General features: G+C 42.1%; 2 protein-coding genes and 1 long non-coding RNA gene across 4 annotated transcripts; 2 read left to right on the top strand and 1 right to left on the bottom strand.

Moving 5' to 3' along the window:
• Window positions 1–397: 397 nt before the first annotated feature.
• LOC117454647 (visinin-like protein 1) lies at window positions 398–27122 on the bottom strand. The gene is made up of 4 exons (XM_034093761.2): window positions 26971–27122; window positions 9232–9407; window positions 7537–7752; window positions 398–6611 (listed from the first exon to the last, which is right to left on the bottom strand). The coding sequence occupies exons 2-4, from the start codon at window positions 9391–9393 to the stop codon at window positions 6414–6416; spliced, it is 576 nt and encodes a 191-aa protein (XP_033949652.1). The 5' UTR covers window positions 9394–9407; window positions 26971–27122; the 3' UTR covers window positions 398–6413.
• Window positions 27123–60602: 33480 nt separating this feature from the next.
• On the top strand, window positions 60603–61292 carry LOC139434803 (uncharacterized). The gene is made up of 2 exons (XR_011644108.1): window positions 60603–60774; window positions 60858–61292. It is a non-coding gene; the product is annotated as an uncharacterized lncRNA (long non-coding RNA).
• A 4903-nt stretch (window positions 61293–66195) lies between these two features.
• Window positions 66196–68708, top strand: LOC117455585 (muscle M-line assembly protein unc-89-like). 2 transcript variants are annotated; one of them, XM_071204747.1, is made up of 4 exons: window positions 66196–66267; window positions 66345–66403; window positions 67038–68575; window positions 68653–68708. In XM_071204747.1, the coding sequence occupies exons 1-3, from the start codon at window positions 66245–66247 to the stop codon at window positions 68570–68572; spliced, it is 1617 nt and encodes a 538-aa protein (XP_071060848.1). In that variant the 5' UTR covers window positions 66196–66244; the 3' UTR covers window positions 68573–68575; window positions 68653–68708. The 2 variants fall into 2 exon arrangements, with proteins under 2 accessions (XP_071060848.1, XP_071060849.1); XM_071204748.1 differs by having other exon boundaries at window positions 67041–68575.
• The last annotated feature ends 3198 nt before the right edge of the window (window positions 68709–71906 follow it).

Here is a 71906-nt window from a genome sequence, read left to right on the forward strand (position 1 = left end):
TTCCTCCATTCCCACCCAGCTGCGAGAGTCCGCAGAGGAAACACTAATGTCCACAGCCATTGTAAATAATGACAGTGTGTGGGTGTGTGTGTGGTAATGCAGGTGTGAGTGTGTGAGTCTCCCTGCATTGTGGCATTGAATTGTTCCCATGACAACCGCTTTAAAGGTGATATAACTGCAGCAGTGTGACATCGTTGTTAGATGGTGACTCATACTCTGTGTGTGTGTGTGTGTGTGTGTGTGTGTGTGTGTGTGTGTGTGTGTGTGTGTGTGTGTGTGTGTGTGTGTGTGTGTGTGTGTGTGTGTGTGTGTGTGTGTGTGTGTGTGTGTGTGTGTGTGTGTGTGTGTGTGTGAGATCGGAGGAAACACACATGCCACGGCAAGACAGCAACGACTCTGGACATTCATGTGTTTTTATTCTATGTGACAAAAATAATTACATGGTCTTTGTTCTAGGAGCTTAACAATATTGAAAACAAAAGCAAAATCATCAGACAGGACGAAATAGACATGTATACATGAACATCATAGAGAAATGTTGAAGAATAGAATGTATATTGTACAACCGAGCACAAATGAACCAAAATAATAATGTTCATATTCTTCTCACACGGCTCAGTGTAATTCAGTTCCCTTTCAATCTCTTTTTTGGCACATTAAAAACAACCAGATTTTCGTCAAAGTATTATTGAATTTGACGCTGCGGGATAAACGACAGATGAGAAAGCAACACAATAGTTACCAAAGAAGAAATTCCTTTGTGCGTTCTCGGGGAGGAAATAGTTTTCTCGCTTTGAACTGAAGCTAATTAGGATGGACTGGATCTAATCAGTGGAGGAGAGCAAGGGATACGCTGTGAAGCCACTTTGCGAGCCGATCTGTTCTAATTGAAGTGTTTTACTGCACACCGCTCAACCGTCAATGGGATGCTTATCGAATCATGGGGGGAAATATTGTATTCGAAACAAGAGGCGACAAAACAGATGGGGTTGTTTTGGACGTATTTGCTGTTGAACTTGTGTGTTTAAACGTTCTCTCTTGAAACAGGTGCAAAATATCTGCCATCACATTTCATCAAAGACTCTGAGAGAAATGTTTATATAGCATCTTTCAAATTGTTGTTAGGCTATAGCTTTTCTGTCTTTTCTGTTGTCCAATAATACACTTTCAGATTCCGTAAGACACTTGTTTGGGAATTTTGCAACACAGGTTCGTGGGAAAAAGTCAAAAGATTGTAATCAATTTTAATTGTTTCGCTCTGCAATAATATAATTGTTTATGTCCTACTGGAGAATTGATGCCACCTATTGCTTATCTTCCTCTCTAACTCGGCCGTTTCTCAATCTCGAGGATACTGGCTTGGTAGTCGCGTACTTCCAAGTCACTTCCTTCAGAAACAAGTATGCTTCCAAGCCACGGCTTCGGAAAACGAAGAAGAATGGAACAGGCTAACAAGTGTGCCACTCTCTCTAACGGTTTCAACATAAACTGCACCGAAAATAAATACCTAATATATAAATATCTATTTACGAACTTGCTTTACTTTCACGGAACACATTTTTGGTGATGACATTCTCCGCAAGGGTTTTTGAACATTGTGGGGATTCTAAGGACGCGAAGTCTACCCATATGCAGCCTCGAAAATTTCCCCCAAACCAAGGACGCGGCCTCGGTGGAATTCCAAGTATGCTGGAGATTGGAACGCACTCGATGACGTAGCATCCTTGAAATATTGGCTTGGAAGCCAGTATCCTCGAGATTGAGAAACGGCCTTTGTCTTTTGCTGATTTTTCACGATATTCAGTTAAATTGTGAGCTATACTTGGTTCAAAACTGTCTACTGGTTACTCTTTGTTTATTTCACTGTCAAATGAAAGGTCTTTATTTCATCAAAGAAATTCAAATCTGATCGAGACGAATTCTGATTCGGAAAATAGTGAAATTATCTCACTCCACTTTCAGATGAATGTGCACTTTGGAGAAACACGAGACTTAACAAGAGCTACTAAAGCAGTTTGCATCAATTGAAATTGTTCATTTTTATCTCGAGGCGTGACATTATGGAGGAACTATAACGTTTTGGGTTGTTTCGAGACATAAAGCCTCCTTCCACTTCGTCATGTATGTGTGAATTACCTGTAGAACTGCAGACTACAGCAAACACAAGGAGATTTCCTCTAGTGAAGACAGAACAAACGGTACACCAGCGGACCACAAAAGCAAGTTTAAGTGCGGGTTATAATACTTTAGTGCTTCGGGGTAAAGGTTTACTTTACAAAGTGGAACGAGACTGAGGCCTCTCTTGTAACACAAATGATACAAATACAAAACACATGTGAGCACTTGCAAAAATGTCCCAGCACACTTAGCTTTTCACAATCACTCGCAGTTATGAATCAGACACACACACACACACACACACACACACACACACACACACACACACACACACACACACGCACATGCACACACACACAGTAGCTGTGTCATCATATATGAAAGTAGTTCTAAGCTAGAAGTACATTTACATTTACATATCATACTTGTTTATATTCATAAATACGATTACAGTCGTATTATAATGTACATGTAGTTTTATCATTACATTATCGCACAAAGGAGGCTCGTTCTGTAGATCTACGGAGGGAGCGTGTTCATTGGCTGGCTGAGAAGGAGGAGATTCATCTGATTGGCTCACAGGAAGGAAGTCAAATGTTTTGCTGCAATGCAGAGATTTAGGACACTTTGACTGATTCACAAAGAGAAATGAACGGTCTGATGACTGAACACAGGGACCAGGTGTATTCTTTACAAAGGGAAGGTCATGTTGCCTCCGTACGATCCCATACTCTTAAACATATGTAACTGTTGGAACTTCACCAACGACAGTGCATGCAATCTGTTTGACTGTTACATCAGTCCAGTTATTTTCCTAATTTATCCTACAAATCTTTCGATGACCTTACCGTCATTATTCCTGGGAAAGTCACAAGAACAAATTTCAGCTATTTCCTACTAGTTAGTCAAAATACGAGAGCAATCAGAAACATGTTCAGCCATCACTGGGTGTATTGGGTCTTTTTTCTGTACATATACAGTAAACCTTCCGGATTGACATTACATCTACAATAACTGAAATGTAATTGAACGCTAAACACATGTTTGCCTCTGGCGCTCACACAGATGACTTGACTGGAGTGTTTTTTCCAGTGCACAGTCTGAATAGTCAACCTCAACAGCTCAAGGGATTCAAATGCTTTATTTGTATTTATGCAAACTAGCTACAGCTTAGTCAGACTGCTCACGTGTTTCTTAATATGTGTATTATAAGCAGCATATAGTTTGAGTTTGTTGGTGGCGAAGTCGATAGGGACTTGGCTTGGCAACTGGAAAGTCACCAGTTCAAGTCCCAGCAAGACCGAGTGCTACCGAGGTGTCCCTGAGCAAGGCACCGTTCCCCACACTGCTCCCCGGGCGCCGTTCAAAATGGCAGCCCACTGCTCCTAACACTAGGATGGGTCGCATGCAGAGAAACAATTTCCCCACGAGGATTAATAAAAGCCCATCTCTTTATCCCTTTGGCGTCTCGGCTCGGGCCTCATCACTCCACAGATTTACAAAGAACATTGAGTGATGATTAGATAACTATCCCCCCGAGCCTACAGGTGGAGCTGGGGTGGTGGGGGGTCAGGTGAGCAGCAGCAACACATCAGCGAATCCGCCATTTTACTATCCTCGCATTAGCATTATTAGCATTAGCCCAGCGCAGAAACGCAGAGAGTCTAACTTATGGCAACACAAAATAAAACATGGGAGCGGTGGAGACGAGGAGGTGTCGGCGTTCTGGCGATTTAATCGGAAGGCTTCAGTAGATTCCCTTCGAGCCTTCCGAGTAAATCGCCAGAACGCCCCCAACTCCTGGGACTTCCGGCCGGGGACTTCAGGTGGCAGTATACGCCGTGAAGTGGTTTGCGGCCTGCCAGTAAACCCAAAGCAGAAGAAGAAGAAGTGACGTCAGCGGCTTCATTTGACTAATCCTCCCCCAGGGACTTATTCCGGTGTGAACGCGATCTCATTCATGAGAACTAAAGAGTTCTCATGAACTAAGTTCTCATGAACCTTTGTGGGAAAAGTACTGCGGTGTGAATGCGCCTATTGGTGCTCGACTTGACTGCCTGAACTAGCTCGCAGGCTTCGCCCCATTTTTGGCAAGGGAAATCTTGAGTCTCAGGCTCCTCCAACAAGCTAATGGAGGTAGCCAGCAACTTATACAAAGCAAGAAAGGCCATCGTTAGCCGGACATGTATAGCAACGTAAAAATGTTTGCCATCAACAATGGCTGCTGCCTCGTGCCTGTAGCTATGCTAATCTCACTGTTACGAGACATTTTCCCTCAAGTCGTAACATTTCAACTAGCTTAGACGCTTGTCTGTTCACACAAATGTGCTAAATTTAAGAGTAAGATGAGGAGGTGAATACCACTTAAGGGTTTATATTCGAATTGTAACAGGACAGTTAGCTTAGCTTGCACAAAGACTTAAAGCAGCGGAACAAAGTTAGCTAGGTTTTATCAGCAATGCTAAATCAGTCATTAAAAGCTGTATCCGTCTTTGTGCTAAGCTAACCACCTGCTAGCCTTTGAACTAACTCTCTCCCGTGTTGATCCGATGGAATAGATACGTTTTGAAGTTGGCCGTTACTAACAGCTTCAAACTGTTCAGCTATCTGCCATCATTCACGTTCACAAACAGGTGAGCACTTGTAAACAAACATTAACCACCAAGGCTTCCTCTTCAACCTTTTGCAAATTGATTTTAGAGTGCAGCAAGTTCCTCGCCCTCCACCGACTATCAAAGCGTTTCCTCTCTGACATTTAGGGAGGAAGAAGAAAAAGAGGGGAGAGCAGGACATTGGGAGAGAAAAGAGGACAGAAGGCTAGTGTAGCTTTTCATGTGAAACAAGAATGAATAACGGAGGCAGGTTTGCCCTTTCAGAGAAATACCGTTGCTGTCCTTTGGCCATAATTACTGTCCTGATTATCCACACTCAACGCGGTACTAGAATTTCTTGATTATATATTTCTGTTTTTCTGCATTTATGTGTGTCCGACATTTCCAGTTTTATGCAGAGACACAGTTGAACGTATCCAATGTACGTATACCAACTGTCATAATGTGGAAATGTAATAATTCAAGTCAAACTTAATACAAAATTAATTAAAACTAAGATAAAACCTCAATTTAGCCCGTTAATGAAATCCTAAAAATAGATTTTTTCTGAATAATTTAGCTTTGATTTATTACACACAGCTGGTTTAATTATGACATGCTTAATTTATGTCATTTTCCACAAGAAATAGTCATTACAAAGTGAAGTTGAATGTCAAACGATTATTTCCTGTTGCCCAATGAAACTGTAGCAAGCTAAGCTAATCACGAAGAGAGCCATGTGGACGTCATGTTCAATGCCAGATAAGGCTTTATTCTAACCTAATTACGTGTCCTTTTAAGAAAAATAATAATCATTCTGATAAGATATGGATTTAGTTAGCACGTGCTGGAATGCTTCAGGCACTGGGCAGCACATCAGTATTCTCGTCTAAGACGTTCATCGCCTGCCTGACTCACGCTTATGAGAGAGAATAAAGCGAGTGGACAGTGTGCTGTAATTTTTCTTTAAAAGCGACACAACTGGATCTGGATTTGGCTTTTGAGGAACTCCTGCACACACTAACGCATGCAGAGGGTCAGTTTGATCTGGGTTTGTAAAGTGTATTTTGCTTTTGCTAGAAATCCACATTCTAGCGCAATAACACCTGCGCATATTGTTTATTAATTTAATTCTCTCTGTGTCAGCATAACATTTGCTTCTGTCTCTCTAGCTGGACCACGTGGACCCAACAACAAACCCTTTGTTGGTTTGATGCCATTGCTGCTTTTTCAAATGGTCCCAGTGTCGTTTAAGTGGTTTCACTCTTTAAATCTAACTCTCAAGAGGAAAGCGAATGATAATATTTCCCCCCAAAAGAAGTCTAATATCTGTGAAATCCATGTTTATTTGAGTAAATCGGAAGCAAATTGCTTTGGAAATATATAATTAAGAATGATGGTCTGACAAACTGATTAGTCATTTGGGATAATTAGGACAAATGTGCAATGTCTGGGGAAATTTGGAAGTAAAAGTGACCGTAAAGTGAGTCAGTGTCACCTGGACAACGTGAAATAAAAGAATGGCATCAATCCGATGTCCAATGGTATTCAAACACAGCTTTTTGCCATCACTGCCTCAAATAAGGAATACGCGTGACCTCCTCTTCCTCCTCCCTCCTCTCACCCTCCTTCCTTCCCTTGTTTCAGTTCAACACCCCCCCATCCTTCCCCTCCATCCCTTCCTTTCTCCCCCCATGACTCTCTCTACTTCTGCATGTCACACTGCAGCAGTAGGACGATGGACGGGTCGGACTTGGCGGCTTCTTTGAACTCGTCCAGGCTGATCTCATCGTTGTGGTCCTTGTCCATCTTGGAGAAGATCTTGTCCACACGCTGCTGAGGGGTCAGCCCGTCCTCGTTCATCCGCATCATGATCACAGTACCGACCATCTTGTAGATGGCCTGAGGAGAGAAACAATACATGTGAGATTTTGTTGTTAAATGTATGACTAAAAGAAAGTCCACATTTACACACGGCATCTATTGCACGTCTGTCCGTCCTGGGAGAGGGATCCCTCCTCTGTTGCTCTCCCTGAGGTTTCTCCCATGTTCCCTTTAAACTGTGGGTTTTCTCTGGAACTGTTTCCTTGTGCGATGTGAGGGTCTAAGGACAGAGGGTCTGAGGACAGAGGGTCTAAGGACAGAGGGTCTAAGGACAGAGGGTGTCGTATTGTCATACTGATATTCTGTACACACTGAAGACCACTGAGACAAATGTAACATTTGTGATATTGGGCTATATAAATAAACATTGATTGATTGATTGATTGATTGAAAGGATTTCACCTAAAGGAGCAGTCATGGATGGATTACTGAACCGTCAGGTGCCCTCCTGGCCTTTACTTATAAAATGTACCGAGCACGAATAGACTCAAAAAGAGACAAACAAAAACACACAAACTCTACTAAAACACCACAACAGCTACAAAAAAACGATAAAAGCAGCTGTAATCAAACACAAAGATACCCATAGCAACATTTTGGATACACCAAATGGCCACAAGAAGACACACAATTATCACAACAATTCACAAAATGACTACAAAGGCATGCGAAACGACTACAAGAAGAGACGAAATGACGACAAAATTAGCACAACGAGACACAAAATGACCACAAGTAGGTTATGACTACAAAGAGACGCGGAATAACCATAAGATGACCAAACATAACCACAACGAGGCACAAAACCACCCCAAAAAGTCTGTCATTTTGTCCATGTTGCATATCCTCATATTCGGCCTATAGAACCAGTAAAACCTCACAAACGAGTTCCTACATTGAATATTCCGCGGCACACACCGATTCCCTCCAGGCATACACACACCTCGATGATCTCCAGCATCTCCTGTCGAGTGATCTTCCCGTCTCCGTCCAGATCGTACATGTTGAAGGCCCAGTTGAGTTTCTGCTCGAAGCTTCCCCTGGAGGTGATGGACAGCGCGCAGATGAACTCTCTGAAGTCGATGGTCCCATCGCCGTTCTTGTCAAACGTCCGAAATGCATGCTGGGCGAACTTTGAAGCGTCGCCATACGGGAAAAACTGAGTGAGAAGAGAGAAAGAAGAGGTGGCGGATAAAGCATGGGTTGTATTGGGCTTGATTGCTCTGAAGGACCCTTTTGAGCTGGACCCTCCGCTGTGAACATGATTACACGGGTCAGGTTTCGGGCCGGTCTGAATACGAGTTGCTTGTGTGGGAAATCAATGCTTGCATGCCGGTGTATTCTTCCCACGCTCACTGCCAATCATCCTCAAGTACCACAACGCCTACAGCAATCTTGTGGTCGAATGGTTCACAAAACCCAACAAGAATTCATCTTTACCTTAAGCGTTAATATGCTGTGTCCAACTGCTCAGGAAATGTTGTTAGTCGAAGGACACATGTTAAAGATGAAGTGCTGCGATGTGGGGACTTTCAAATGAAACTTTACTGTAATTCACAAAAACACTTTGCTGGCAGAAAACTCTTCTTATGAAATACCTGTAGTGTTTTTGACCATCCAGAGTATTTTATATTGTGTTGTTGATATCGCTTATTCATTTTTTCATTTTATTTGTAATTGTTAATTCTCTTTTCCACTTTTTTAAGTATTGTATTATAAAGTCTGAACACACTTCTGCGACGAAATAATTTCCCATATTGGGATCAATAAAGTCTCTCTCTCTCTCTCTCTCTCTCTCTCTCTCTCTCTCTCTCTCTCTCTCTATCTATCTATCTATCTATCTATCTATCTATCTATCCATCTCTCTCTCCATCTATCTATCCATCTGTCCATCTATCCATCTCTATCTCTCTATCCCTCTATCTATATATCTCTATCCATCTATCTATATATCTCTCTCTCTCTCTCCATCTCTCTCTCTATCTATCTATCCATCTCTCTCTCTATCCATCTATATATCTCTCTCTCCATCTCTCTCTATTTATCTATCTAGCCATCTCTCTCTATCCATCCCTCTCTCTATCTCTCTCTCCATCTCTCTATCTATCTAGCCATCTCTCTCTATCTATCTCTCTCTATCTATCTCTCTCCATCTATCCATCTCTCTCTATCTATCTATCCCTCTCTCTCTCTCTCTCTCTCTCTCTCTCTCTATCTATCTAATTACTGTTGAAATTCAATCCATACACACACTATTAATATCACGCCAATTACATGTAGATTTGCAGCCTGATGTAAAGAAGCACCATTTTTAAAATTGCATGATCAAAGCGGACATATACTGCAAATGTTTCGGTTTGTATTTGTATGATATACTATATATATATATATATATATTGTCCGAAGCAGTTACAGGCATAAATAGAGGTTTATCCCCAACCCCAAAACCCACCAATGCTGTGAGTCATCTACGAGGTAACTTGTGATATACCTATGTGGAAAAGACCACTTCCATTGCTATGAAAACCCTGTTACCCCACGACGTGCACGTTCCCTAGCCCTGCTTATTACTGCATATTAACCCCCCGTGACTTCTCTTCCTCAGCTTCGTGCCACGTTCGTCCCTCCCCCCACCTACCTTAACATAGAGCTGCTGAAACTCCTCCAGGTTGAGGATGCCGGTGGGACAGTCTTTGAGGAAACCTTTGTACCACTGCTTCAGCTCAGCCTCGTTGAATTCCGTGTTCTTGGTCAGGTCGTCCAGAACCTCCGGGGCCAGCTTACTGTTGTGTTTCCCCATGATGCTTCACCTCTCTGGGGGGAGGAGGGCAGAGAGGGAGAGGGTGAGGAGGTGCTAGACTAACCACAGCAACAGCAGTAAAGCCGTGTGTTGTTGGAACAGCACAGGGCTCAGGTGGGACGCATGCAAACAACACATGACCTGCGCAGATGCACTCGGAGAAGAGAGGCGTTGTGTTTATGTGGCTTTGTCTGACACAATATACGTCTGATTTGGTTGGACATGTCATCCTACCGTCTAACACGTCTTCTTCTCATACATGCCTTGTTCTTTCTGCTGCTGCAATGCAAACACTTACTTATCTATCTATCTATATATGCTTTGTTGGATGAAAACCTTGAAAAGTGAAGCTATTTGATTATTAAAGGCTCAATAACTAGTTTCCCCAAAAAACACCACTGACAGATCCAAATTAATTACATTCATTTTGCTTTTTTTCCGCAAGTTAAACCACAAATGTATGCAGATGATAACGTGTTGTAACGTTATGAAACTAGGAAAGCAGACGTAACTGAGAAATGAATGGCATTGCTAGACAATATATATATCGATGTCTTTCGAAGACACACTGTGCTCAGTATGGAGGGTTTCAAGCCGTTTCTAGACCGGGGTCTTATATCTAGGAATCTTTAAGATATGGCACTCATGCAAAGAACATCCAGGAACTCTACGAAGCCATTCAGGTGCTGTACAATTGGACAATTAGCATGTTGTTGTGAAAGCAGCACCGCTTTCAGTTTCCTATTTCCACATAAAGACATACAAACAATCCAGCCCAGATATTTGAACTAAATCAACAACTCTACAGCTTCCCTTTGTCGATATCAGTTGCCTGCTTTCAGTTGTTTCCGGTGTCCAATTAGCTGTAACGCTAATCCTGGTAAATGTACATAGAAATGTGCACTATAATATATAAAAAAGAAAATCTGCATTTGACAAATGTAATCATCCGTTTGAATGACGTGTTCACATGTTGAGTTAAAGCAGTTCACGTACAAAATGTTATGCTGCAAAAGCTCTATCAATTTTTATAATGACTCGTATAATTCCTGTGTGAGCTAAGATCGTAATAGCATCAGTGTTTTATTGGCTAGTAAAATGGCCCATTAGCCTGCCTGGCTCCACACCACACACACACACACACACACACACACACACACCAACACACACACACACACACACACACACACACACACACACACACACACAGCTGAGCACCACTGCAGTGCCTTCATGACGACACCAGGTCAAGTCGAGCCTAGCCACCACAAATCCTCCTAAATAGCAGAGAGAGGGTAGGGGCAGTCTCGAGGCGGAAATCTCACCTATGAGTCATCCACAGGGAAGGAACTCAAATCCAAGTCACCGCAAAGTGCACACGTTTTATCCCCATGAGAGGACAGGAGCTGCTGTACAAGAGCTGAGCCTAGAGGGGAAGCAATAAAGCAGAGACAATACGTTCCAGCTGTATCTTGCTTTGGAAAGGTCACCTGTGATCTTTCCAAGTTAAAATACAAAATGTAATGTTTTCCTTTGTCAGAGATGGATCCTGCTGTTGGGCCTGGATGACGAATATGAAAGCAGGTGCGTCCAGCTGGGCGTCATCACTGCAGTCCTGAACATCTTCCAACATCGTCATGGCTGGAAATAGCTTCAGCTTTTATCGTGTTTATAACGGAAGTCAGCGTGAGTCAGCCATCGGAAAGCAATTGAAAGTGTTTAATTTCCACAAAGGACCGGTTCCCTTCAGAGGAACGACTCACTGCTTCTCCGAGGTGAAGTTATTCTAACAAGCCATTTGTCTAACAGGCAAGCACTCTTGATTGTTTGATTTTCAGACACATAATCTAAAATATCCAAAGGACAACGTGTTCAAGTGAAAACACGTATTTCCAATATGGTGCCAAGCAAGAAAATGAAGACAATTAATATAAAAAATAAAATGAACAAAAAGTGCTGACTTTATATTCATGTCACCAAAATATGTCATGTACATTTCACAAGTTACCCCGTGGCAGAGAAAGGTCTTGTTCTGACTTTAATGAGCTACTCTCGAACTTAACGAGGACAAATCATGCCCGCACCTCTTTTCACCCTCTGTCTGAAACCAGAGCCCAGTCTGCTCTGATTGGTCAGCTGGCCGGCTCTGTTGTGAACCGCCAGAAGATCAAGTACGTTGGAGCGCTAGCTAGGGGTGGGCGATATTGAAAAATATATTATCACGATATTTTTCAAGCAGTATCACGATAGACGATATATATCACGATATTTTTTCATGTCGGTTATTATGGTTATGTTTCAAGTTACTTAACAGTACAAGCACCTACAAGGTGACAGCAACTAAAACTAAAAGGAGTGACAGACCAGAATAGCATTTCAAGCTGGTTTTATTTCTGAAATGAATCCCTGAATGAACAATTCAACATTTTGATATGGCTTCAAGGCAGTTTCTCAGTATAAGAATAAACTTTCTGAGGTAGCACTAGCAGTGAACATCAATACACATGAAAAGGAGGGTAAAACATAACTAAGTAAAACATAAAACATCAATGAGGAAAAGTCAGTGCCAAACAATTAAAATGTAAACTTTAGACTTGAAGTGCAATAAAAGACTTCAGCATGAAGGGAAAAGCTTATTTTTATATAGTTTTTTTTTCCACGTTTTTTTTTTTTTTTATCACGATAGATACGATATCTCTGAAAAAGCATATCGTGGAGACCTAATATCGTCACGACGATATATATCGTCATATCGCCCACCCCTAGCGCTAGCCAATAGAAGTGCAAGTGTTGTGGAGGTAAACAAAGGAGTCCAGTGGATGGGAATGTAGCCTTTACAGACCATTTACATGCACACAATCCTGTGTAACTACCGGAGAGGGAGAACCCCAGAAAGCATATTAGGGCCTCTTTAAAGACGTGATGTGTAGGGAAATGCTGTTCAACGACATGGCCGATGTAAAAAGACAAGACAAAAGCTTCCAAAACATACACACAAATATGTGCTTAGAAAAATGTACACACACATGTTCCCCTGAGAGGAAGGAGGTCACTGAGGTGGGATCAATGCACTGAAGGTGTTTAACTCCCCTCGCTGTCACGTGGGTAAGTCTTTGCCTCGAGCCGCAGACATTGAAAATGAAAGTTTAACTATCTCAGAATCATTGATGGTGTCCATTGAGGCGGCTCTGTGAATCACTGGCTGCATCAACAAAGACAAACACAAGCGTCCCAACTCATGCCACAAGCGCTGGGTTTGTTTAGTACACACACACACACACACACACACACAACTCCACAGAGTTCATGTCACACCTCTTTCTGCAGCAGATTAGATTGTATCCCTCTGTCGGAGAAGCGAATGTAGCAGATAATAGAGTTTCCAGGCGAGAAAGCACACTGGAAAATAAATCTAAATCAACACTGCTCGCGTCAGAAAACAGGCAACCCGTTGGTTTATTTCAAATTGTTCCCAGATCTAACGCCAGTCAGGTGCTAAAGTCTGCATCAGCTCCTCTCACTGAGGCAGACACCTGTTGGTGTAGACTGTTCAGGAATTGGAAGCTCCCATTCTCTTTCTTGGATTAGCAAATAAATACAATCTCTGTGGCTCAAATGGTGCCTGCTTTGAAGATGCTTATCTACACTGAACAAAAATATAAATGCAACACTTTTGTTTTTGCTCCCATTTTTCATGAGATGAACTCAAAGATCTAAAACATTTTCTATAAGCACAAAATAACCATTTCTCTCTCTAATATTGTTCACAAATCTGAAAAAGTCTGTGAGAGTGAGCACTTCTCCTTTGCCGAGATAATCCATCCCACCTCACAGGTGTGGCAGATCAAGATGCTGATTAGACAGCATGATTATTGCACAGGTGTGCCTTAGGCTGGCCACAATAAAAGGCCACTCTGAAACGTGCAGTTTTGCTTTATTGGGGGGTCTGGGGGGGTCCGAAAACCAGGCAGTATCTGGTGTGAGGGGTAGGATTAGGGTTAGGGTAATGTTGTGAATCGAGTGGCCTGTGTTCGTCGTCCATAACATATGCCTGCCCATACCATAACCCCACCACCGCCATGGGCCACTCGATTCACAACATTACCCTAACCCTACCCCTCACACCAGATACTGCCTGGTTTTCGGACCCCCCCAATAAAGCAAAACTGCACGTTTCAGAGTGGCCTTTTATGGTGGCCAGCCTAAGGCACACCTGTGCTATAATCATGCTCTCTAATCAGCATCTTGATATGCCACACCTGTGAGGTGGGATGGATTATCTCGGCAAAGGAGAAGTGCTCACTATCACAGACTTTTTCAGATTTGTGAACAATATTTGAGAGAAATGGTTATTTTGTGTAAATAGAAAATGTTTTAGATCTTTGAGTTCTCATATCGTAGACAATGTGAATGCATTAAAAATGGGCTCTTTTAGTACCTGTTAATGTAGAATGGATCCAGGCATCTGAGTTCCTGTTAACGACTACAATTGCTTTAATGATTTAAAGGTCACCTATCATGCTATTTGTAGGCAATAGCATAGCTCTCAGATATATACAAATATATAAAAAACATGTCTATCAAGTGTTTTGCTCAAAATACCAAACAGATCACCCGTTCTAGCCATGCCTCATATCCCTCTATTCCACTTCCTGTTTCAAAAGTGCTGATTTTGGGTATAAAGCTTTAAAAAAGGAGGGGTCTGAGCTCATGCGGGACCCGGCAGCTACCGTCTAAACTGAATGCTGCCGTGATGAAACGCCATATCATGGATTATCAAGGATCTGAAACAGTCTGGAGCTCAAAGGCTTTCTCTCTTGCCGGTTAGACCACAAGGTGAGTTCCTTTTTACTTCCTGCTTCTTCACACACATGCTCTCCAGTACAGGTTAGCTCTGAGTGTTAGCGATGCTAATGTAAACACCGACCATATTACGTCCAAAACAGTCGGGCATTGTTTCTGATAGCAACGTTTCTGATTGGGCCGTGGGTCCACATTTCCGATATGACGTCAAATCGCCGCAAATCTGGATCAGCTCCGTTGTTCCCCCGTTTTTAGAGATTTGGGTACGGAGGAAAAGAGAGAGGGTTTTATTTTCTGACGCTGCGTGAGTCTTTAGGAATGAAAAGACATCAAAAAGTGCATTTTGCATGATAGGTCCCCTTTAAGGTCTGTTGTTGTGCTAATGGGGTTGTTACATTTGTTAACCTGCCATAAAAAGAGTCACATCCACGGAAAAAGGCTACAGGAAACATGTCAGAGAATTGGCACCAATTGTGGATAATATCTACGCAGCGTTACAGGTTTATTATAAGTTGACTTAAAAATGACAGCTACAGTAATCTATATTTTCATAAGAACAATGACTAGATCTAAAATGTGAAAGAACCCACCGCAGAGATCTATTACCCATCTCTGCAGTTCTCCTCAGGTTTATTGAGCGTTTTCAGCACGTGGTTTTGGTTTTCCCAATTGTAATAATTGTTGGAATAAACAGAAGAATTTTGATGTTTAGCAGCTTTAGGACAACAACACCCAACCGAGTTTGAAATGTAAACCCATAGCAACCTTTCAAAGCATTTCATCCCAGAGGAAACCATATGGCTCCTACATGTGCATTCATAGCCACTGCCTCAAGTGCTGAAATTAAATAGCTTTATTCTCAAAACACTTCATTTTCTGCACCCCACCCAAATGGATCAATCGGCCTGGTAACGTGCTTTTGTTGTCTTTCGCAGTCTGTCCACATCACTACATGGACAACAGGACATCACACACTCTAAAACTCTACACACACATACACTCTATTAAATGATATAAGAGTAGATAGTGGGAAAACATCAAGAGGATGTGTGTGAAAAGGGTAAGATACGGTAGGGAGGATAACTCCCTCTGGATTCACACCTCCGAGCGAGGAGACAGATGGACGGACAGGGAGAGGGAGGGGAGGGGAACGGGGATGAAGATGGGAGGCAGCAGGCAGATAAGCAGAGCTTGTAGAAAATGGTTTCAACAGGCGTTCAATAGAGAAGCACGTCTCTTATGGAGGGCCTTCTGCGCATGTTCATTACAGCCATCAGACTGAGAGTAAACAGAGTGAAATCTGAGTTGTAAATGCGTGGGAGGCTGTGTGTCACTGTGTTTCCGAGCACAGCACGAAGGCAATCTGTAGGCGAATGGATGAGAGTCAAACATGGTTGTGTGTCAGAAGAAACGAAGCTTACATTCAAAGCACTTGGCCACGAGTGACATACATTAAAGAGTGGTTTCTCTCACATCGGACATCTGAGGATTCACAATTCCCATTACAGGAAGCGACATGGTTTCAATATGCCTGTTTTGCATCACTCAAAAAAAGCAAGATATGAATTCTGGAAAATGACATTGCAGTATTTCTTGAGGGATTTCAGGTCTTGCTGAAATCAAAAATCTCTCATGTTCCGATTAACCCAGCTTCCCCAAATGTCTTTCTTTTTGGTGTCTATATACGCCGGGATCCGGAGTCATGGATGATCCTGCGGTCCTGTGTCCTGGTTCGCGAGCGCTGGATCGCGAGCCGTGGCTGTGGTCCTGGATCATCGGTCCTGGATGGATATCCTCGTGGATTCATCTTCCTATTATACACATGCATTTCCAAACATCTGGACTACCTATGTTGCAAATGTATTATCTTTTCAATTTACACACGGCATCTATTGCACGTCTGTCCGTCCTGGGAGAGGGATCCCTCCTCTGTTGCTCTCCCTGAGGTTTCTCCCATGTTCCCTTTAAACTGTGGGTTTTCTCTGGAAGTGTTTCCTTGTACGATGTGAGGGTCTGAGGACAGAGGGTCTGAGGACAGAGGGTCTAAGGACAGAGGGTGTCGTATTGTCATACTGATATTCTGTACACACTGTGAGGACCACTGAGACAAATATAACATGTGTGATATTGGGCTATAAAAATAAACATTGATTGATTGATTGATTGATTGATTGATTGATTGATTGATTGATTGATTGATTGAAAAATCGTATTGCATCACAACAACAATTCAGTCCTGGGCATAAGTCATCCATCACAAAGCAAAACAACTAACAATCGGTAAGATTATAAATATTGCAAATAACTAAACCCCTTGCGAATGGTTTGTGGTTTACTTTTTCATCACCGTCACGTGGGGCTGTACAAAATGTCATTTCTTTAGATTAAAGGTGGGGAAGGTAAGTTTGAGAAACCGGCTCGAGATACACTTGTTGTTATATTCCATGGAATGCTCTGAACATCCCGATAGCAATGAATATCTGAAGTGCTTTGACAAAACATCCATAAAAAAATGTCGTCTGTGGAAGCCGTGGCGCTGTAAAAAGCACGACCAATCATCTGAGCCGGCTAAAGTAACTGGATGGCCTACCTGCCTGTCAGCCTTCCACCTGGGCACAAACTTATCTCGTGCCCTCATTGGTCATGTGCGCGTTCGTGTGTGTTGGAGGAGGGGCTCTGTGAGGAAGTGGCAGATTTTTTCCGGCTGTGTATTTTCAAATTCTACCTACCCCACCTTTAACTAATCAGGTTAGCTATTTAGGTTTGTGGATGAACGTTCATATATCTGTCGTCATATTAAATTATGAAGGGTTATATTAATAATATCATAAATGTTTTGTGACGACACAAACAATTCCTAGTTCCTGCTCGTGAAGATTCGGTTAATTTCTCTATAAATGTAATATAATTAACTTCATTTTGGCCTGTTGGACAAAACAAGACATAAAACAATACCAGGAGGTTCTGATGGTCCTTATTTACGATTTGGTGATACTTGACCAGCGCCTGTTCGAGGCAACAGATAGACGGAGATTCGTTGTTTTTATGTTTAATAAAAGAAAAAGAAAACTGTCTTTATTTGAAGCCCAGAAATTAAAAGACAATAAATAAAGTCGCCTTACAGTATGTGAAAAACAAATGGTCTGACGGTAAGGGGTTTTATCTTAAAACCTTATATTAGGAAACATTATATGTTTCCTTTCCGCACCCTCGCAGCAAGAGGCACCACGAGAAAGCAGAACCAGGTTGGAAAGCGGCGGGCGTACCCTGTCATTAACACGAGGCTCAGATACTCTTAACTGAACGAGCCCCGAGGCGGAGTGTGTTGGTGTGAAAATGATTAGCTGGCAAAAGCTGTAATTGAGTTGGAAAGAGAGCAATTTTTTTTGAAGATGGGCCTCCCATACAATAGTGTGTGTGTGTGTGTGTGTGTGTGTGTGTGTGTGTGTGTGTGTGTGTGTGTGTGTGTGTGTGTGTGTGTGTGTGTGTGTGTGTGTGTGTGTGTGTGTGTGTGTGTGTGTGTGTGTGTGTGTGTGTGTGCAAGGGCAATAACCTTTGTGTGAGTGGAAAAAGTACAATGGACTGCAGCGGCAATAGGAGGACAGTCAATAGGCTATAATTGAAGTGTGTGTGTGTGTAAGTCAGAGGAATGATTTAAAAGGATGAGGAGAGGTGCCAGCGTATTGATGAGAAACCCCACCCTGAACAGTCTTCGTTCACCAAAACATCAAAAGTGAAAAGGCTCGGCTCACAGCGGATGAGGCTTTCGGCCAATCAAAACAATCCAGCTGCCAACTGTAACGGTGCAACTGGTTGGCTGATTTATTGGCTTAAAGAAGGGGTTTAATTTAAAATCTGAATATTGGCAAGAGTCTCACACATCTCCCATGATGCTCTCTGGTTACTCAGATGTTGACGAACCTTATTTGTTTCTAGTCACGGCTACATGTCAATCAAAATGTGTCGCAGTAGTGCAAACGAGGAGGGGCCATTTTGTTTCTGCATGGATGGCCTAGTAATTGTATTCCATAGACTCTATAAAATATCTTACACTACAAATATATGTTTCCATACGGGAATTTCTATGTTTGTTATGACCTGCTATATACTGAAGATCAGATTCTCCTTTGTAATGTGCGATGCCCCTGTGGGTTCATCTGGAGAGGGTGTGGCTGTGCTGTGTCCAGCCTTATTGCAGTGACTCAGGGCACGTGGGTCCGGTGCCCTGAGTTACTTCTCTGCTTTGTCCTACAGGCACCCGGTTCTGTTGAGTATGCTGTATTTACTTCAGTTGCTTTACTTTGTGCACCTCAACACCCTCACACATACACGTCCACGCAACCCTCACCCTGCATTTACACTACTGATACCACCGACGTCCACATCTCATGCTTTACTCATGTTGCACTTCTTTAATTTGAATTACTTACTTAAATACACATATGTTGTTAACCATTGATACGGTGTGTCTCCCCTTTGTTGTGGCCTTTGGAGCTAGGGCATAACAAATGGGGGCTCGTCCTACGGGTCATTTTGTAGAACGTTTGGTTAAAGGTTTGTGTCGTGCCTCAGAGCACATGGGGTGTTTCTCAATGTCGAGTAAAGCTGCTCCAGAGCCACTATTTCAAGCATACTACGTCAGTGCCGCCGAAGGACTGTTCCAATGTCCAGCATACTTGGAATTCTACCGAGCCCGGCGTACTTCTTAGCGATAAATGTCGAGGCTGCACATGTGTAGACTCCGCGGTCTTAAAATCCCCACAATGCTTTGCGCACGGACCAATTTCCCCAAATCTGTGGTGGAAAATGTAAGGCGGGGCCTCTCGTATGATGCACACTTGCACACTTGGTCGCCTGTTCCACTCTTCGTTTTCCGAATGCCAGGAAGAAGTATTCTTGCCTCGCTTCTGAAGCAAGTGACTCGGAAGACATGTGCTACCAAGCAAGCGTACTCGACATTGAGAAACGCCCATGGTGTCGTTGAGCAGCTGATTGGCTGATGTGGTCCAGCTGTGTGCTGGCTTGGCGCTGCTATTGGGGGACACATCATGTCTTTCGTGTTTCAGGCAGCCTTAGTGTTTGACATGGTGTCAGGTTGTGTGTGCCAGTCAGAAGGCAAGTGTTGCTGTTTGATACGCTTACACGTTATTTCTTAAATCTTTGGTTACAGAGCTGCAGACTTGAGATTTTAATTTGAGTCAGACCTAAGTCACAGAAATGCTTGCTATCGCAGATCATTTGTAACCCTAACAAGATATGTTTGACCTAATAAACAAAAGAGTTTTGAGCAGCCATGGATCGGGTCTAAACTCGATATCAACTCTTTGCACACTGCCTTGAGAGGGCCACTTGCAAATGGTTCGCCACTGAACCTAAAAGACCTGCAATATACTTCCAGTTTGCCCAAAGACTTGTAACTTGACTAAGGCTTGCCTTCATATAAATTACTTAAACTACTTTAGCTGAAGCCAGCGGGCTACGTTTTTTTTTTTTTTGGATAGTTGCATCAACAAGTATTTGATTCACTGAATTGATCAAAAACTGTCAACAACATCGGGATTACATATAAAACAGTTCTTTAATTACATTTTCAGGATGTATAATCACAACATATTTTAATATGAATCTCACATCTAAAAGTACATAAAAGCTACTGTCATCGGAGGTTTTATCCATATCTCCCACTCCCATCTTTCTTTTGTTAAGACAATTGGAAAATATTCTTAATATCGTGACGTTGATTTAAACTACGGTGCAATGCCCTAATCCTAAACTGTTCTAATAAAGCCAAGTAGAAGTATTAGCAAGTAGTTATAATATCAAATAAACAGTTTTTCTAACATCCAAAAATCGCTTTCATTAATAGAGAAAGCCTTTTAATATATCGTACAAGTTCTGATTATTTAAGTATTTAGAGAGTTTTGAAAGACCATGAGGTGTTGCTTTGAATCCCATTGTTTGCGTTTCTACATATACTGCATTTCTCTGGTGACTGGAGTTGGGAGGATGCATCGCTATAGAAACGCAGCTCACCTCGGTGCAGCTCTAATTTAAGACCCTGAAGAGCCTGGGGAGACAAAACGACGCTGCACACTTATGAATCAGTCTCTGGTCTACCCTTTATCTCCCAAAGCATAATTCATTCACTTCAGTTTGTATTCATTGCAATTCAGTTCAATTTGACACATTCTCTGAAGTCTGGGTGACTCACGTCTGAGAGCTGCTCCTCTCGTCGCCTGTTGCTTCTGTTCTGCTCTATCGACCCCGCGCAGTCTCCTAAAATGTGGCTAATTATATTCCAGCGACACCTTTAGACTCAGGCAGAAGTGGAGAGATGCCAGCACACGGACACAAACCCACACATGCTAATAGGCACACAAAAGCACTTTCCTATATTAAACAAGCACTGGAGAAGGATCATCAGTTACAGCGCAAAGTGCAAATTAAATCTAAAATAATGCTGCACAATTATTCCAAATTGCGGCAATATCTAAATGAAGCCTACAAATGCTATTCTTCAGAAATAAAGAGTACATAGTATGCATTTTTTGGTTCATATTTGGATTTTGTGTTCGCATCACAACAAAGCCGGCCAGCTAATCAATCAGAGCACAGACACGAAATACAAATATGAACCTGAACATGAGCATAATAGGTCCCCTTTAACTATAGTAGGATATGTTGTTTGCCCGTTGAATATTGAGTGCACAAAGCAGTTTGTTCTTTTCATTGCAAACCAATTATTTTCACGTTCATTCAGAGTCTACAAGCTTTGGTAGGCCATCCAGTTATTTTAGCCGGGCCGGCAAAAAAATGATTGGTCGTGCTTTTTACAGCGCCACGGCTTCCACAGATGAATTTTGTTAATGTAGTTATTATCAAAGCATTTAATGTATTCATTGCGATCGGGATGTTAAGAGCAGTCCATGGAATATAACAAAAAGTGCATCTCGAGCCGGTTTCTCAAACGTACCTACCCCACATTTAATGTACGCATTCAAACACGTGTTCTGTTCCCAGCTGTATTCACCTTGCAGCTGCAGCTCTGTGGCTTTGATCCTGGATCAAGTGTTTAAGTCATGGATGCTTAAAGTTTAACTTCTTCATATGTCTAATATTATAGTTGACTTTTCATTCAGGAAGTACTGTCAGTACGCTTCTCCATGTTTGTGATTGGTCGAATGCTCCAGATACCACCCCTTTCATGTGAACGCGCACCTCACTAGATAGGACACGGCTGGCTTGAGTGATCCACTTGATAACCCGCGTCGCAGGACAGTTTAGCGAGAGCGCGTATGTTTTGGATTAGGTAAGCCGGGCACATCAAACATATCCAGGTTAGGTTGAACCGGCTTCGTAGTTCAGGCCTCTGGTGTCTTGACCTCGACAAAAAGCAGCACCCACGGCAGACAAAACAAAAATAATTGGCTCCCAAAAGGCCGACAGGTGAGCGGGATCGAAAGCAGCTCAAAACATGTCTGGATGTTTAAAGCCAGGCCGGCTAAACGGATCGGTTGTGCTTTTTACAGTATCACGGCTTCTTCCACAGATGACATTTTTTATGGATTTTTTGTCAAAGCACTTCAGATATTCATTGCTATCGGGATGTTTAGAGCATTCCATGGAATATAACAACAAGTGTATCTCGAGCCGGTTTCTGAAACATACCTACCCCACATTTAAGTAGGCAATTGTTTGTGCAACTTAAAGTTTTGTAGCTGTTGTTTTCGTATATGTCCCCTATCAAGGGCTCCTCAATACATTATTGTTAAGGGAAGTGTAAGTAAGAATATCAAAAAGAAATATACATTATATAAAATATACAAATTGATTTGCATTAACTGTGGGAAATAGGTATTTGTATTATTTTGCTCACTCTCACTGTTAAAATAAAAAAACCTACCATTAAAAGTATACACTGTTCTTTGTAAGTGGGCGAACTTACAAAATCGGCAGGCGATCAAAGACTTATTTCCTTCCTGATTGTTGGACTATTCGATTGCAGCCAGGCTGTCAGTCTCTCATAGGGCTGACTCATCCAGTGCAGACAACCCAAAGCTTTCACACCTATGGAACATTTCAGTATCATCCTTTCCCTTTACACCGTGAGAGGAAACCATTTCAATTCAGCTGTGTCCTAAAAACAACAAGATGGATGCATATTTAGAAGTTTTGCATTCGAAAAACTGCACGAGATCGACACATCTCTAAGTGGTTGACCAATCACAACAGAGCCCGCCAGCTAACCAATCAGAACAGATCGTCCTCTGGTTTCAGACAGAGGGTGAAAAGGCAGTGTGAGACAAATAAAGAGCTTTTGAACATTAAAGCATGGAGACATGTCCCCGTGGAGACACATACTAATATATCCCTTAACAAAAGCAGAACGTGTCGTCTTTAACATGTTTCTCCATCCGATCATTCTTGGAAATGTATTTTAAAGCCAAAATATGACTAATAGATTAAACGATTTAGAAATATTAGTCCCTCTCCACAGTTTACGTTACCTTCCCATTTAACTGTACCGTGTTGTTGTCATGCCACTGGAGGACTCTCTATCAACGTCGCCCGATGATAATGCCAAACTCCTTCACTCAACATTGCTTTGTTGATCAATCAGCTGGTCCATGGGTTCACACACACACACACACACACACACACACACACACACACACACACACACACACACACACACACACACACACACACACACACACACACACACACACACACACACACACACACACACAGGCACACGCACACAATGGGCTACTGTTGCATGAAACAGATGCATAGTACACCTGGCTTACCACAGAATGGAGGTGCTACAAAGGGAGGGAAAGAGATACAAAAAGCGTGTGTGTGTGTGTGTGTGTGTGTGTGTGTGTGTCATAGCATCTTTCATCTAAAAACGAAAAAGAAAGGGACTCAAAACAAACAACACACACACAGACAGACAGGAATGGTAGTGTAACTTGTTCCTCATAGGCGATGTTATTGTACTCGACATATGGAGGAATAGGTCTTTCCAGGGTAGAGGAAGTGGCTGTTTCCCCATCTAGTGATCTGCCAGTCTGCTGTTCAGTGTAACCGTAATATCTCTCAACCTCCTATTGTAAATAACACGGTGCTGTGGCTGTGTGGAGCACCCCTGCAAAGACACAGCGGTAGAAGTGTTTTTGTGGTGAGTTGTAACAGGCTTCAGAGCTAGTTCACAAGCCACTCTACTTCTGCCACCATACATCCTGTTGATGCATTATACAATATAATGAACTGTTTTGGGAGGAAATACAATGGAAATAGCAATGGGAGTGTTGACATAAAATAATGAAAATAATGAAACCTCAGTTTTATTTGGATTATCACTTAATGTCGGGTATAGTGCATCTATCTATTTATCCACCCACCCACCTATCTCTCTCTATCCATCCACCCACCCACCCACCCACCTACCTACCTACCTCTCTCTCTATCTATCTATCTATCTATCTATCTATCTATCTATCTATCTATCTATCTATCTATCCATATACCTACCTATCTATTTATCCACCCACCCACCTATCTCTCTTCTATCTATCTATCTATCTATCCATATACCTACCTATCTATTTATCCATCCACCCACCTACCAACCTACCTACCTATCTCTCTATATCTATCCATATACCTACCTATCTATTTATCCATCCACGCACCACCTACCCACCTACCTACCTACCGACCGACCGACCGACCGACCGACCGACCGACCGACCGACCGACCGACCTACCTACCTACCTACCTACCTACCTACCTACCTACCTACTACCTACCTACCTACCTACCTACCTACCTACCTACCTACCTACCTACCTACCTACCTACCTACCTACCTACCTACCTACCCACCTTGATGCTGAAAAACACACATATTGTATATTTGTTTTCAACCCAATGTAAATGCAGAAAACCATTATGCATTGGGCCGTTAGAGATATTAAAACAGAAGATATAAAAATAGCCCAGCAGGTGAGAGTGTGATATTTGTTTGGGAGGAGAAGGTGGGGAAAAAACTCTCTGGAGGAATAAACTAATCACAACCGCATCACCTGTATGCTTGAGCCTAGTGAGAAGCCAAGACTTCAAACCATCACATTGACACGGTTTATATCTGCATTCAGGCTGCTAATGTTCAAGCATGAGCATCACAATGTGCTATCCTCACATTGCCTGATGTGTGATGTCACACTGGCAAATTAACCCCAACACATTAAGCCCAGTGGGCCTGAAGCGACGCTCTGCCACGCTGCTTGGGAAGAAGTCTGGAGCAACTAGAAAACAAACTATCTGTCCGTTCTTGGGACACGTAGCAGAGACAGAATATACATTGTGGAAAATAAATAAATATGCAATTTGTTCTAATATCATGCAGTCCTAGGGGTGGGCGATATTGAAAAATATATTATCACGATATTTTCAAGCAGTATCACGATAGACGATATATATCACGATATTTTTTCCTGTCGGTTATTATGGTTATTTTTCAAGTTACTTAACAGAACAAGCACCTACAAGGTGACAGCAACTAAAACTAAAAGGAGTGACAGACCAGAATAGCATTTCAAGCTGGTTTTATTTCTGAAATGAATCCCTGAATGAACAATTCAACATTTTGATATGGCTTCAAGGCAGTTTCTCAGTATAAGAATAAACTTTCTGCGGTAGCACTAGCAGTGAACATCAATACACATGAAAATGAGGGTAAAACATAACTAAGTAAAACATAAAACATCAATGAGGAAAAGTCAGTGCCAAACAATTAAAATGTAAACTTTAGACTTGAAGTGCAATAAAAGACTTCAGCATGAAGGGAAAAGCTTATTTTTTTATAGTTTTTTTCTTTTTCTTTTTTATCACGATAGATACGATATCTCTGAAAAAGCATATCGTGGAGACCTAATATCGTCACGACGATATATATCGTCATATCGCCCACCCCTATGCAGCCCTATTCTGTATTGATAGTCTATCACCTATGGACTCAGTTGTAATCAACAATACTTAACATGTGCATCCTGCCACCCATCGTCTACCAAAGCGGCATGGATGCCCAACTATCACTCACACACACACACACACACACACACACACACACACACACACACACACACACACACACACACACACACACACACACACACACACACACACACACACACACACAAATATTAGTCCCTCTCCACAGTTTACGTTACCTTCCCATTTAACTGTACCGTGTTGTTGTCATGCCACTGGAGGACTCTCTATCAACGTCGCCCGATGATAATGCCAAACTCCTTCACTCAACATTGCTTTGTTGATCAATCAGCTGGTCCATGGGTTCACACACACACACACACACACACACACACACACACACACACACACACACACACACACACACACACACACACACACACACACACACACGCACACGCACACGCACACACACACGGTCAGTTTCTATGATGCAATAACGCATCTGCTCTGACCCTTTGATGCACAGCCGCCTGAAGGCAGCCAGTGATGCGGACGCGCTCACACACAGTGAAGCTGGTGCTATCGATCGTGCCGACGTGGTGTCCGTCACAGAAGACTGGATTGTGCAGATGCGAACAGACCACTTGTGCAGCCTGAGGTTTTCCTCTCGACATTTCCTTTCAGGCTAAACGCAGCCACACGCTTGTTTTCCACAAATCCTCCCTGACCCTAGATCTTTGTGCAAAGGAGGGTTTTGGCGCAGTTGTTTGTCTGCAGGACTACGAGAAAACGACTTGCTCAATCGTCATGAAACTTAGCGGAGGGCTGTAGCATGGACCAAGAAGGGACGCATTACATTTGAGAGTATATCTGAGTCACATGGCGGGATACACGCATTGTGTTTCACCTATGGCCTTGGCGGAGGACTGCACTCTCCACTTGTCCTTTAGACCCTCGAGCACAGCCATGCATACATACACACACATTTCATTCATTTCAAATGCTTGTTATGTCCAGAGCAGAAAGCTTGAGTCCACTTCAATGGTGCGACACACAGGTAGCCTTTTTTTTTTTTCTTCATCCATTGATTGCTCCAAGAGCATGAAGGACATAATGGCACTGACTTCCCCTGGCTGCCTTTTCTCAGATCCATGCTGAAAGCACAGTTAAAGCATCCATCTGGGATGTATGGCGCTCTACACATGACTCACCACATGCCAGCACAACACACGCAGGACCACGGTGACTCCATCATGGCATGTAGGGTCAAAAAAGTGCCGCTTTCTTCATGTTTTTTACCCATTGTTGTGTATTTATTTTCATTTGTGTTGTATTTATACATGCCTATCTCTTTATCTAATATGTTATATTCTTCTAACTTTATGTCCCCTTTATATCTGCACTGTCCCCTTGCTGTCACACTGCTTGTTCTCCCTCTGTGGGACTATACAAGGATTTCTGATCCGGACAACAGCAGACTATGACCCCAGGTTTAATGGCTGATAGCCCTGAGTGTCCTTGCAAGACATGCAATCCCTTTACTGCTAAATAAGACAATATACTAAATGATAAGTGTACCACTGAGAGGGTTAAAGGATCCCCCCTTCCTGGAGAGACACCTCTGATAACAGACCAGTAACATAATATCCATGACTTCCTGTCTCATCACTTATTGTTTCTCTCAGTTAGGAATTAAAGGCAGGTAATATATGACACATTGTTTTAACATGTACACATTAACAGATAAGAGCAGATAAATGATTTCCACGTACCCTGTGATGATTGGAAATTGAATAAGCTGCTACAAATAAAAGCCTCTCGGTTGTTTTGCAGCTGTGCTTCGGTCCAGATCTTCCTCCCTCATGTAGAATAACCTTCGCGTTAACTCACCTCTCTCTCTGGATAAGATGAATGAACCGCTGCGTCTCCCCTGCCAACATATTTGCATACAAGCCGCCTCCCCTCGCGTCCCCATTGGCTAGGCAGCTGTATGAAGGTGAGACCTCCTTCTCTGATTGGACGGAGCGCTTTGTCAATAACAATGGACGCGCTGTGGCCGTGTGCGCGTGCATGTGTGCCCTCGCGTCCTTTCTATGGCACCGCGCGAGACAGAGGGAGAGGGAGAGAGAGATTTGAGTGGATGCAGTGTTTCAAGAAGTACTCAGATGTTATACTTGAGTAAAAGTAAAATACCACACTGTAGGAATACAATTAAAAGCATTCCAAATGATACTTTAGTAAATGTACAAAAGTATAAGCATCAAAATATACTCATTATCCAAAGTAGCCATTGTTGGAATAATACATATATACTGGATTATAATTAGTGATGCATTAATGTGTTCCTCATTTTACTTCTGCCGTTGGTTAAGGATGAAATATCGTTCATTAATTGTAATATTGCTAATCATTATGTTTTAGTTTCTTTCATTTTTGTATTAATAATATGAACCTGAAAACAATAGCCAGTAATTATTAGCATACAATGAGAATACTCATTACTCCAGTACAAGTACCTGATAAATGTACTTCAGAACAGTACTTGAGTAAATGTTGTAGTTATTTATTTATGTTACAGATTTGTGTTTAGGGGTATTTGAGCTTCATTGGAAATGATGTCAGTCGCAAGATTGAACGTACATAGGAGCAGAGGTGGGAGAAATACTCAGAGCTGGTACTTGAGTAAAAGTAGAAGTACACAGATCTGGTAATTGAGTAAAAGTAGAAGTACTCAGATCTGGTACTTGAGTAAAAGTAGAAGTACTCAGATATTGTACTTGAGTAAAAGTAGAAGTACTCAGATCTGGTACTTGAGTAAAAGTAGAAGTACTCAGATGTTGTACTTGAGGTAAAGTAGAAGTACTCAGATCTTGTACTTAGTAAAAGTAGAAGTACTCAGATCTTGTACTTAGTAAATGTAGAAGTACTCAGGTATTGTACTTAAGTAAACGTAGAAGTACTCAGGTCTTGTACTTAAGTAAAAGTAGAAGTACTCAGATCTTGTACTTAGTAAAAGTAGAAGTACTCAGATCTTGTACTTAGTAAAAGTAGAAGTACTCAGGTATTGTACTTAGTAAAAGTAGAAGTACTCAGATCTTGTACTTAGTAAATGTAGAAGTACCAGAGTGTAGGAATACTCTGTTACAGTAAAAGTCCTGCATTCAAAATGTTCCTCAAGTAACAGTAGAAAAGTATTCTCATCTAAATATAGTGAAAGACAGTAAAAGTAGTCGTTGTGCAGATTGGTCCATTTCAGAATAATATATATGATATGTTTTATAATGATTGATCATGAAAGTGTTCTCAAAGCTGGTGAAGGTGCAGCTAGTCTGAAGTACTTTGTAGACTGCAGGGTAGCTGGTGAAGGTGCAGCTAGTCTGAAGTACTTTGTAGACTGCAGGGTAGCTGGTGGATTTACTCCAGGTGGAACTAAAGTCTGATTCAACACTTGATTATATTTACCATCATTCATCTGTAAAGTAACTAAAGGTATTAAATACATGTAGTGGAGTAAAAGTACACCACGTACCTCTGAACTGTAGTGGAGTAGAAGTACTAAGTAGCATACAAAATAAATACCCAATTAAAGTACAACTATCTCAAAATGTACTTAAGTACAGTACTTGAATAGTTAGTTACTTTACACCTCTGCATAGGAGCAGGGATTTGTCACATCACAAGAAGTTAGAAAGTGCTTTGAAGTTAAATAAATGTGGAACATATCGACCTCCGTTGGGACAACTACGAGACATGTGTCGGGTAACTTTATAAATGATTGAACAGGAAAAGACACTGGATGATGTTTTAACGAGGGTAAAGGAGAATATGTAATGTGCTACAAACAATACATTTGGAATCTGAATGTTATTGATCAGCCATTACTGAGGTCAAAGCAGATCAATATAACAGGTAATCCCACATACATGGTGCTCTATGGCTTTACCTTCGAGTCAGGCTGACACTCTGATGTCAGGTTTTTCTGACATCGACTAAAATGTCCACATCTCATCCATTAAGTGAAGGAGAAGGGCTCGAGATGTCCCTGGGTTACAAAGAACTCTCAAATGTCTTTTTCAGAGAATAATTGTGATTACAGATAATTACTTTGTTGTCATCAAATGAGAGCAGAGCAGAAATGCCCGATATACTGTAGTTATGTAATAATTTCAACTGGAGTTATGTAATGATTTTTACATTACATTTTACATTACATTGCATTTAGCTGATGCTTTTATCCAAAGCGACTTACAATAATTACATTCGACCAGGAAGACACAACCTTGAAGAAAACAGAATCATAAAGTACATCAGGTTTCATAGAGCCAAGCATTTCAAGTGCTACTCAACTGGCTTTAGATAAGCCAGTCCTTTGTTAGTATATAAGTGCTCTGTTAGCAGTTCTTTGTTAGTAATTGTATCGCTCGAGGTGGAGTCGAAATAGATGAGTTTTCAGTCTGCGCCCGAAGGTGTGTAAGCTTTCTGCTGTCCTGATGTCAATGGGGAGCTCATTCCACCATTTTGGAGCCAGGATAGCAAACCCACGTGTTCCTGCTGATGGGAACTTGGGTCCCCTTCGCAGCGAGGGTGCAGCGAGTCGTTTGGTTGATGCAGAGCGGAGTGCACGTGCTGGGGTGTACGGTTTAACCATGTCCTGGATGTAGGAAGGGCCAGATCCATTCGCAGCATGGTACGCAAGTACCAGTGTCTTGAAGTGGATTCTAGCAGTTACCGGAAGCCAGTGGAGGGAGCGGAGGAGCGGAGTGGTGTGGGAACATGTAGGAAGGTTGAAGACCAGACGAGCCGCTGCATTCTGGATGAGCTGCAGAGGTCGGATGGCACATGCAGGTCGACCAGCCAGGAGGGAGCTGCAGTAGTCTAGGCGTGAGGTGACGAGAGCCTGGACCAGAACCTGCGTGGCTTTCTGGGTCAGCTGGGGACGCATCCTCCTGATGTCGTAAAGCGTGTATCTGCAGCAGCGGGTTGTAGCAGCGATGTTTGCAGTGAAGGACAGGTTGTTATCTAGGGTCACACCCAGAGTCCTTGCAGTCTGAGTCGGGGAAACAACAGAGGTGCCGATGTTGATAGTCAGGTCAAGAGTGGGACAATCTTTTCCCGGAAGGAAAAGCAGTTCAGTTTTGTCAAGGTTGAGCTTGAGGTGATGAGCGGACATCCACTGAGAGGTGTCAGCTGGACGAGCAGAGATTTAAACTGTGGTGCATGTATTGATTGCGCCAACATGGTTTTTACACTATGTTGTTATTTTCAAAAATGCATTGATTATAGCATCCATTATCATTCTATCTGAGTTCCTATGACAACAATAAAGCAGATTGTTTTTGAGTACAACATGTGCAGGCTAACAGGACTCAGATACACCAGTTACCCAGTTGTTTGTTTACATTTGTTCAAATTTCATATGCATTTCCTCTCCCTTTATGTGCTGCCGATCTACTCTTTGCTCCCGTGGACAAAACACTCAGTATAGTTTCTGCCTGCTGATAGTGTCTGTCAGTTAGCGGTACTTGTCGAGAGCCGGACTGGTTCAATGTTTATTGCAGAACTTATTGAAATGAACTTATTGCACATATTAAACCTGGAACTAACAAAGCTTCAATTATTGCCTATAAAAACAACATTAAATAATCAGCTTGCATTCATTTCTCATGGCTCTATCTGCAGCTTCTCCAGAGTCATTTCTCATGAGCACATTTTTCCACAGGCCAACAGCAGCTTCAACAAAACTATTTCCCTCAAAGAGAAAACCAAACATGCCCTGCTGTCGTGAGAGAGAAAGAGCAGAAGGAAACATCCATTGAACTCAGGTTGCTGCTCTGTGATGCTAGCTCAGACACTTGGCCTCTCATCAGGGTGCGAGGTCATCAATGTTTGGGCTCAGGCTCTGAGCGGAGGAGACCCTCAGGATGGAGTGAAGGTGCAATATACCGGCGGACCAGATCTAATAGGAATTAGAAATTATCCTGCGGGCCGAAATTAAATCCACCACGGGCCTAATTTGGCCCCGAGCCTTGAGTTTGACGCGTGTGCTGTAGAGTAGCAAGCAACAAACTACAAGTAGCACAACATAAGGCAGCACGATGTGCACTGCACTGCTCCTACAGAACCAGAGTAACTGAACTGCTGGAGGGTCAGACAGAGGTCAATTTATATTTTGTTACATTTTATCAGAAATATTACAGTGACTCACTTACCACATATATACAGTATTATCACAAAGGTTTATAGTATACTCAACATAACTATCAAACACGACATGCAATAGAAGGAAGGTTCGTATTACCCAAATCTATGTGGTCATGTTTGACCACATCACCAGTTCTGGCTTCGCTCCACTGGCTTCCTGTCCAGAGTCCATTTTAAGATGTTATTGTTTGTTTTTAAATCTCTTAATGGGCTGGCCCCAGAGTACATCTCCGACCTCTTACAGGTGTACACCCCCTCAAGGGCTTTGAGGTCGGCTGATCAGCTGCTGCTTGTAGTCCCAAAAACAAAGAAAAAGACCAGGGGAGACCGAGCGTTCTCATCGGTAGCCCCCAGGCTCTGGACGACCTGCCCCCTCGTGTTAAATTGTCGCCCACTTTTGAAGCTTTTAAGTCCCGCCTAAAAACCCACCTCTTTCCCCTCGCTTACCAGTCAGTCTGAGCTATGTCATACCTATTTGTATGCTTTTACTGTCTGTCCATAGCCTTTATGTGCCTTGTATTTATTCTTATAAATATTATATTATATCTTTATATCTATATATCTTTTTGTCGCTGCTTTTAATTGAACTATTCATATTTTAGACTGCACTGTAACTTTTATCCATGTATTTTTCCTTAATGTTTATTTTATTAGCTTTTCTTTTTGAATGCTTAATGTCTTTCATTTTATTTATTTTTGTAAAGCACTTTGAATTGCCTTGCGTTGAAAAGTGCTATATAAATAAACTTGCCTTGCCTTGACTTGCCTTGCCTTATGTGTGCTTTTTTATCTATTCTTATGTGTGCTTTGTATCTATTCGTGTAATATTATATTTTATTATAATGTTATACAAGCGGATACAAGCGGCCGAGATGGGTTTCCTCCGCCGGGTGGCTGGTGTCTCCCTTAGAGATAAGGTGAGAAGTTCGGTCATCAGGGAGGGACTCGGAGTTGAGCCGCTCCTCCTTCGCGTCGAAAGAAGCCAGTTGAGGTGGTTCGGGCACCTAGTTAGGATGCCACCTGGGCGCCTCCCTAGGGAGGTGTTCCAGGCACGTCCAGCTGGGAGGAGACCAAGGGGTAGACCTAGGACCAGGTGGAGGGATTATATCTCTTCGCTGGCCTGGGAGCGCCTTGGGACCCCCCAGAGCTGGTTGATGTCGCCAGGGAAAAGAAAGTTTGGGGCTCTCTGCTGGAACTGCTACCCCCGCGACCCGACCACGGATAAGCGGGAGAAGATGGATGGATGGATGGATAATGTTATGTTCATTGTAAAGCACTTTGGCAAACCCTCTGTTTTTAAACTGTGCTATATAAATAAAGTGGATTGGATGGTCAGCTGGACCTCTTTACCCGTCCATATCATTCAGGAAAATTCTCAAATACATTTCAAAAGGTTGCTAAAAAATGATCTTTGTATTATAAAGTAACATGTAACTGTGCCTGTGGGTATGTATGTATTATTATGTACAGTTATTTGTATTTTTTGTTTGGCCGTATGATGGCTACAATTAAATGAGCATTTTAGTTTTCACTTCAGTGTAAATTGCATGAAATGATGTGCTGTTTTGTTTAGTTTTAGTTTTGTTTTAGTAAAGAATAAGAGTCTTAGGTATAACAGAAATAAGGAAACGATATGTTGCCGTGTGATTAGCCTGGGTGAGCCGGAGCAACATCATCTCTGCACACAAGGTAATGGTCCATCACTCTGCAGGATCTCTTCACACACACTGACTGTTTGCCACGTCCTTCAATGCAAGGTAAGCATCAGTCACTCTGAGAGACACTCGGATAACAACATAAACAACACATTGCAGGCTGAATACAACTACATGGCAATATAGGAGGCAAACAAATGCATAAAGGAAACCAGAAGCAGGATGTTCTGTCATTTTAAAGCCAGGGTTTTCAATGTTGTTCAGGCTAAGGACCACTTATGGCGCGTTTCCACTGCAGGGTGTTAGAAATTAAAATCAATGTTGATATGGCATAATTTGAATTAAATACACTGTATTTAATTTAAATCTGTTTTATTCTAAAAACCGAAGATTCACACATGACTTCCGGTAGTGAATTTCGTCATTTCCGGTTAGCATTAGCATGTGGCGAAATGCTACGTTTTCAAAACTGTGAATTGAAGGTGAAATGACATGTGATGTTGTACAGTACTAAACACACTGTTTTTAACACTCATTTATTGATGCTGAAATAACGTGATGTAATTTAGCAACAGAAAAAGGCAGGAATTGCATTGGACCCGCCCCCCGTCGACGCCGGCCAATAGAAGAAGACTACAGTGGACTACCCGTGAGACACAGAAAGGATCGGCCTCTTTTTCCTGACCTCGGCGGACCGGAAGCGGGGAGAGAGCCTCCAGCTTGCAATTGCATTGTACACCACCGCATCTTTTGTGTAATTAAATGCCTCCTCGGCTTAGTACGGTATGGCTAGGCCTCGTTAGGCCTTGTTAGACCAGGCTCACTTTATACTGCGTTTCCATTACAGTTTAGTAGCTGGGGCAGTAACTATAGTAACGCAGTGTAGGCGGAGGCGTGATGTCATCTTCAATGCAAAACACAAAACCAACATCAGCCGTTAGCTGTTAGCACTCAAGCTCACAGCTCCTCATATCTGTTCAGAAACTAGACGAAAGTTAAACAAGTACAAACCACAGACTGCCTGTGTCATGGAGAATACAGTCGCTGGTTTATTTATGTCTGTAGGCCGTTGTTGTGAGTGTGGACGGTCAGAGCGTATACAACGTTAGCTTAGCCGATCTCCATTCAGAAAACACGCATTTTAAAAGGTTTTTCGCCTGCGTCTGTCTGCAGACTTGTCAAAGCATTAATTCATGGTTTTGAACCGGTATCGGTATGTTGTTACTTCGGCATCATTTTGAAACGTGTATTACAATTAAATCACGGTCAAATATGTTCATTGTGTTGTAGTTTCCAGCGATTCTCTCACTAGTTTAGCATACTCAGCCCGGTTGTTGGCCCGGAAAGAACCTCGATTTTGGAGAGCCAGAAAAACTGTGAAAAGGTACCCGTTAGCCGGAACTACGCCAAGTGGAAACGCAACCAAAAACGGGCACGGCACGCTTAAACCGCGTTCCTCGCTGTAGTGGAAATGCGCCATTAGAGAACTATTACCGCATGTTTTTGTAAATTAAGAGACTGGGAATACAATAACCTGTTGGCTGGCCTAATAAAGAGTATTTTCTTTTTTATGGTGAATACTATGCTAAGCTATTACATCAATAATACGTAGCCACTTAGTTGCAGTTCTGTGATCTTTGGCTGGCTCACGTTGAATTGGGTTTCATTGGATTTATATTGGATTCATTTACATTTAATGTGTATTTTCAGATATATCAACATTTATCAAACTGAACGGTGACAAAATCTCTCTCTACAAGAAGGTTTATAGAGGACACGGATTACGAAGTTACAATAAAATAGCAATTAAGATAGAATAAGTAAGTTAAAAGTTTTAAATACGGGCAGGTGCAGTTATTACGACGGATGTAAAGAAGGTTTAAATAGCCTCAATGTCCGGGTATTGGGAGGGCGTCAGCTTTTCTTCTTGAAATACAACAACAATACGAGGATATATATTTCAATTACAATCTTTTACTAAGTAGTTTTGTTGCTGTATCATAGCCAAATGCTTTTGTATAACTTCACAATGTCACCATGGGTTTTTTATAGGGCTGTCAAGTTAACGCCACTAATTATTTTAACACGATTAACGCATGTGTATTTTTTGTCCTCGGCCGCCCTGTAGTTTCAGAGTGCATCGAGTTTAAAATACCATCTACACGCTGATGCTGACAGCCCCGCTCCTGCCGCCCGCTTGCGGCAGACCACACTTCCACGCTCACCGGCAGGCACCGACTGGCCATCGGGAAGACCGGGAGGGTGTGTGTGTGTGTGGCCCGAGCGAGCGAGAGAGAGACCTTACGTGTATTGTTGTTGTTAGCATCTGGTGCTAGCTAGCTGCGCTAACGGATATAAGGAGCTGTTTAAATGAAAACAGAGGAGCGACATTTCGCCGACAACTGCGCCGAGCACTTGACTTGATGCAGGAAGCAGACAGCGGGACATTGTACGACAAGTCAGCACACGATGATTGCAGCGTTGTTGTGTTTAATGAGAATATTTGTCATCGTTCAAATGATAATAAACATTAGCATAAAGCATATTTCAATCAATCAATCAATGTTTATTTATATAGCCCAATATCACAAATGATACATTTGTCTCAGTGGTCTTCACAGTGTGTACAGAATATCAGTATGACAATACGACACCCTCTGTCCTTAGACCCTCACATCGTACAAGGAAAAACTTCCAAAGAAAACCCAGTTTAAAGGGAAAAATGGGAGAAACCTCAGGGAGAGCAACAGAGGAGGGATCCCTCTCCCAGGACGGACAGACGTGCAATAGATGCCGTGTGTAAATTGAAAAGATAATACATTTGCAACATAGGTAGTCCAAATGTTTGGAAATGCATGTGTGTATAATAGGAAGATGAATCCACGAGGATATCCATCCAGGACCAATGATCCAGGACCACAGCCACGACTCAAGATCCAGCGCTCGCGATCCAGGACACAGGACCGCAGGATCATCCATGACTCCGGATCCCAGCGTATATAGACACCAAAAAGAAAGACATTTGGGGAGGCTGGGTTAATCGGAACATGAGTGTACACGGGTATAGACAGAGAGAAGGAAGAAGTAAGATGTCCCCCGACAAACTGAGCCTATATCAGCAAAACTAGGGGCTGAATCTAATCAGCCCTAACTATAAGCTTTATCAAAAAGGAAGGTCTTAAGCGCACTCTTAAAAACGGATAGGGTGTCTGCCGCCCGAACACAAACTGGAAGCTGATTCCACAAATGTGGAGCTTGATAAGAAAAGGCTCTGGCTCCCATTGTACTTTTAAAGATTCTAGGAACAACCAACAACCCTGCATTCTTGGAACGCAATGCCCTAGTAGGACAGTAGGGTATAATGAGTTCTTTAAGGTAAGATGGCGCCTGCCCATTAAGGGCTTTGTAGGCGAGAAGAAGAATTTTAAATTCTATCCTGTGTTCTATAGGGAGCCAGTGTAAGGCAGCCAGAACAGGAGTAATGTGGTCCCTTTTCCTAACTCTGGTTAGTACACGAGCTGCAGCATTTTGAATCAGCTGAAGCGACTTGATTGACTTCTTGGTACTCCCTGATAATAAAGAGTTACAATAATCCAGCCTAGAAGTAACAAATGCATGGACTAGTTTCTCTGCATCGTTTTGAGGCAAGATATGCCTGATTTTTGCAATGTTACGTAGATGGAAGTAGGCGGTCCTTGAAATTGATTTTATGTGGGCGTTAAAGGATAAATCCTGATCAAATATAACACCAAGATTCCTTACAGTCTCACTGGAGGCCAAATTAATGCCATCCATAGTTAGTATGTCTTTAGATAATTTGTTTCGTAGATTCTTCGGGCCAAGTACAATAACTTCAGTTTTGGTCGTGTTTAACATCAAAAGGTTTAAGGTCATCCACGTTTTTAAGTCCTTAAGGCAGTCTTGAATTTTATTTAGATGATTAATTTCATCAGGCTTGATTGATAAATATAGTTGAGTATCATCCGCATAACAATGAAAGTTTACAGAATGATTCCTTATAATATTGCCTAACGGAAGCATATATAATGTGAACAAAATAGGTCCGAGCACTGAGCCCTGTGGCACTCCATGGCTAACTTTGGTTTGCGTGGAAGATTCATCGTTAACACGTACAAACTGAGAGCGTTCAGATAGATAGGACCTAAACCAGCCTAAAGCAGTTCCCTGTATGCCAACTAAGTGCTCTAGTCTTTGCAATAGGATATCATGGTCGATAGTATCAAATGCAGCACTAAGATCGAGCAAAACAAGAATAGAGACAAGTCCCTTGTCTGAGGCTATTAGAATATCATTTGTGACTTTAACCAGAGCTGTCTCTGTGCTATGATGTGTTCTAAAGCCAGACTGAAAATCTTCAAATAAATCATTGTTTTTTAAGTAATCACACAACTGTTTTGCGACCGCTTTCTCAAGAATTTTTGTCCACGCATATGTTGATAAGAGTATTACAAATTTGAAAAATATTCCTCTAAGGTACATTTAGAACAGATAAAAAAAATTCGATTAATTTGCGATTAATCGCGATTAACTATTTGAATCGACTGACAGCTTTAATGTGACCACAGCATGCACCTGTTGCTCGTACCTCATATATTTAGTTTAGCATTTTAGATCAACCCCAACTCTTAACGATAAGCACTATTCCTACTTTAATATATATTCATTAAAGCAAAATCTCCTCCTTTCTCCACTTCCAGCCTCGCTCAGACTCAGATATGTATAATTGAAAGCACATTACTTGATGTATAAAATGAATCTCTCCGTCTAATTGAAATATGCTTTATTGAAAATGGCATGAATATAGTATGAAGCTCTTTCCCTCTTACTCCTGTTAATATTCATGAATGTGTGTGTGTGTGTGTGTGTGTGTGTGTGTGCGTGCACAGAGGGGTTGCCACGGGAGACAACCCGTCCTCATCCGTCTCTTCTCTCTTTCATCTCCCCTGTCCTCCGTCACTAACCTGACATTAATCTCCACTCTTTACTTCTCTCCTCTTTTAACTTGTTTTTTTTAATGACACTGTTGTTCTTTTTTCTTCACTGTTTTTATGTTGCTTTGTATCATTATTAGGGCTGTCAAACGATTAACATTTTTAATCAGATTAATCATGATTAATCACCATTCGAACTATGTCCAAAATATGCCATTTATTTATGTATATTGTTGTGGGAATGGAAAGATAAATGAAAGCAGGCGGATATATCCATTTAACATACAGTATCTATGTTTACTATAACATTTTTCTGCATGTCAAAATGAAAGACAACCCACACACCTATCAATCATCAAACCGTGGGGTCTTAATTCATTACGTGTTGATTTCTATCAACGGGGGAGTACTTCAGGAAAGTCGACAGAGGGGGGGGGGGGGCTAGTGGAGTACTTCGTGACCACAGAGTGTGAACGTTGTGATCAGCTGTTTTAGCGCAGTTCTCCAGTGAAGTGGGGAGTCTCCCTCCGCAGCCGGTTGGCGTAGTTTTGGCACAATTCCGTTGTACAGACCGACGTTAACAGCAGCCCTGTCTGTGCACACGGAGACCGACTCTGTCGTCCGGTGATCGAACCGCCTTCTGGAAAAGCTTCACAAGTACGTCGGTACGCAAATGCGCTTTGTGACACAAGTGACGGTACGCATTTCAGATTACGCACATAACCTGCGTACCAGTTATGTGCACCCCTGTACTACAGCTAAAGTATTCTCCGTTGGGACTTCCTGCAACAACACCACGTCGTTATCTTGATTCTGATTGGCCAGAAGACATTATCAAAGATGTTCTATTGAGAAGACGATCACTACTTGACAAAAGTTTTCAAAACCGTGGCTACTGAAATCAATCTGACTAACTGCTGTCTGTGCAATTTACTCCGCGCGAGTTGGCGGACTTTATTTTGCTTACTTTAACATCATGTTTCATGGTGGGGCTAAGCCATTTCTTGGTATGGGTGTAGCCTACCCCAGCCATACCCTGGCGCTGCCACTGGTGGCAGGTATGGGGCGGGCCATTCTGCACATGCGTTAAATTAATTCAAAAAAATTAATTACCGCCGTTAACGCGATAATTTTGACAGCACTAATAAAAAGTAATTGTCGAATTTGACCTCAAATGCCTCCCTTAATTCCAGCACAGATTGTGTACCAGTGTGTTTAAAGGCCCTTACACACCAAGCCCATTTAGGCCGTCGATAGATGTCTGGTTGTCGATGAGCGTCCTGTCGCTCTACTCAGATTGGTGTGTCCCGCACCAACACACTCTCACTCCCTAAGCGTCCAATAGCGACGTTTGGTCAGTGTCCGTGGCGTCCAATTGTGACGCTCCTAGGCTCCTTCAGCGTCATAAAGGGACGCAAATAGCTTTCAACTGATTGCAATGTATTCCCATCTGCGTCGGGATTTGACGCTCATGGAAGCACGGCATTCGTTTATGTCGGCTGCCCTTAAAGGTAATGTGAGCGTCCATTCCCAGGAGTAAATGGCAGAAGACACTACACTACCCAGAATCCCCAGCTATCGTTTGGACTACACCATGTGCTCTTGACAAACCCGTGATAGTCCTCAAGCTCTGTGATTGGAGAGTGTGCTCCGAGGGTTAAGCCGATTCTCGAACAGCACTTGAAATGGGATGGAACCACGGCAGACTGTCCAAAACTGGATTTGAACGGGTCCACCGCGTCCCCCCTCCCCCACCCCGTCCCCAGAACTACACATGCTGGCTATTCTGTTTCGCAACATGTTCTCTATGGCACGTCTCTACTGGGAGTTGTAGTTTTAAAAGACGTTTTCGTATTTCCCATAATAAGAAGTTGCCAGTATTAAACTGTGTACATCCCTGGAGGTTTAGGGGACAGGAAACACTCACATTTAAAACATATAATTAATAAATGGGTGAAAATTGCTTGTGCCCAATATGGGCAGTATTAATATATATACCCACATGCCAGCTAAGGTCAGAAGAGCTTTATTTAACAGCTGGTCTTATGTGTGTGACCCCTGTGATAACATTACATTACATTAATTGATAAGCCTGAAACATGCACTTGTCAAGGTTCAGAGGCACATTTTGCAAATATGGCAGTAGCCATCGATCAGCTTAAGATAAGATATACTTTATTGATCCCAAGTTGGAACATTTGCGTTACATCAGCATGTGTAACAGTTAAATATGCAGTTGTGTTTATTTGAAAATCATTTAGTATAATCACACAAATTCTGTGTTTTATATTTCTTCTTCTTTATTTATTGATTGTTCAATACCTGACAAGGCCGGAGATGAAATATCTACATACATCTTATATGTATAATACATTATGTATAATATCAGTTAAAATAAGTGCTTCAACATAGTTAACATTGCTGGAGGTATGCACAAATATTGATAGATGTCTTGTAATGCACTATTGAGGAACCTGCGACCCAAGTTTTTCATTCAGTGCAGAACTACACCACAGTTGTGTAGGCCTATATGATATGTCAATAAACCTTAGACAATCTTGAAATCTTGAACGGGATGTGCAAAATAGTCATTACATACAGTCTTTAATTAACAATTAGTAGAGAATAACGAGTAATGAATATACTTTATAGGGATCCTATTAATATCTAATAATAAAAATAATGAAATTCAATAACATGCTTTAACCACCAGGTGTCTCTTTATATCATCTGTGCACCTTTATGGTGTAAATACAGCCTATCTACCAATTGGATCAAATATAAAAGTGAGCCGAATTGGTGTTGATACTGCAAGGAGACGTATTGTGTGAAAAGAAATGTAAGATGTTGTTTAATGGCTGATATATTTATGATCCACGTCACGTTTTCAGTTCCTCATGTTTGTCTTCTCATCAGAGCTCTATAAATACAGAACTACGGCAGATATGTAATATGTAATGCAGCCGAACCGTGTATTACAATGCTGTTATGTGATGACTTTCAAAGAGAAAAGCAAGCACACTCGGAATAAGGTATTATTATTATTTTGGTCTGTTTCCGGTATTTGTTAATGACGATGTGCTCTGAGATGTGAGACTGGAATTGCACAGGGGGGAAATAACGTAGGCTATCTTTAGATGCGGATTTTGTTAAACTAATATGTTTAGGCTGTGGACCAACACTATACATTGACGGGGAAGGGGGTAGCAATAAAGATAACACCATTAAACAGTTACACAACATAACAGAAATAATATCGATAGCAGCGTCCCTAGCAACCACTGAACCAATGAAAACGTCGCGATTTCCTGAAGTAATCTTCGTAATAACTAGCAAACTAAAGATCATGTACATCCACTGCACACATAATCTGAAATAACAACTCATATTTCTCGCATCAAATGACATCCAAACGCATTTTAATGGCCAAATTAACTTTAAAATAGACCTTTTCTACCGAGAATAAAACGAATTTCGGCCATGTTTTCTTTTTCTGCAGGGAGAAATTTGAAGATCACGTGACATAGACGCCAGCCATCGGAATGAATGGTGAAAAAAACGGGGTTTGTCAAACAGAGCACATGGTGTAGGCCAAACGATAGCTGGGGATTCTGGGTAGTGTAGTGTCTTCTGCCATCCTTTACTCAGAAAACATATTTGTTTCTCCGAATCGAAGGGGAAAAATACAAAAGCATTGCACACAATTTAAACCAATCAATGTTGTGTAATTAACAAGGATAATCTGGTGTTTTTTAGTCGATGAGTAGTGCAGATATCACTGTAAAATCAATCGACAGTAAGAGGAGTACTTACTTCCGGGTGTAAAATTCTCCGTTATCCAATGGGAATGGATGCTCACATTGCCTTTAAGGGCAGCCGGCATAAACGAATGCCGTGCTTCCATGAGCGTCAAATCCCGACGCAGATGGGAATACATTGCAATCAGTTGAAAGCTATTTGCGTCCCTTTATGACGCTGAAGGAGCCTAGGAGCGTCACAATTGGACGCCACGGACACTGACCAAACGTCGCTATTGGACGCTTAGGGAGTGAGAGTGTGTTGCCCGCACCGTCGTGTCTTTTCGGCCGTGCCGACACCTTCCGCCCCCGATTCCACATGTCGAATCGGCAGGCTGTCCGCTAAAGGCCGTTGGCTAAATAAATCACTCTGATTGGCTGTTCAGCTAGCGAATCAGTGCATGAGAAGCGAAACGGAAGTGAGGGAAACTATTAAGAAGGCAAATCTGAGATTTCATTTAACTCCAGCTCTCGACTCAGCTTCGGGAAAGCCCCGTGAGCTTCTCGCTGTGGAGTGAAAATGGAACGCAGACGGTATTTGTTGTTTGTTTATATCACGCAGTCGGTTCTTCTTCTCTCGGTTATCACGCAGGCAGTCTTCCGGTTGTTGCGTCTTTTGAATGACGAATACACACTACCGCCGCCTGCTGGTCAGGAGAGTTATTGCCACTCACGCATGCGCAGTTCGTACGTGCTGAAGTCTTTGCGGTGTGTTCCAGTGCGACTATTGGCCAAGACGCAGGAGACGTGAGGCGACACAACAGTCGGGTCCGTCGGGACGTGTTCTTTGGTGCCAGCTTGGTGTGTAGGGGCCTTAAAACGCAGATAAGTCATCAAGACTGAGAAAATTAGTTAAAGAGGACACATTCTGCTCATTTCTATACACACATCAGCATTTAGTTCCTCTCCTGTGACATGTCTCCATGCTTTAATGTTCAATAAGCTCTTTATTTTTCTCATACTGCCTGTGCTGCAGCACCTCTTTTCACCCTCTGTCTGAAACCAGAGCCCAGTCTGCTCTGATTGGTTTGCTGGCCGGCTCTGTTGCGATTGGTCAACAGCATAGAGATGTCCCGCCCCTTAGCCTATCACGTACAATGTGTTAACTTAGAAGCTTGGGTGTTAAATAGTGAGGTCATTATGTTGCTGAAGTAAACAAAGGAGTCCTATGGAGGCGTTTCAGGCAGGGGGGGGGGGGGGGGGGGAGTGTCTGGAGGCTTTGCAGACCGCACACAAACCTATTACACAGTACAGAAAAGGGAAAAACCAGAAAATACTACAATAGGTTCGCTGTAACTAATTGAAATCACGAGTCATTCAAATGTACTGTGCTGATTTTCTGATGAAAAATATGGCATTGATTTAATATAAGTGGCACACCAGTAGAAATAGTATTGATGATCCCGTGCCTGTTCCCTCAGTGAGAGCTGGTGCTATCTTATTCCTGCTAATTGATGGGCGAGTTGGCTTGATAATGAAATTCAATCCATTTTTCATGTGTGTGTCTGAGGCTGTGTGTGAGAGGTGTGTGTGTGTGTGCGCGCGCGTGTGTGTGTCTGAGGCTGTGTGTGTGTGTCTGAGGCTGATTCTGTGCGATGGTGGCCTGTAAACTGTCTAATTGACCTTTCTCCACCGCACAAAGGACGTCTCCTCTGCCCGCCTCCTTCTCCCTTCTCCTCTTTCTATCATCCTCCTTTTCCATTCACCCTTGACACCTTGTCTCCTCCTGTCCTCTAGTAGCCTATGTCCTCTCCACTTTTACCCTCCTTAAACATTCATTAATTCCGTTGCTTAAACATTATGCTTTTATCCAAAGTGACTTACATTTAGTGCAATAAGATTCAAACTCAGTCACAAAAGGATGTGTGTGTGTGTGTGTGTGTGTGTGTGTGTGTGCGCGCGCGTGCGTGCGTGTGTAGATTTTGTTGATCAATCGTTCCAAATATCCCGTCACCTTTTCAGGTTTCAAACCGATCCGAAGACTTTTCAAGATGACCACCTCTCCTTCTAATGACCCCTTCTTTCCTTTCCTTGGCCCTTTCTCCTCTTCACTTCTCCTCCTCTCTCCTGGCGGTGGCAATGTAATGACGTTAGTGTAAATGTCTCGAGACGACTTCCCCCATCAGAGGTCAACATCTACTACTTCAGTAGCACACTGTAGCATCAAACCAGCAGAGGTCAATCTTATTATTCTGATTGAGTGCTGAACCTCCTTCTCGATAAGCAGGAGTGTATTCATGTATTCTCGATATCTGCAGTGGAACTCGCTTTTTACGAGTGTACTGAAGCTTTGAATTTTCGTTTGGCACCATTAACAGTAGCTTGGAGAAGTAGAGGAGTCAATTTAAATTAGCTGACATCTTGCTCCTGTGGGTATTGTCCACAGTATCTGATCATTGCATGTATGATATATGTGTAATGTGTGTATATGTAAAAGCGTCATTGAAAAAGCGCTATAATAAATGTAAGGAATTATTATTGTTATTAAATCTGCTAAAAAACATATTCATATGCTTTTCAATCTATCTGCAGTGCACTTCTACGAGTGTACTGAAGCCTTGAGGATTTCTGTATATTGTTAGGCACCATTAACAGTTGTTGAAGATGAGTATACTTTAATCGCCGTATGGTCAGGGTCAGAGAGTGTTTTTCTGATGAAACCCTGTGAGGCTTTCTGTCAAACATGGGCAGTGGACACAGGCCCGAACGTGTTGCATTTCTTCATTTTGGTAATTTTCTTTTCCCGGTTGAATGTTGAATGTGAAAACGATATGCCTTTACTACATTCCCTTACATTTCCCACAAAGGTGTCATCCAAGAAACAATCCAGAAAGTTGCCGTTTTATCCTGATGTTTCAAAGTCAACTTTATTGTCAATCTCAAAATATGAACACACCGAAAGATCGAAATACTGTTTCCCACAGTCCCGATGTATAACAAAAACCACACATTAAAATACAAGAACACTCAATATTTACAAAAAAACACAAAATAACCGTTTATGTTTGAAAGAAAACATGCTTTTGTGTATGTTCCAGGCAAGTTCTCCCCAGCTCAAACTGCCGGGAATCAGCCTCTTCATCCCAGAGAAAGGACGTCACCCCTGGCTTTAAAAATCCAATATTACCTCAGGTGTTCTACATCCGTAATTCATATTACAATTTGAACTTTCCCTCCAGACAGATAACGACTCTCACCTCTCTTCGGATGCAGTGTGCCGGTGTTAATGACCCTGTCTCTACGCAGACCAATGGATGAACCCCCCTGGGCTCTGGACCACTTAATCATAGGAGGACAAAGAAAGGAACCCTCCCCGGGCGCCGTTCAAAATGGCAGCACACTGCTCCTAACACAGGATGGGTCAAATGCAGAGAAACAATTTCCCCACGGGGGTTAATAAAGTATATCAAATATCAGGAGCATACAGGAAGAGAGGAAGTGGAGGAGAGAAAAAACGGGAGGGTTTTAGGCAGCCATGACGATCACCTCAAATCTGACAATGATTCCACTCCAGTGGCTTCACATCGGAGGAGAAGAAGAGCAGGGGGAGTGATAAAGAGTGAGAGAGAGGTATCTGACAGACCCTTCATTAGCGTTGGTAATGAGTAGGAAGAGGGGGGGGGGGGGGGGGGGGGGGGGGTTCCTTGACACCTTCATACATCTTAAAGACCTTTTACCCCCTTTATGACACAGCGTACTCGACCACTGCATATGATGCTCTGATCTAGGGACTGTGTGCATTCAGATCAATCCGCAGAAAGAAGTCCGGTACATTTTTATTACAAAACACATTTTCATTTTCCAGTGTCTGCCTGTTCCAGCCGCTCCTTCTCACCGCTGAGTGGTTTCTACTTGTATACTTTTTATATTTAACAGCAATAAAGACTTATCATTGTTTGCCTTTTATCTTCATGCCTTTATGTCACTTTTGCTGTAACGTTGTACATTTCCCCGCTGCAGGACTAATAAAGGAATTCTGATTCGACCACTGTGGGTGTGAGGTGGTGCGTCGCCTTACAATCTGACGGTTGTCGGTTCGATCCCTTGCAGTCAACATGTTGAGCTCCCAATGGCATGCATGGCCAATGGTGTGTGTGTGAGTGTGTGTGAGGGTTGGCTTCCTTGAGTAATGGATTATTATTATAATATTAATATCTTTGATGTAGGATAATAGCAGCGTGAAAAACATGTCAGTATTTTATGGTGTGACATCGCCATTAGAGAGAATAATTTGATTGCAACATTGTCATAAATTAATTCATTATTAGGCGATATAGACCTCTCACAGATTTACACGAACACAATAAGAATACATGCTTTCAACCTGCACACACACACACACACACACACACACACACACACACACACACACACACACACACACACACACACACACACACACACACACACACACACACACACACACACACACACACACACACACACACACACACACACACACACACACACACACACACACACACACACACACACACACACACACACACACACACACCACACACACACACACACACACACACACACACACACACACACACACACACACACACACACACACACACACACACACACACACACACACACACACACACACACACACACACACACACACACACACACACACACACACACCTGTCGCAGGACTACACAGACATGTCACTGCCATGGCTACCGTGAAGCTGACCCAGTTTCCATGGCGACACTCTCAGGGTCATCTGCTTGCCGTACACACCCTTTATTCACTATAGAGAGAGAGAGAGAGCGATGGAGAGGAGGGGGGAGAGAAAGATGTAATTAGCCGGGTGAATTGGAAGTGTTGTGCAAATTTAAATGACGTAAACAATGAGATTTGTTTACGTTTTGTCAAATTAAGGAACTAATTACATGTTACTTGTTAGACGTTTTTACCCAAAGCGACTTACATACATTTAATACTGTGGACAACGACATGCTGACTGCAGTGGGGATTAAACAGCGGCGCTTTCACACCGGAGTACTTTTACCGTTTAGTTCCCTTAGTGCCTGGAATTTTGCGTTCACACCAAAAAGAGAACTTAGTTCAGAGAACTTTTACCCCCATGTTTAGTGCCTGCTAGAGAGGTGGGACTATCCTGGGAGAAAAAGTACACATTTCTGATTGGCTGGGCGAATTGCAAACCACGCCCCGTTAAACTCTGAAAGGTTTTTTGAAGCCGCCATTGTATTTTCTGGCATTAGCATTAGCATTAGCCCCGCGCACCAACGGAGAGAGAATAACTTATGGCAGCACAAAAGAAAACATGGGAGCGGTGGAGATGAGGAGGTGTCGGCGTTCTGGCGATTTACCAGTCCCCAACTTCGGGGACTTCCTATGGGCTCAGAACAGTCTCATAATACACACATGCGCACAGAAGGATTCACACTTGTATTTCATGATCCGCAAAAGGATTCACACTTGTATTTCCGGATCCACACTTGTGTTTTTCAATGCACACACAAATGTATTCCGTTTCATATACATGTAAATAAAATCCAAATACAGAAAAAAGTTTTACATGTGTATTTTTGATCCTCACATATTTGTTTTCTGTTTAAATCCTCTGAACCTGCAACACAACCCGCTTTCTGTGCACGGATCGCTGTGCATTCGTGTGTGGGTTTTTTGAGACTCCCCTGACGGTCAGCCGATTCGTACTTGTAATTATTTCTAATCTATAGCCAATCAGATGTCTCCTCAATTCTAAGCCAATCACATGAGCGCGCCCCCACGAGGGTAGATTTCTTGCGTTCATGACGTAGCGCTTCATGTACGCATTTTGCGCAGTCCGGAGCTGACAGGACCATGGAGCCTAATCTCAGGACACCTCCACTCTCAGTACAGCGCCACTTTCCGAACAGGAAATGCACACAAATACAAGCCTTTATATTATTAAGGTACAGCACCACTTTTCAAACCATTGATGAATACTTGTGGACACACAAAAACGGCAGGCAAAACCGTTTTAAATGTGTGTTTCCTGTGTGGCGAATACAGCTGCTTTATTTATGTCTGTATGAAGTTGTTGTGAGTGTGGAGGGAGCAGCTACAGGTTAGCTTAGCCTGATCGATCAGTGCACTACGAAGCCAGTGCTAGACAGTGACCTGTTAACGGGGGGGGGGGGGGGGGGGGTCATTATCGGCCGATATTCACTCTTAATAGTTTGATCGGTGCTCTCTATAAAAGCCGATCAGGAGAGCTGGATCTGATCGATATGGACATAAACGCTAGTGAAGTGTAACCGGACGCGAGAGAGAGATCAGATCAGCTGCTGAGTCTGACGGAGACACGCAGCTCTGCATGATCACCTGATGCTCCGCCCTCTGCTTAGCGAGCTGACCGGACTGCGCAAAATGCGTGTATGAAGTAATCTTACCCTCGTGGGGGCGCGCTCATGTGATTGGCTTAGAATGAAGGAGACATCTGATTGGCTATAGATAGAAAAAATTACAAGTACGAATCGGCTGACCGTCAGGGGAGTCTCAAAAAACCCACACACGAATGCACAGCGATCCGTGCACAGAAAGCGGTTTGTGTTTGCAGGTTCAGAGGATTTAAACGGGAAACTAATAAGTGAGGATCAAAAATACATATGTAAAACTTTTTTCTGTATTTGGATTTCATTTACATGTATATGAAACGGAATACATTTCTGTGTGCATTGAAAAACACAAGTATGGATCCGGAAATACAAGTTTGAATCCTTCTGTGTGCATGTGTGTATTATGAGACTGTTCTGAGCCCATAACTTCCGGCTGGGGAAGAAGAAGTAGGCTTGTTTGAGACACATTGCGGCTCGCCTCAAAAGTAGACGAGAGTAGCCGATCGCAGCCGGGGGAGGTGTCAAAAAGCTCGTCTTAAGTCGGACAGCTCGGACTCGGAGTCGGCTTGACTGGCTGGGTTTGCAATGGCGGAAATTGCGTTGGCGTTTTTCGTTGCAGATGAAGTGGATGCAATAGAAATGCTCCTCCCTCTTAATGTTTGCAAACTGATAGGTGGACAGGCTACAAATGATCAGTCCCTTCAGATCCGCACACATGAAGCTTCATGAGCATGAATTGAACAGACCTGCTGCTGTGTTAATTCTTTAGCTGCCGCTTTAAGCTTTATGATGTGTACAACATGGATGCAATTTGATTTAATCTTGCCATTTTAAATGATGTATTCAATAAATAAGGTTAACCCAAATCATTACATTACAATAGATGTTATTTTAATGATTTGGTTTAACTTAAAGAGAAACTTTATTGTTATTGCACATATTACAGGTACTGAGACAACGAAATGCAGTTTAGCTTCTAACCAGGTGCAACAAGCAGTGAAGTGGAAATTAATGTACACAATCTACAGAATAACATATAGAATGAATTGAATGATGAATAAACAGTGGGGTATGAATACACTAGATATCAGCCTGTGAGCAGTATGAACAGTGTGTATGAATACACTAGATATCAGCCTGTGAGCAGTATGAACAGTGTGTATGAATACACTAGATATCAGCCTGTGAGCAGTATGAACAGTGTGTATGAATACACTAGATATCAGCCTGAGAGCAGTATGAACAGTGTGTATGAATACACTAGATATCAGCCTGTGAGCAGTATGAACAGTGTGTATGAATACACTAGATATCAGCCTGTGAGCAGTATGAACAGTGTGTATTAATACACTAGATATCAGCCTGAGAGCAGTATGAACAGTGTGTATGAATACACTAGATATCAGCCTGAGAGCAGTATGAACAGTGTGTATGAATACACTAGATATCAGCCTGTGAGCAGTATGAACAGTGTGTATGAATACACTAGATATCAGCCTGTGAGCAGTATGAACAGTGTGTATTATACACTAGATATCAGCCTGAGAGCAGTATGAACAGTGTGTATGAATACACTAGATATCAGCCTGTGAGCAGTATGAACAGTGTGTATTAATACACTAGATATCAGCCTGAGAGCAGTATGAACAGTGTGTATTAATACACTAGATATCAGCCTGAGGGCAGTATGAACAGTGTGTATGAATATGCTAAGATATATAAAGTATGAAAACGGTAAGCAGTATAGTATAAAATATATAGATATTAATTTCATGATGATAAACATTGTGGAACAATGATGAAAAATGGGAATGGATGTGGCGACGTAAAACTGACACAAAACAACAACAAACTTTTGCCAGCCAATGGGAGAGCTTCATCAGCAGCACGTGGTAAAAACCACCAATGAGCGCTCAGCTCGAGATACCAGCGAGCCGTTTCCCATCAAGCATTTCGCTTCCGCAGCTCGTGGAGAGCAACTGCGCCAACTCGCCTCGCCTCGCTCTCAAGGCTGCGGGCGTCTTTGTCCCGCGAGATTTCAAAGTCTCATGTGGGCGAGCCTCCAGAGCAAGTCGGACGAAATGACTAACCATCATGCAACGCGCTAGCAAGACGTTGATCGCAACTGTGCAGGTCTGCGCAGGTCTTGCTTGTCTCAAACAAGCCTAGTGACTTCAGCGGCTTCATTTACGTGATCTTCCCTCAGGAAACGTATTCCGGTGTGTGAAGTTGACCGTTGAGCGGCCCGACCAAGCAAGGAGAAAGAGGCAGAGAATTCAAATATAAGCCGGTGTGGGCATTTATTACTCACAAACATGACACAGCCTCAATCTGCTGTTCACATGAGCACAGCCACCAGGATCTCACACACACTACCTGCCCCTAACAGCCAGGGAAACAGAGCCTAAATACCCACACACACTAATCAGCAACTAGACACAGGTGAGGGGGGAGGAGACAACACAGGGCCCCAGGTGCACACAATCCAGCAACAGACATAATGGGAGGGGGAACACTTTTCAAACAGAAACATATAACTGAACAGAAGTACACACCCAACTAAACGCAGTCAGCACTTGTACAATTAATGCCACTTAACACTATGATGTCTACACCCCCCCACATATTATTTGCACCCGGATTATTCTTAACCGCTGTCATTATACACCAGCATAAACACTTTCGGCGCTCTCGCTAACTCCCCTATCTTGTCAGGCGGAGCCGAGGACCCGACCAGCACCTGCCAGACGACATTTCAATTGATACGGTTTAATCCTTTGATAAATACTCTCTCAATAATTAGTATAAATTATATAAAATGTGCAAATATGCCATGCCAAACGGTACTGTGCAATCGCGCTCATGAAGTGCAAAACTGTTCACCAAAGTGCTGAGTTACCAGGTCCGAAGCCGTCAGTTCACAGTGACGAAGTTACCTTTGTCACACGGTGTGAACGCGATCTACTCTTAGTTCCATGGGGGAACTGAGTGCTGGGAACTAAGGGGGAACTGAGTGCTGGGAACTAAGTGGGAACTGAGTGCTGGGAACTAAGTGCTGGGAACCAAGTACGGCAAACTGTTTCTATCTTTAATTCTGTGACATCTCACGAACACTGTATCATGTTCCACCCTGTAAGTAATGAGAGAAAGTAAGAGTTACACAAAAGAAAGGAATACATCTAACTTAATAAAACCCTTCTCCGTCTGCTCCGTCCTCCAGCTATGAAAAGACTCCTGTGGCTGGCCAACATTGTAAATGAGTTTCTATTCCTGTAGATGTGAATGTGTTGCAGCCGACAGAAGGTGATGTATGTCCAAAGACCCTAAAATAACTGCCGGGGTAAAATTAGGCGCAGCTCGCCTCCGGCACTGCAGAGAAGGACAGAGGACGTGAATGAGAGCGAGTGTGCACTCACTATGACAAAGATAACAGGTGTGTGTGTGTGTGTGTGAAGTAGAGAGAGGTGAAGGTGAGAGGCAGAGACTTCAAAGACAGGCACAGCGCAGATTAAAGCCCACAGAGAATCAAAGAGCCTCAGGTGGAGGGCCCACAGGTGTGTGTCCCGTATGTGTACAGCATGTTTGTGTGTGGGGCTCTCTCTGGTTTTAACACTGCGTTGTTGAGAGAGAGTCACCGTGCACCGTGCTCTGATGCTGCTGCTTTGCTTTATGAACGTGGACAACAGAGAAACATATTCTTCATGACCAAAGTTGGAATTGAAATAAAAAAGGAAAGTGAAACTTATGCTCGCCACCCTCTCCCTCCGGTCCACATTAATACCAATGATCCCAATACGTATGATTGTATGAACTAAAGATCTTAAAATCAATACAAATGTATTTATTATAAACGTTAGTCCTTAACATCTATCACTGTGTATATCACCATTCAAACATCTTTTAAAAGTTGAACAAACCCCACACAGCTCAGCGATTTATTTGATCATTTCAGTAAAAACTAACGTTCATATTTCTCTCTTTGAGTATAATACTGATGAACGTTCAAAACAAAGCACTTTGGCAACTTACCACCTATGTTTTAAAAAGCTTAATAAGCACCGTAACTTTCATGATATAATTTCTCCGTCATAATCGTTTTTTTCCGTGAACGGCCGACTGTTGAGTGACGGCAAATGCTGCGGCTGCAATGCATTGTGGGGCAGCATTTACGCTTCTCCTGTCAGTTAGGGAGGTCCAGTGGTTCCTAAGCTAAAGGAGGCTATAAAGGAAGTTTGAAACCTCCTTTCCTATCATTCTCATCATTCTAGAGAATTCGAACGGCACTTATCATGGCTGCCACTGAGGGACTTCCGGGTCATTTCACTCCTTTAGGAAGGTTCCTAAGCTAAATGGACTATTCGACTTCAGCCTCTGTCTGTCTGTCTGTCTGTCTGTCTGTCTCTCCTCTCTGTCTCTCTCCCGTTGTATTTATTTTTGCAATGATTGGAGTCGCCCCCTGCTGGCCATTAGAGAGTTTACACGCTCTTATTCATTGACATTGTCGCTTGGAAAATTCTTCCTGATTTAAAGTCATGATTCCATAATATTTAATAAGTCATCTAGGTCATATTTAGTTTTGACTAAATTGCTGGACACTATCTGTTTGGGTTGATAATCATTGTGTATCATATTTAAGCTCATAACATTTCATAACATTGAATCCTCTATGCTCATGCACATTGTAGTGCACGTCCAACACCCGGCCAGCCAGTAATGTAACGAAGAGTATTTAATGGTAAGAGGTCAAATATATGGAAGATGGAAAGGAGCCCACTTTGGAATATTGACATATACTTGTGTTTCACCTCGTAAATGAAGTGTGCAAAAGTAGCATGGGGAAGAGGGACAAGTGCACACACCCCCACGCACACAATCATACACACTCTGTGAAGTGCTTTCACCCTCCATGCAGCCGTTAGAGCCTGTCCTCTCCTCCCTCCCACTCAGCTCTCCACCAGGGGAGTGAGGGCTGAGTGAACTCCATTATCCGCCCCATTGGCTGAAGGAGTGTCACGCAAACGCTTAAAAAGTGTTGGGAAATGCTGAATGTCCTCTTCCAACATGAGAGTAACATGATAACAAAGGTATCCCAACTGCAGCTGTGAACATGACAGGATGTGTGATGACCTAGAAGAGCTTCAGGACTGTTTGAGGCATGTGATAGCTATGTGATTAACATGATGACTCAGCCTCTATGGAGAGAGACATCAAGCATGCTCATTTCTGACGTGGAGCTAATCTGAAGTAAACATTGAATACTGCTTTCTAGTCCTCCATCTTGAGACTGTGTGACTCCCTCTCTTGGATATCAGCATGTGAAGGACACTGCTCAGGAACTACTTGATGCTGTGTATGTGAGGACTGCTTCCAGCCGGGGACGAGTGCACACACTGTGCAAGGAGCAGCAAACATCAGCTTATAAGACGCTTTTTTCACTCGCTTCATCACCGGTTGTCATGGCAACACGGTCAGCGGTGTGTATGCTCTGGCTTCGTTGAACATGTTAAATGCACAAAACTCTCGCAGGATTTCTAGCAGGTTTAAACGGTCAGACCTTTTTAGGAGAGTTTAGACTTTAATACCCGTTTGTATTTAACAGCTACACTGGAAGCAATATTACGGGCATTTCTGACATGAAAAGAAGTCCCAGAATTACTCCAGAACAGCAAGATAAGTCTACATCTGGCATGGTCGCAGTATGGACAGAGTTCCATGGATTTCATCGTATATATTTTGCCTGCAGATTATTATCTGTAGTTTACACAACACAGGGCGTTGGTTTTAGGGGTTATTAAAGTGTGTTTACTTTGTGAATGCATTTATGTTACAACAACTTACAGAAGAATCATTTTGCCTCGATTTAAGAAATAAACATCAAAACTACATTTTTGTTTTTCAATGTCATGTTAAAACACGAAGGACCTTGTCTGAACTGTTACTAAATACTACATTATTTTTTTATATCATTGTAGATTTAAGATATCCTCATCGGCAATAAAGCCTAACCCCAAACCATGAAAACTGAAAAGGAGTTGTATTTATTCTGGTTTCTTTGTAATGGCTTTGCATTGAACTCAACACATATCAAAGTGTTGTACAGATAGCTTAAAGAATTCAGGACCACGGTCAGCGACACACAGACTCAATGTAATTAACCCCGTGACCACTAGAGGGGGGTGTAACATGGATAACGAACATTTAAAAAGAGGTAAAACAATTCCAATAGTTTTTTTTTTTTTTAACCCTTGTGTTGTGTTCAAAAGCTGTCACCGTTCATGGTGTTCGCGGGCCAATTAGGACCCATTTATCTCAGTCCAAAGCACTCACAAAATGACTATCATCCAATATTGTATCATAACTAACTTATTATGCATTCATGACCGTACAATCCTGTTGTTTTTATTTTATGGCCCCGAAACACATATTTAAGTAAAACATGTGATTAAATTCACTCATTATATTTCCTATAGTGAAGACAGTGGATCATTACGTTATCTGAATATAATAGACTCATATTTACAATCTCCCCAAAATAAGTTTTAAATGACTGTTATAGGGCTGGGGCGTCTAAAGTCAAAGATGAATCTTGATTGGGCCAAATTTCACCTTGAGTCACCCAAAACAATTCTGCTGGATCTTCCCCGACCCGATCACCAAATTATACACTTTTGTTTTCCTTCAGACTTGGTTAAAAGTGTCAAAATGCGTCGTGTAGTGTTTATATAGCTGCTGTGGAGGATATCATGAAGCCTGGTTCCCATACCACAAACTAGAGCGTAGTTATTATATCATTTTGACTTGAAACGGGAGACCTGAACACAACATAAGGGTTAAAGCATGTTAATTTAACTTCTACAGAAGGAATAAGATTACAAATGTTGTGTTGACTGCGTTGTTCCATTAAGGAAGAGTGCATTCAGCCAATCTTTTTCTTTTAAAGCTGCACATCAGTGGAACTCAATCCCAGTAAAGATTAGAGAACAAAACACCTGCAGTTTATTTAAATCTAATTTAAAAACATGGTTAGTGGAAAGTCAGCTCTGTCAACACTGACACAATCTGTACATGACAACGCTCTGTTTATATGCCTTGACCTGTATCTGTCTGCTTTGTGAATATGTATTTTAGTTTAGTTTTTATATATGCTTTTATCATAATGTAAGTATCTCTGTTGAATGTTGTTTACTGATTGTATTTACCTGTTTTTTTAAGTGAATTTTTGTTTTTAGGATGACTTTTAACATCTGTCCGGGACTACAGACGAAAAATAGCCTGTTGGCTAACTCTGGCGCATTTACAGAAATGTCAATTAATGTGCACTGTCCCTGTCAAATAAATATATTAAAAAATAAAATAAAAATAGATACTGTGATTCATATAAAAGACAATAATAATTTACACAAAATAATAAAAAAAAAACGTCCTCTTAACAATTCCTTATTGTTCTTTAAAAACGACTATAAATCTTAATTAATATGAAACTGTCAAAAGTAATGGAAAGTATTGCAACATAATTTTTTCTCTCAAAATAATTACTTAATGTTCAAAAATAAGAAGTCAAAGAAATGATGACTCGTGAAACATTCTCAAGATTGATAGTAAGTCTTTATTTAAAGAGTTTAACATGTTCTTATACATGTCCTTCTTTCCAGAAGGTTTTCCATTGTTGTGATTTACAGCACATACGTTGGTTTAATAGATGATATGAATACACGAAGTGCACCACCATGTGCGTTAAACTGTGGCGGTTACACAGAGGAAGACACGATAATTCAAACACTTGTGCTTTACACAATATATTTGAATGCTCAGAAATAAATTGCATAGATGTGATAAACAGTGTCTTCTCCCAGAAATCAAGAGAAGTTAAAAGGCATTGAAATAATGATATATATATATATTGCAAAAAATCCCATTACTCTAAAGTCCCCACTTTCACACCGTTTTAAGGCCACTGGATAGCTCACTTTAAGATGCACTTCAACCTTATTCATGGAGATAGAGGGTGTTTCTCAATGTCGAGGAAGGCTGCTCCAGAGCCACTATTTCAAGCACACTACGTCATCGAGTGCGGCCGAAGGACTGTTCCAATGTCCAGCATACTTGGAATTCTACCGAGCCCGGCGTACTTCGTTTGGAGACATTTTGAGGCTGCACATGTGTAGACTCCGCGGTCTTAAAATCCCCACAATGCTTTGCGCACGGACCAATTTCCCCAAATCTGTGGCGGAAAATGTAAGGCGGGGCCTCTCGTGTGACGCACACCTGCACACTCGCTCGCCTGTTCCACTCTTCGTTTTCCGAATGCCAGGAAGTATTCTGGCCTCGCTTCTGAAGGAAGTGACTCGGAAGACATGTGCTACCAAGCAAGCGTACTCGACATTGAGAAACACCTAATGTCTAGGCAGAGACACTTAGATAACCGTAGTGGAAATGATATAAAACCAGATAAGGTGAGCTGCATTCATTAATGGTTTATCAAAAGTCGATTTTCTTCCAATAATGTGGTATTTTAGATTTTAAGTGACATACTGTTGCTAGGATATAGGCTTGGTTTAAAACTCAGACGTTATGATGGCAACAATCTTCTCTATATCCAAGGATAAAACATGAAGGCACTTTATTTGATCCAATAAGATGCCCTTGTTAAAAAGATATGGTTGAGTGTTTTGCTCCAGAGTGCAGCCAGAGGGTGTTTCTCAATGTCGAGGACGCTTTCTTGGTAGGACATGTCCCTCCGAGTCAGGTCTTTCAGAGGCTAGGCAAGAATCCTTCCTTTCATTCGGAGAACGCAGAACGGAACAGGCTAGCAAGTGTGCGTCATATGAGAGGCCCCCCGCCTTATATTACATTTTCCGCCAAAGATTTTGGAAATTGGTCCGTGCGCAAAGCATTGTGGGGATTTTAAGACCGCGGAGGATACACTGGTGCATCCTCAATTTCCCGATTCAGTCCTCGGTAGGATTCCTAGGTTCCTGGACATTGGAACAGTCCTTTGATGACGTAGCATCCTTGAAATAGTGGCTCTGGAGGAGCCTTCCTCGACATCGAGAAACACCCAGTTCAAGTTTGATGAATATTTAAATAAAGGATTTGCCTGAGGTAGCGAATGCATCTGATGTGATCGATAAGCCTCGAGGGAACACAGCAGGTTTTGGTTAGAAAGTCAAAATAAAAGTCTACAAAGTGCCTGAAAGCCTTCTGGCCTGCTGCACTGAAACACTTACAAACATTGTGGCCGTGACTAGTGTTAGTTCCGAGTGGAACACACAGGTGTGTGAGCAGCAAAGCAAACATTTGGCTACATTTGAAAGTGATAAGAGGTAAAGTGACGTGTCCCCACTAAAGTGACACATCTGTGGGAAAAGGAAACAGGAAGCCCCTCAGTTTTTGGAGGTCACATGACAGGAAGTGGCCTGCTCCTCCATGCCAGCCTGCGTCATGAGCTCAGACACGTCGCTCTCAAGGTCGTCGATGCGCGTTCCCATCTCATCTAGTGAGGAAGTGAAGGAACACTGCCGGGGAACCAGAGAGCAACAACTCCATACAGCAAAGTCCTCTTTCACACATTGGTGCACACACTCTTGTTTCATTTTGGAAGCTTTTCATTTTAGTGCTAACCCTCCTCCTGGCGCCACGCTGCTTAATCACGTCTAGAACATATAGGTTTATTTTAGATATAATTGAGCGTTTGTTGTATCTTTGTTATTTTATAAGGACTATAAATTATTTGGGTGAATACAATCCAGTTTTTTTTCAAACAACTCCCAGTGTTGTCTGTTCCCTGTTCCTTCACAATGGATACATTAAAAACATATAAGACCAACTGTTTTTGAGAAGGCTCCTACTCGCAGGTGTGTTGTAAACATCTTGATTAAAAGGTCAGAAGGGGAACGGGACGGGGCGGCGATGGTTAACATTTCAAAAGTCTTTCTCTACTGGAAGCCTAGTTTCACAAATATACTTTACAAAAGCAAAAGCAAATAAAAAGCCTAAGTAATGAAGTCAAAGAGACATCTACACAGAGGTGGGGAAAGTACTCAGATCTTGTACTTGAGTAAAAGTAGAAGTACTCAGATATTGTACTTGAGTAGAAGTACTCAGATCTTGTACTTGAGTAAAAGTAGAAGTACTCAGATCTTGTACTTGAGTAAAAGTAGAAACACTCAGATCTTGTACTTGAGTAAAAGTAGAAATACTCAGATCTTGTACTTGAGTAAAAGTAGAAGTACTCAGATCTTGTACTTGAGTAAAAGTAGAAACACTCAGATATTGTACTTGAGTAAAAGCAGAAGTACTCAGATCTTGTACTTGAGTAAAAGCAGAAGTACTCAGATCTTGTACTTGAGTAAAAGTAGAAGTACTCAGATCTTGTACTTGAGTAAAATTAGAAGTACTCAGATCTGGTACTTGAGTAAAAGTAGAAGTACTCAGATCTTGTACTTGAGTAAAAGCAGAAGTACTCAGATCTTGTACTTCAGTAAAAGTAGAAGTGCTCAGATCTGGTACTTGAGTAAAAGTAGAAGTACTCATATCTTGTACTTGAGTAAAAGTAGAAACACTCAGATCTTGTACTTGAGTAAAAGCAGAAGTACTCAGATCTTGTACTTGAGTAAAAGTAGAAGTAGTCAGATCTTGTACTTGAGTAAAAGTACCAGAGTGTAGGAATACTCTGTTACAGTAAAAGTCCTGCATTCAAAATGTTCCTCAAGTAAAAGTAGAAAAGTATTCTCATCAAAATATAGTGAAAGACAGTAAAAGTAGTCGTTGTGCAGATTGGTCCATCTCAGAATAATATATATGATATGTTTTATAATGATTGATCATGAAAGTGTTCTCAAAGCTGGTGAAGGAGCAGCTAGTCTGAAGTACTTTGTAGACTGCAGGGTAGCTGGTGGATTTACTCCAGGTGGAACTAAAGTCTGATTCAACACTTGATTAGATTTCACATCATTCATCTGTAAAGTAACTAAAGGTATTACATGTAGTGGAGTGGAGGAAAAGTACACCATGTACCTCTGAACTGTAGTGGAGTAGTACTAAGTAGTATAATGGAAATACTCAAGTAAAGTACAAGTACCTCAAAATTGTACTTAAGTACAGTAGTTGAGTAAATGTACTTAGGTACTTTACACCACTGTATGAATCCATCATGTTGGGCAAGAGGACCAGCTTTTGGATTGTAATTAGGAACACATTTGCTTTTTCTTATGACGAGTCAAAATGTCTGCCATGCTCAGCAAAATAACTTCGAGAACACATTTTGTGTTTTTATCTTTTATGCTTACTATTTTAGTTTTTGCATTTCACAAATGTATCTTAAATAGAAAAATATGCATAAGTATTATTCCCTAAAATTGGATTTGAGGTTTTAGTTTTAGACCGAGTTCAGTTTGAACGCCCCCCAGTGGCCATGCATGTTAACACAGCTGTGTGTTTGACAGGAGGACACGTTTTTAGTTAGCAATTACTCTCAGGTGCGTTTTAGCTAAATGCAGGACTCGCTTAATTCATTATAACAATAAGTAAATGCTGCGACAATTATTGAGTAGACCGGAAACGCCAAAAAATAAAGCAGGCAGTGAAGTTACCTGCTGTTTTTACATTTAAAAAAAGGATATGTTTAGACTCCAGCTGCTCAGAAATTCCCTTGAATCGTCCCTGAAGTCTTTGCATTGTTTCCTCCATCTATAAAAAAAACCCCACGACATTTAAAGTATTACAATGTTAGTTTTTGTGCACATACCTTTATCGTTGTCAGACAAACTCACCGCTTCTGTCAACTCTTTAGCTGAATTGCTCACTGTTTTCGACATCGTTTCTTAAACAACAGTGTTAGTATATCGGCTGAAACCTAATCGTGGCACCTACAACCTGAGTATGAATGTTCTCTTGCTGTAATAAATCTCCTTTCTGTTTTCCCCATGGATGTATAATAAGAGGTTTCCCCTCGACAAAGTTAGCAATGACTCCCGTAGCTTGAGTCGAAAGACTGAAAACAACGTGACTTCCGCGTGCAGTTTTTTAAAATGTCAAAATAAAAGTCCCTCGATGAAAGCATCTGAAAAAGGGAATCATAATATAATATAATATAATAATATAAGTGTCTTGCGATGAGGTTCAGGTAAAGCACGGTTCATGTATTATATTTCAGTGAAAACATTTCGGTGCTACAGAAAAAACATTCTGGGCTCTATCAATCAACATACCTGGGTTATGAGTTCCTATCCGTATATGAGTTCCTATCCGTATATCATTTAAAATATGTTTGGGAGAAGGTATTGGTAGTTATCGCTTTTAATTACGTCAGCACGCAAGACACTTCAAATATTATGATTCCCTTTTTCAGATAATTACATCTAGGGACTTTTATTTTGACATTTAAAAAAACTGCAGGCGGAAGTCACGTTGTTTTCAGTCTTTCGACTCAAGTTATGGGAGTCATTGCTAACGTTTTCAAGGGGAAACAGAAATGAGATTTTTACAGCAAGAGAACATTCATACTCAGGTTGTTGCGGCCAAGATTAGGTTTCAGCCGATATACTAACACTGTTGTTTAAGAAACGATGTTGAAAACAGAAAGCAATTCAGCTAAAGAGTTGACCGAAACGGTGAGTTTGTCTGACATCGATAAAGGTATGTGCACAAAAACTAACATTTTAATACTTTAAATGCCTTGTTTCTTTTCTTATAGATGGAGGAAACACTGCAAAGACTTCAGGGACGAATCAAGGGCACTTCTGAGCAGCTGGAGTCTAAACATATCCTTTTTTATACCATGTTCCGACTGTAAACAGCTGGTAACTTCACTGCCGGTGTTGCAGTATAACTTGAGTCATGCCAACTGGCGACATTCTATTATTTTCGTCATAGGAATCCGGGGCGTGAACATCGAGGACCCATTGTTGACTTAACATGTCGATCGCCTCGTTTGTCGTTTACGTTCATCTTTTGCTATATCTGCCTTCCTAAGATCACTTTGATGCACATTCAGTACTCGTATGTGAGGTTGTGGGTGAGAGGTGGATATCGTGACGCTTACAGGGAGGTATCGAACATTACAAAGTAGGTGACTGTGTGGATGCCTGTTTAAAAATATTGCAAACTTGAATAAATCATTTAAATTATATATTTGTGTCCGACTTTCATTTGTACATCTTTCTTAATGTGATGTATAGTAGCTTTGATAGCTGTCCATACCTTCAGACAGCCTAAAAGTAAAACACAAGTTGTTTATTCACAGCCCGAACGCTCATCGAGATCACTGGATCACTCATGACAAGTTGTGATCAGCTCCGATTAAATTGTGATATCAATGCTGTAGCTATTCTCCTGGGAGCACGTTTTTTTAATGAAATACCTGTATCCCTCTCATCACAACAAGACTCTAGACTGTGCAGGAAAAACAATTACATACATGAAAATAACCTTGATGCATGGGAATGAAACAGACACACTATCTTCCGTGGCTATAGTGATATGTCACAGTAACGGTCAACTACAGAAACGTAAGTCCAGTGGGGCACACGTTGAATACATATAATACAGTAGTTCTAGTATGCCTTTAAGCCTATACGTTTAACCCATAAGAACCCGGACCCATTTCTACTTTTGGGGAAATTAAGGGGAACGTCATTTAGACTAAATAGACCACCTAGAAGTTGGAACACATTTCTGACAAGTAACCCCCCCTAGTTTCAAATATCTGAAATGTGACATATATGTCACATTGGGCTTTAATGGTAAAGTAACTCTTATTTATAACTTCATTAATGAGGATGATTTTTTGGTTTAAATTAGTTTGAACATACTTTGAATTGAATAATAAAGAATATGTTAACTAAATATAATTGAATCAGCTAAATTAACTGAGCAGATCATAATCATATTTGTAATTGTGCATATATGTCACTCCGGGTTCACTGTGAATGTTTAGGGCTAAAGTCCCGATGTGACATCAGTGTCACAGCAATATTTATGGCATTTGTTTCATATCAATTTCATCAATAAATGTTTCTACAACAGGTTATATGTAATCAGAATTAGAAAAGAGCCGAAGACAGCTTAATGTTTAACAGATGACATGTCATGTAAGCATTTTTATTCTTAAATGGCTTGAATGTTAACTTTAGCAACAAAAAACCTTTCCAAATGTAGCTAGTTCTGTCACATGTGTTAGCCTGGCACATGGACATCTTGGACATGTTGTCATGGGAACACAAAAGCAAATGACCTGGCCCAGGACCCACCAGACTGTTCAGTGTGTGTCACTTAGGGACTTCATGAGATAAAAAAGGCTGACGCTGTATAAGGAACTTTCCAGAACATTTAAAGTGCATGTGACACCTGTGTCTGCAATTCTGTCTGCTTTCCGTGTTGCACCATGAGGACCCACTGATATAAAATGCTTAACGCTCTAAGTTCCAACCATGCACTTCGTGGAGGGCTAAGTGCCAGCTTGAAATATGTTTGGCTTCATTTATAGAAGGAAAGACAACAGTGATAGTTATGTTTCAGAATAACATTTATTGGAAATTGTTAGAACAATCTCCCTGGTCCCCGGCTTGAGCTTCAACCTCAGGATCCAGGTATTTGTGATCAAAAGTAGGCTAATATAAAAGTAGTGTAAGTCATTACATTTCAGAAATAGTAATATTGTAATGTAACGTAGCCTATTACTTAAAAAAGACAGTAATAAGTAATTGTATTACATTTTGGAAGTAACTCGCCCAACACTGCAGATGATCCAGTCATCTCGTTGAGCTTTCAGCTGTGAATAAACAACTTGTGTTTTACTTTCAGGCTGTCTGAAGGTATGGACAGCTATCAAAGCTACTATACATCACATTAAGAACGATGTACACATGTTTTATATGGATTCAACTTGTGCCCCGCTGGACTTACATTTCTGTGGTTGACCGTTACTGTGACATATCAGTATAGCCACGGAAGATAGTTTGTGTTCTATGTTCAGACACATTTTGACGTGTTTCAGTTTAGCACATCATATACTTTGTGATGATTTTAAAAGTACAATCCAGAATAATACATACTCACATTTATCTTTTTGCCATCTTTGCCAATTTCTTCATCACAGTTTTGTGTCACTGTAGGACAATGTTTTAAGGATCTCTTGTCGAGCTGGTTATCCGTTTGAAATGTCTGGATGAAGATGTAACTGATTTACAAATGTTAAAAAATGTTTTAAAAAATGCCTCTTTTCATCCTCTGTCTGAGGGAAAACCCCAAAAAGCATGACAGGGCGAGCCAGGCCCCTTTAAGCTATTTTATTTATTTTTGTCTGCTTCTGAGAAGCTAATGTATAAGTTATACAGTTATTTCTGCAAGAAAATTACAATAAAATGACTGTTAAATCTTCACATCTTGTATTCATGTCTATAATTTTGAGCACCAAATCATTGAAAAGTATCGATAAGAGTATCGAAACATACCGATAAGCAGTATCGGTATCGATAAAATCCTAACGATACCCATCCCTACCTGCGAGTAGGAGCTCATATTGTCCTTTGGGTTTTCCCTTTCCTGTAGTAGTGTGTTATATAGGTTTTAGTGCATGTAAATGGTCTGCAAAGGCTAAAATCCCTGTGCTCCCTCCAGAGGGGGTTTCTCTCCCACACACTCCCGCCTCACTTGCTTGAAACACCCACATTGGACTCCTTTGTTTACTTCCTGAACATAATGACATCAACATGTAACACTTGGCTAGCGCTCCAACTCATTGTACGTGAAAGGCTAAGGGGCGGGACATCTCTAAGCGGTTGTCCAATCAGAGCAGGCTGGGCTCTGGTTTCAGACAGAGGGTGAAAAAAGGTGCTGCAGAACAGACAGTATGAGAAGAATAAAGAGCTTTTTGAACATTAAAGCATGAAGACATGTCTCAGTAGAGATACTTAATACTGATATACACCTGAAAGTGAGCATCATAGGGCCCCTTTAAATGAAGTTGGAGCGTGTTTGGATGATGTGAAGTTGGTTTTACAGTATGTGATGTATTTTCTGCAAACAGAAGGTGGAGGAAGCACGCTGGCTCTGATGTGTTGTTTGTCACAGTTAGGGGCGACGGCAGCGAGCCCCCGGGTCTCTTCAGCGTCGGAGGGTACAGGGGTCCGCATTAATAATCTTAACAAGGCCGTCAACACTGATACGATCGCTCTCAAGGTCGCGATTAAGGCTGAGAGGAAAAGTATCAGTGAAACCCAGCAGGTAAGAGCTGTTAAGGAATACTTCACACCCAAAAGGACCATTTGTATATCAATTACTCCCATGGGCGGCGCCAGGATTTGTTTGCTGCAGTAGCTTAGCAGTTGCTATATGACAGCATGGCGTTGCTAGTTAATTTTCAAAATAAACAAACAATACCAGTGGGCCAAGCACGAGCCTGTTCATATTGTAGCGTTCACCGCTATTCAAGATCACTCAAGCCTTCAATGTCGAAAACGTTCTCTTTATTTACAGAACCAATCAATAGTGTAACACTCATGACTTTCACGTGACACACACCGGAAAACGCACACACATACACACTTGGAAGGGGCGGTCTCTCCCTAACTCCCACCAAAGACATTGCCTAAATAACGCACTTTCCTCCTCTCTGGCCTCATTCTGTGACTCTCCTCCTCCTCCTCCTCCTCCTCCTCCTCCTCCTCCTCCTCCTCCTCCTCCTCCTCCTCATTCTCAGTTCTCTTCTCCTCATTCACAATTCCCCGTGTTAGATCTCACTGTCAGCACGCCTCGAACAATGCGCCGTGTCGGAAAATACAACACATTCTTGATTCATTTAAAATGACCATTTGTAACTGAGAGGAGTGACTGCTCATTTCTGCCGAGATGCTCAAAGGGTGAGACGCTGTGTCTGAGAATCACTGACTAGCAGAAGTTATATATTCTGGAGTGGAGCTCTGCAGAGAGCAGGGTGGAGGAAATGAGGGCAGTGGATCATCACGGTGCGGAGAGGAGCAGCGCTAGTTCCACTGCAGCTCGTGGTAGCAGCTAGCTGGTCCTGCTGCTGCGGGTGCAGCGGGTCAGTTGGCGGGGGCACCTGTTCTTCGTGGTCCCAATCCTCCCGGTTTTCATAGTGAACATCGGGATCCTTGTGGATAGCAGGGTTGTCCGGCTGGACCGGCTCCGTTGAAGATCGCGGTCGTTTACGCTGACTTGTGACTGTGAGACATTTTTCCATTTTCGATCTACTGAGAATTAGCCAAGTAACAGTTCACGCAGTAAATTACAACGACCCGCCCCTGATAGATCCCGCGAAAATATATCATATTTATACACATTCTCGCGGGCTGCGAGAATGTGTATAAATATGATACATTTTCATATCAAAATGGGGTTGCTAAGCCGTTGCTAGGTCAATTGTTGGAGTTGCTATAGCAACTCCTAGATACTCCCTGGCGCCGCCCCTGATTACTCCCCTGTGTTACCTTGAATTCTTAAAGACATATTTGTTTTTCTTGCCTGCCTCCACTTTGTGCGTTGGTGTTCAGATCAGCGGGTCACATGTTCAAACCCCACTGCAGTCAGCATGTCGTTGTGTCCCTGAGACACCCCAAATTGCTCCTGTGGATTGTCCACAGTATTGAGTATGTAAGTCGCTTTGGATAAAAGCGTCTAACATAAGTGACAACAGGGTGAAACAAAAACATATTTTTGCTCTCCGATTACTTCAATAAATCCCAAATGTTTTCTGTTTTCACTTTCTTCATTTTACCCTGAGAAATGCAACAAAAACAAACAAGTTTCTTGAACAACTGAAAGTAACCCTTTGTGAGAAAGTCTAATGTACAAAACGGTCATTTAGGGGTTTGAGATATTGCTCTTTTACCTTACAGTTTTTTGCACAGGACTTAAGAACTCAGAGGTGACAGAAAATCAGAAAATCAACAGCACTCAGTTGCCACCCTGACAGCACAGCAGCACCTGTAGACAATCAGCTCATTAGGCCCTGATTGGCTGCAAGCTGCAATAAAGCCTCCTTTCTGCTGCTCAGACAAGCAGAGCAAGTCACTTCGGGGCTACTGGTTCTTTGCTGCTGTGTTGGAACAGAGAGAGAGAAATATGACTTGTGGAGTTCATTTGGGGTAAGTTTCTGCAGATATGCAAAGTTAATTGTTGTTCGCTGTCTGCGTTCTCTGATGTTTACATCTTTTCTGTGCAGGATTGTCCTTATTGTCTTGGTTCAAGCAGAGCATGTGCGCTGTTTGTGGGCTTCAAAGGGTGAGCTAAGCACAACATTTCACTTAACCCTTCTCTTGTGTTAGGTCATACCCCCTTTTTGGTCAAAATTGACCGGTGTGTTTTGCACAGTGATATCTCTGGAACCCCTTATCCAATTTTGATTGTTGACATCTCATTTGAACAGTCAAAGCAAGTATAATCAAGGGGTGACAGACAGAATGACACCCGGGGTGAATTTAATATTATATTTTGCAGTAAGGTCAAAGACGGTGCTTATTTTACGTTGCTGTAGTGTATATTATAAAAATGCTTTCCATGTAGGCTGTGTTTACTGGATATGGAAATGCTTTAGTTAGTGCTGTAGCTGAGATTCTTCCCGTTCCAATGATGTATTGATTGGATACAAGCAAGCCAGTGTTTGATGTCATGGTCCGGACCCACCGGTGGGCCCATCAAGTTCAGCATTCACTGTGATGAATATACAATAAGACACTGATACTGTTTTGCTCAATGAACATTTATTGAAAGAGAAATACACCATAACAGAACGTGTGTATGTGCGTGCTCACATGTGTTCATGCACATAGTTGGCAATGCAAAATTGTGGTGGAATGTTCCTTGCAGAAGTGCTGTGATTGACTATAGCTGTGGCTTTAATATTCTTTTTCTCTAGCAGCTCAGAGCAAGAACAACACATATGTTGGCTTCAGGCAAAATAATCGGGAAGCTGGTGACGACTATCTCCAGAATCGACTCAGACCGGCCCTAAGCAGAAACTTAGACGTACCTTCAGCTGTGGGCAGTCGTTTTAGCTGGGGGCCTTCTACTGGTGGCTACACACAAACTGTTTCACAGCCTGCTAAAAGTGGCTTGGCTAAAGTCAGGTTAGTGCAGGGCAGCTCAGTGTCAAAACCTAACTTGAATCGTGTGCCTAAACGGCGTGTTTATGGCCTTTCTACTGCTATTGCCGGTAGCTATTCTCTGAGTAAGAGCAGCAACAAGGACGAGGGGAAGTCTTCCAGCCTGTTTGGTGCCGGCGCTCCTGAGCCAAACCAAATCCCTGCACGGACCAAAACTTCCTCCAGTGTTCGCGCTAAGCCAGTGTCTAAAACGGATAAACCTTCCCGTCCCTCAGCTTCTAAAAACCCCAGCCAGACTGAGGTTGTGAACCCATACAAACTGTTTTCAGGGAATGCAGGAAATGCCCGAAGAAGCTACAAGGCTACTTCCATGGCCTCAAGTTATGGCACTTCTCTTGAGTCCAATGTAGGAAATGGTCCCATCTTCAAGCCTCGCAGTTACTCAACGAGCTACGACTCCAAATCATCCAGAGAGAGAACCTCTGGTAAGAAGTTAGCCCCGACCAAGACCCACATCATCCCTGATAAATTTGGTGGCTATGCTATCAGACGGCTGAAGGCTCCTGGGCAGGAGAAAGTGAGTGTCAGGAAGCCCCAGCAGGCCTACCAGACTCCCATCAAGGCCTACGTGGCCCCTCAGCGGCAAGCAACAAACCAGGCCTACGAGGCTCCCAACAGGTCTCCCAACAGGGCCTACGAGACTCCCAACATGGCCGACAATGCTCCTAACATGGCCTACAATGCTCCCCAGCAGCAGACTCCCAACAGGGCCCACGAGACTCCCAACAGGACTCCCAACAGGGCCCACAAGACTCCCAACAGGACTCCCAACAGGGCCCACAAGACTCCCAACAAGGCCTATAATGCTCCTCAGCAGCAGGCTCCCAACAGGGCCTACGAGGCTCCCAACAGGGCCTACGAGGCTCCCAACAAGGCCTATAATGCTCCCCAGCAGCAGACTCCCAGCAGGGCCTACGAGACTCCCAACAGGACTCCCAACAGGGCCTACGAGACTCCCAACAGGACTCCCAACAGGGCCTACGAGACTCCCAACAGGACTCCCAACAGGGCCTACGAGACTCCCAACAGGACTCCCAACAGGCCTTACGAGACTACCAACAGGACCCCCAACAGGCCCTACGAGACTCCCAAGAAGGCCTATGTAGCCCCTCAGCGGCAAGCAACGAACCAGCCCTACGAGGCTCCCAACAGGGCCTACGTGGCCCCTCAGAGGCTGGCTGAACCCCAGGCCTACATCTTTCCTCATGTTGCTCCTCCCAAACCTCAAGTCCCGAGTGCTCACATAAATGCCAAATGGTTTCGTGTCGGTCCAAAGTGGGGACAATAGCAGGTGAGTACTGTGCTCGCTTTCTTGCTGTGCTATACATTAACTTAAACCTGGTGACTAATGTGTGTTTGTTCTTACAGGTGCAGCTGGTGTCCTCGGATGAATATTTCGTTTTTTAAATAAATACATGAATTTACCACCTGGTTGTGTCTTTCCTTCACCTTGTATTGTGGGATGGTGAATGCCTAAGCATGAGTGCTTGTGGATGTAAGCTTGGTGCCCTCTAGTGTCTAAAAGGTGTGCATTTGGGCTTAACAGGTTAATACTTTACAGCGCTGACAAAAGATTGTGAAAATCCCCTTAGCAAAAACAAATGTCTCAATAGTTCTAGTTTAAACTATTGCAAATTTACAAAAGTGTGAGATATCTGCTTATGTGGCACACTGGTTCTTAAAACAATGCAGTGAGTTGGACTTTTTACTTTGACCTTTACCAGTGGCACTCTTTATATTGTGACTCTTAGGTTTTAGCTCAAGTGGTAACATATCTTATCACTTTAAGGGGCTCCCACTAAATGTACAAGTCAATTGATAGACATTGAGCACTAAACTTAAAACATGTGATTCCTTATCCCAATGTCTGCACTTGGAACTTTGAAAGTTCCTCAACTTGAATGCAAAGTGTACATGCTAGTGTAGACTGTAGCCATATTGGATTACATTTTTATAATATATTGCCTTATAACATGGTAGTCTGATGAAACTTTGAATTTAAAGATATAAAAACCTTGCTTCTTTCAACATTAAACTTTGTAAACCAGGCTCTCTCAGGGGCGTTTCCTGGACCTGGAAACATTTGGGGCAGTGGCGGAGCCAGAGATTTTCCTTTGGGTGTGCTGTGGGGTAGCTTGATGTTTCATGGAGGGTGCCCAAACATTTAGGTTTTCCCATTAAGGTACCGGGCGCTACAGTGGAATGTTCTACTGCAACACTCCCCACACACAGTACTCCCGCGACTGTTACAATGAAGGCTCGATAATCAGCTCAGGCCATATAGGGGTAAAGTGCTATCTTTTAGTATTTCATAACTGTTTTTAATTTATTCTCTTTGTTTTATAACTATAATGGTCATATGAAGGTGTGCCTTGGAATAATCTTGTACATACTAATTGCATTCACTGAACACGGGAAATTACAATCCTGCTGTCCTCTCTATAGTGTCATGATGTGGTGCAGGTGAAGTACGGTTAATGTATTATATTTCCGGGGCTACAGAAAAAACATTCTGGGCTCTATCAATATCTCTGTCCCTGATATGTAAATTGCAAATCCAAAGTGCCTCATTTTCATATGTAAAATTCAACCTGGTCTCACCAGAATGCGTGACTCCACTAGTGATGATCAAAGAGCCGGCTCTTTTAAGTGAACGACGGGAGCCGGCTCTCGCCCGCGAAGGAGCCGTTTTTTGTTTTGTTTTGCGGAGGGATCTAGATCGGCATGCAGGCACATTATGCGATGTGCAATGTGGACATTATCCCGCTTATTACACATGGCCACATTCTCAACAAAGTAATGACATGACTCCCAATATTAATTGAAATGCTTTTATGGATTTAGAAAATCATTTTATTGATTTAAAAAAGAGTTTTATGTATTGATTTAAATTGACATGCATCCGCTAAGAAAAGTAGTCCGTTGTTACTGTTTGAACTAACGTAGCAACGGCAGGAACTGTTTCGATAGTGTTTTTGAGGAGCTTTTTGATTACAGATTTGAAAACATCGTTGCTTGCTTTAAAAGTAGCACAATTCATGATGTCAAACCTTGGGAAGTATCTAGATATCCCTGCCCTAATGCCAAAGGAACTGGCAACTGAATATGTGTCGCCGTTTGATGTCTATGTCTGGACCGCTGCGTATAAAGGAGGGTTTCTGCCCCATTACTTCTCTTCTTACATCTATAAGAATAAAACACGGAGGACGGAGATATCTTTTTGTCCCCCTCTTCTCCCCGCTGCAGCCCAGCAGCTGATCTCAAAGCACGCTCCCCTCTCCTGCAGGGAGAACAACTATATTTATATACTTTATATAGGTTGATACAGTAGCCCCTTTTTTTAAATAGTTTTTATAGGTGTTGCCATTTGTTTTGTGTAGCATGGTTCTACATGCAAGTCAATGCATTCATTGGGTGGTATCAGAGAGGTACACGGGTCTGTAAATGCAATGAAAACAATTGGCCACAGCAAATAATTTATATTAAACATGTAATTTTTACTTTTGAATACTTCAGTACAAAGGATGTCTTGAATAATTTAAGTGATATATGTGTACACATATAAATCATTAGTCAAAACAGGCCTACATTTGATTTAATTAAAAGGTATAATATGTGGTAAACCAGAGATGGGGACTCGAGTCTGCGACTCAGACTCGAGTCGCACACACAGAGACTTCAGACTTGAATTGGACTCGTGACCAAAATACTTCAGACTCGACTTGGACTCGTGTGTTGGGACTCGTGAACAATCATTGTGTTTTCTATGTTTGGCGTATTAAAGGTGGGGTAGGTACATTTGAGAGAAACCGGCTCGAGATCGCTAGAATTTGAAAATACACAACCGGAGATAATCTGCTAGAGGCTGCTACTTCCTTATAGAGCCCGCCTCCTCCAACACACACTGACGCGCACATGACCAATGAGGGGTCGTGCCTCTGTTACTACCTCGTAGTAACACAATGGCGACCGGCGGCACACCTGCGACTGTACCGCTTGTAATTAGGTTCAACTACAAAAACTTCGAACAAAACGCCGGCGGCACCAACAAAAGGAGAGAACACTGCAAAGTCTGTAATATCAAAATCAAGGATGCTGGCGCAACAACGTCGAATTTCATCAGGCACTTGAAAACTCACCCGGAGAGGTCAGTCACATTAACGCATATGGACGGTTAGCAAACATGTTTAGCTCAGCATCAGCTATGTAATGTTAACTTAGCTTGCTACTAGCTTTGTAACTGAATATTTGAAAAGATTAGTGAATTGCTTGTCACACTTGTTTGAGTTGAGTAGCGTTGACATCCAACTCTTGACATGACATAAAAAAGGTCGGTAACGTTAATCATTACCCGCTTTTAAGTACTTTTAACAGTTTCCCTGCGGGGGATTAATAAAGTATTTGTGATACTGATTTCTGATTCTGAAGTGTTTTGCTTATAAGTTGTTTGCATTTAGCTAAAGTGTGATGTTTTATCTCATATTGCATTGCAATAGCCTGTTTAAAGTGATCATATAACAAACAACTAATCAGTACTGATACTGTATGCTAATAGATATAGGAGTGATAATAATACAGTAAATGCTTTGAATTTCTTAGATATAGTGTGCAGTATTCTTAAC

This window comes from Pseudochaenichthys georgianus, chromosome 11 (assembly GCF_902827115.2).
Source record: "Pseudochaenichthys georgianus chromosome 11, fPseGeo1.2, whole genome shotgun sequence".
Classification (NCBI taxonomy): domain Eukaryota; kingdom Metazoa; phylum Chordata; class Actinopteri; order Perciformes; family Channichthyidae; genus Pseudochaenichthys; species Pseudochaenichthys georgianus.

Bases quoted from the DNA above. Each gene is read 5' to 3' on its own strand.
- LOC117455585 (XM_071204747.1), top strand. From the start codon at position 66,245: ATGACTTGTGGAGTTCATTTGGG. The intron at 66,268-66,344 runs GTAAGTTTCTGC...TTTTCTGTGCAG, and splicing joins ACTTGTGGAGTTCATTTGGG to GATTGTCCTTATTGTCTTGG. The intron at 66,404-67,037 runs GTGAGCTAAGCA...CTTTTTCTCTAG, and splicing joins CTGTTTGTGGGCTTCAAAGG to CAGCTCAGAGCAAGAACAAC.
- LOC117454647 (XM_034093761.2), bottom strand. From the start codon at position 9,393: ATGGGGAAACACAACAGTAAGCTGGCCCCGGAGGTTCTGGACGACCTG. The intron at 7,753-9,231 runs GTAGGTGGGGGG...CTTCTCACTCAG, and splicing joins TTCAGCAGCTCTATGTTAAG to TTTTTCCCGTATGGCGACGC. The intron at 6,612-7,536 runs GTGTGTGTATGC...TTCTCTCCTCAG, and splicing joins AGATGCTGGAGATCATCGAG to GCCATCTACAAGATGGTCGG.